This window comes from Quercus robur, chromosome 5, assembly GCF_932294415.1.
Source record: "Quercus robur chromosome 5, dhQueRobu3.1, whole genome shotgun sequence".
In the NCBI taxonomy this organism is placed as follows: domain Eukaryota; kingdom Viridiplantae; phylum Streptophyta; class Magnoliopsida; order Fagales; family Fagaceae; genus Quercus; species Quercus robur.
Window position 1 is genome coordinate 45296221 of NC_065538.1, and position 72089 is coordinate 45368309.

The following is a 72089-nucleotide window of genomic DNA, read 5'->3' on the forward strand; positions in this document are numbered from 1 at the left end:
GGTACAAAGCATCCGCCGCTAGCGGTGGAGTATCTTCTATCCAGTATATATCATCAATTATATTCCTAGCATATTTAGCTAATGAGTGAGCCACCATATTTCCTCCTCTTTTCACCTAGCTAAAAGACAACCTGCAATCCCTTAATATTACACCTAATATCCTCATAAATGTGGCCTAGCAGGGAGCTGTTTGCTGCTGGAGATGAAATTGCTCTAATGACATTTAGACTATCCCCTTCAATGATTAGCCTAGAAAAAACCTGCTTCCATGGAAAATTCAATAGATTTTCGGCATGCCAGAACCTCTGCTTCTTTGCTGCTGTTCACATAGGGACCTTTAGCTGACATTCCAGCTATAACCTCACCATTTGTGTTCCTAATTATTGCTCCAAACCCCGAACATTGTAGGTCCGAAAAAATTGCAGCATCAAAGTTTAATTTGTACTCATTTGGAGGTGGAGTCTGCCATATGATTCTGCTTGGTACTGCATTTGAAGTTGCAAGATTTTCTTGGGCGTTCTTATATTCCTCAAGATATTCTGCAACTCGTTTATTTAGCCAACCTAGATCCTTTAGTTGTCCTTCGTGCACTACAACATTTCTCTGATTCCATATGATCCATGCTTGAACAAGGAAGAGCTCAATCTTTGGCTTAGCTAACCTGTTCTATAAACTTTCAAACAATTGCATGAAATCCAAGCAATTAGTGGAACATTTATGCAGAGAAGTGAGCCTCCTGTGCAGCTTCGCATTCCTAAATGGCATGAATGGCAGTCTTGATAGCTCTTTTGCAGCAATGGCAATTCTCATCTGATATGAGCTTTCGTTTAGTAAGATTCATCCCTGTTGGAAGGAGTGGCAAGCTCTCCAACAAAATACCTTCAATTTGCTAGGAACTCTCATTTTCCATAACGATTTCCAAATTTGCTACCCCTCTGTCCCCCTTGAACACTCAGCCCAGTTTTCATTCCTCAAAACCTTCCTAGCTAGATGATAACCTGGCCGAACAGAATAGGCTCCATTTTTATTATGCAACCAAAAAATGGAGTCAGCTACATGTCTTTGACTCAATGGAATTCTGCAAATAGCTTTAGCATCGTCCCTGTGAAAGCTTGCCATGATTATGTCTCGTCTCCACCACTGTAAATCCAGATCAATAAGGTCCAAAACCATCCATTCCTCCCCCTCCTCTGCCACTGGATGCAGAATTTTGTTTGAAGGATAGTCTAGAATCCATTTGTCCTTACTTACCCGAATAGCTTCTCCATTCCCCACTCTCCAGCAGCAGCCACTCCTCAGAATTGGCATGGCAGACAATGCTTTTCCACATAAACGAGCTGTTGGGTGAATCAGCTGCATCTAGGAATTGGCATCAAGGGAAATATCTAGCTTTAAAACATTTATAAAGAAGAGAATCTTGCTCATGTATCATTCTCCACCCTTGTTTGCCTAGCATTGCAAGATTGAATAACCTTAAATCTTGAAATCTCATCCCACCTTCATTTTTTGGCTGAGAAAGACTATCCCAACTTTACCAATGAATTTTCCTTTCATTTCCAACTTGACCTCACCAAAATTTAGCACATAAAGCATTTAATTCATCACATAGTGTCACAAGTAATTGAAACACCCCCATAGTGTAAGTAGGGATAGCTTGAGTAATAGTTTTTATGAGTATTTCCTTCCCTGCCCTAGACAGAATACTGCTTTTCCATCCTTGCAATTTTTTCCAAACTCGATCCTTTAAATAGGAAAAAGTTTGGTACTTTGCCGTTCCCACCAGGGTAGGTAACCCCAGATATGTTTCAAAGTGCTCCACCTCTTTCCCCTAATGCCAATACAATCCTTGCTCTTTAGCTGGCTTGAGTGTTGCTGCTAAAATACAACAATGATTTTTCCATGTTAATACATTGTTTTGATGCATCAACATATGTTTTCAAAGCCTCATTGATGACCTCATCCTCCCCAAAAGTAGCTCGACAAAACAAGATGGAGTCATCTGCAAACATTAAATTTGTAATTGATGGCGCCCTTCTACATATAGAAACACATTTGATGCGGCCTTCTATTTCTGCCCTTGATAGTAGTGAATTGAAGCCTTTTGCACACAAAAAGAATAGGTATGGTGAAAGGGGATTACCCCGATGGATTCCCCTAGACGATTTGATGTTACCATAGGGTTTTCCGTTAATAAGGACAAAAAAGGAAGGTGTAGTTACACACCCTATCACCTAATTAATCCATGCTTCTAGGAAACCCAACTTGGTCATTATACCCTTCAAGAATGGTCATTCAACCCTATCATACGCCTTGCTAATATCAAGCTTCAGTGCAAGAGAGCCTTTTTTGCATTTCTTCCTAGAATGCATAATGTGTAATAATTCATATGCCACCAACACATTATCAATTATGAGATGACTTGGAACAAATGCACTTTGAGTAAATGAGATAATATTTGGGAGGATCCATTTCAACCTGTTAGCCAACACCTTAGAAATAATTTTGTAAATGACATTACACAGACTAAGGGGTTGAAAATCAGACATTTTCTTAGGTGATTTTACTTTAGGAACCAACACAATATTAGTGTGGTTAATTTTAGGGACCATGAGACCTGAATTCAGATAATCCAAAACAGCAACAATTACACTATCACCCAGAACATGCCAAAATTTTTGATAAAAGAGTGCATTCATACCACTAGGTCCAGGTGCCTTTGTTGGTCCCATTTGAAACAACGTTGTCTTGATTTCATTAGTAGTGAACTCACTAGACAGTATCTATTGCATGTCTGGGGTTACCTTGTGCAGCACCGTGTTGAGGCACTCATCCATTTAAGAGCATGCACCTGCATTAAACAAACTATCAAAGTAGTTAGTTGCTACCTCAGCAATATCTTCCTTCTCTTCCACCCAGTTGCCATCCATGTTTTTAATTTCCTATGTGTGATTTCTCCTCCTTCTCTATGAAGCTTTAGCATGAATTTTTTTTTGTATTTTTATCTCCATGCTTTAGCCAAGAAATTCTAGACTTTTGAGCCCAATAAATCTCCTGTTTCATCAGTAGGTCATCCAATGTCTTGCTTACTTCTAAAAATTCTGCTTTTGACTCCTCAGTGATCTCCTTAGCATTCAACACCTCTAATTTCTTTTGAAGCTACTTGATCTCTTCAATGTTCAGCCTTGTTTTAGACAGCCTCGAGGTCCTTAAATTCTCCCCACAAACCTGTATCTTCTATTTTATAATCTCCAACCCGTGCCCATCATTTACATTAGCATCCCATGTGCTTTGAACTACCTCTTCACAATCCTCCCATAATAGCCAAGCTTCTTCAAATTTAAATCCTCGCCCTCTCTACATGCTACTCTTCCTATATTGGTCTATTTGAAGAACAATTGGGAGATGATCTGATTCATGGGGGGGTAAGTGAGTTACTAACCTAAGCTGGAATTCGTTTGTCCACTCCATTGTTGCTACTACTCTGTCTAAACGGAGTTTTGTATTTGCCTCACTTGGTCTCTTATTGTTCTAGGTAAACGAATAGCATTTAAACCCCAAATCCTTAAGCGGGCACCCTTCCAAGGCTTCACAGAATGCATCAATGTGGTTCAATTGAGGTGGTCGTTTGCTAAGCTTCTCGGTAGAATGAAGTATGGCGTTGAAGTCTCCAATACACATCCAAGGACCACACATAAAAGATTTGAGATGACCCAATAGCTCCCAAGACTTATTTCTTTGACTCACTTTTGGCTAGCCATAAAAACATGTCAGCCACCATTCAAACCCATCTTCTTCTTTAACTTTCACAAGAATAAGGTTAGCTGTAAAATTTATTAACTCTATCTGCACTTCATTCTTCCATATCAGAGCTAAACCTCCACCTGAATCAGGCTTCTTTACAATAATCCTATTTGGGAAAGGTAACTCACCATGTAGGTTATCAAAACCTTCTTTATCTAGCCATGACTTCATAAGAAAACATACATTGGGAGCTTGTTCCCTCACAATTTTATAAAGGTTTCGACCTATTTAAGAGTTCCCAAGCCCTTGGCATTTCTAGCTTTGAAACCTCATTGCTCCCGGCAAGGGTGGCAATCCACCCTCGCCAATATATCATTAAAATTCTGAACCACCTTCTCACGCTTCGCTTTCTATGCTTCCTCTTCATCACACTGTATGGAAAGGTTAGTATTATGTGTACTAACTAACTTTCCTAGCAATGACACGTCGACTGCCTTAATAACATTCCCAAGCCCACAATCCATTCTCACAATTCTAGTCCATGTGGACTTAGGCTTAAAGAATTTTAGCCCACTCGGCTCACCACCTTGCATGTCTTTTGGACTCTCAGAGATTGAATTTAATTTTTTAGCAACCTCATCCACGATTATAAGGCCTTGCATATCTTTATAGATCTCAAAGTTTGAATTTAAATTGACGATATCCTCATCCATGATTATAGGGCCTGGCATATCTTTAGGAATCTCATAGTTTGAATTTAAATTGTCTGTATCCTAATCCACGATTATAGGAATAGACTTTCCCTCCTGAACATTCTTTGCATCTTCATTCTCAGAACAGACCTACTGGCATGGAGAGGCACATTAGAGTACTTGAATGCTTCTAGCCAGAATCTTATTAAAAATAGGAGTGTATGGGTTTGTTCGGATTAATATGGAATTCTTGCCCCGCGCTCATTCTATATTTGCTCCCTGGTTAATGATAGTAGGCACAATTCAAATAATCTATGTAGCTTCAGCATCTCCTGGTCAACGTAATTTTAAAAAAAAGAATAGCCTATTCCTCCGTATCTCATATGGGTTTCATAATTATAGGAATGAGATTACCACTTAAAAAATATTTTCTTATTTTCTTTTGTTTACACATGATTCTTGATTAAGCTGTACATCACACGGGCATAATACTAGTGTATATATATATATATATATATATATAGAGAGAGAGAGAGAGAGAGGGGGGGGGGGCTAAGTCAAATTGATCTAGTCAACATACATAAATTACAAAATGATATATGACATAATGCAGCTATTTTATCAATCAATCAATCAATATTATGGCTTCAAAAATCAAAAGCTCTTCTAATTGGTAGGTTTCAGTTAACTCAATTAGTAAAGTCTCTGATGGTTGTGTAAGAGATATGAGGTTCAATCCCCGCCTACACCAAAAACTTATTGGTGTCTTGGTCTAATGATAAAGAGCTATCATCAAGAGCGAACGCCATATGTTAAAACTTGAAACTCTCTCCAAAAAAATAAAAAATAAAAATAATAAAAAGGCCTTCTAATTGAAGACGAAATATTATTCTAATAAACGTTAATGATGTTTAAAAAATATTACTCTTACAATCATATTCCAAGATAATAGCATAATTTCTTTTCTAATATATTTACATGTCCATGGCTTATTCTAGTGCAGATCTATAAATATTTTGTTAACTAAGCTGATTAACCAAGTTTTCTTTCCTTTGAGTAATTATTGAGTACTCCTGGATTATCATAAATGTATACTCTTCCCTCTTACTTGAATTGTAGTTCTGACCATAAATTTAATTAGTGAAACTTACAGTTATGTAAGAGGGGAGAATACGCATTTATAGTACTCCCAGAGTATTCAATAATTTTTCATTTCCTTTGGCATCTTAATTTAATGTTCAAAATTAATTTCAAACCAGAATTCCTATCAATCACTAAGAATTCATAGCGAGAAATGGAGTATATTTTCATGATCCGTTCAGCCATTCTAAACATTAATTTTGTCGTGTGAGTCATTATAAGAATATTAGCATTGTTTATTTTAAGTGAAACTATATTTAAAAAGTTTTAAAAAACTTAAAATAATACTATGGTTAAAAATTAATTATCAAAAGTCTCATGAAATTATAAAGTTGTTCCATTATTTATTTTAAATTATTTATAATATATTATAATTTTTTATTTTTGATCAAACAAATTGGTCTTACTAAAAATGTCATTCAGCTTTAAAATGGGGATTTCCCCCCCCCCTCTCTCTCTCTCTCTCTCTCTCTCTCTCTCTCTATATATATATATATATATACATAACTAAAACATCTGAAACTCTTATAATTTTCCACAATAGCACAATATTTAAATAAAATTATTTTTTTAGTCCAAACTTAATAAGGAGTGAAACTCTATTTCTATAACAAGTCCAACTTAAACTCAAACTCATCATTATCGTTTTATTTAAATAAAATTATTTTTGTTTAATCCAAACTTAACAATGAGTAAAACTCTATCTCTTTAACAAATCCAACTTAAACTCAAACTCAAACATTGATAATTTATCTCCAATTTTGCAAGGTTAATCATGAATACTATAAAAATAAAGCAAACTCCAATATTTTTTTTTTAAAGCCGAGTAGAGGTATGAGCTCTTCTTATATTATTTTCTTCTCCTCTTCTTTGTTAAAAAAAAAAAAACAAAAAAAAAAAAAAATTATTTTATGGTTTTTCGTGTATTTTTTAAAAAGTAATTTTTTTACATGAACCACCAAACTCTCTTTAACAGTTTTTTGCAAGATAAAAAAGCTTGTAATAATTGAAATTATTCTTTTGAATGTAACCCATGTTTCTCTCATATTTCTCTATTGTTTAGTCATATATATTTTGTTCTGTTTCAATAATTTTTAAGTAGTGAATCATTTGATTCTTTATTTATTTATTTATTTTATCTTTTAGAAGTTTTAATATCTGAATTTTTGAGTTATTTTTTTACAGTATCTGAAACTGTTTGACAAATTTTTTGTAAGTCATTGCACGTTCAAGAAATGATTTTTTCATCAAATTGTAACACAAATTGAAGTCATACAAGAGCAAATCATGCAATGGTGTATTTTCTTAAATTTATTATAAAATTATTTTAGTCTACCTTACAAATAGGTAAGTTCCCGCATATAACACGGGTTAGCGACTAATTTTTATAATATATTTTATTATTCAATTTTTATATCACATTATTAAAATATATTTTTCAATTTACATATAATTCTTAATTAGACCAAACATTAATTGCACGGACATGATACTTAAAAAATCAGAAAAGTTGATCAAATTATTTTTAAACCCTTTTTTAATTAAATAATAAAAATAGTATTAATTTTTATTTAATGCTATCTTATTCTTAATTTCTATTATTTACAATAATCAGCACTAACCGTGCAATATACAAGGGAGAATTTGACAAAATATATATTTTTTCACTTTTATATATATTTTTTCAAATATGAAATTTGATAATTGCGATATTTATTAATATTGTATTTGTGGGGCCCAGCAATTTATGGGCCGAACCCATTTATTCATGGGGAGCCCTAAGGCCCAAACCGAAGAGGGTTACAATCCAAACTCAATAACATAAAGCCCAAAATGGCCCAGAGATGTTGCCGAGGACAGTTCAGTCCTCGGCAGACCCAAAATTCCACCGAGAAGAAGAGCAAAAACGGTATAGGAACAAGCCTGAAAGAAAATCCAAAATATCTAGGAAAAGCTGCCCTTCCCACGCAAGGCTCTGACCTAACAGAGTCGTATTCGTCAGCTTTATCAACCATCCCCAACGACTTTGGGTTTGGATTAACGGGACAAGTATCAGTCTTGGAAATGTCGACCCTACACGTGGACGAAGGAAAGCGAATGCAAGCTAGTATAAAAGAAAAGTAAGTAATATGGAAGAGGGGGCTGGGAAGATTGGCCAGAAAGGAAGGGCTTCCAGTCCACCTCCAGGAGAAAGACTCCAAGGGTGAAGGTACTTTAATCACATATGAACACCACCAAAACCCACCGCTGGGTAACTAGGGCCTAGCCTTGCGAATCCACTCTCTACAAATGATATTGTTTGGGCCCATTCACGTGCGAATCCCACACCACTGCGGTTCGTCGCGGAACGTGACCCTACAATTGGCGCCGTCTGTGGGGAGGCTTGTGCGTTAGTTCGATCGGCGGCGGAGTTGAGCTTCTGTCGAACAAGGGTCTACGAGGATGCCTTTACGACCGGCGACACGTTGTTGTTGTTCCAACACAAGTTCCCACTAGGGGCTACGCCTCGTAGTGCCAATGGTATAGCAAGTCTAGGGGCTTTAAACATCAAGTTAGCTTCCCCCACCTTGTTCGAGGAGCTAACCTTTAGGAAGTAGGTAAATTAAAAAAAAAAAAGAATACAAGTTTTGGACAGAACCAAGGTCTTGTATGGTCCTCGGACCCAAGCCTCTGGGAAACCAACTACTTACAAAGAGAATACAAGTTTTGGACAGAACCAAGGCCTTGTATGGTCCTCGGACCCAAGCCTCTGGGGAAACCAACTACTTACAAAGAGAATACAAGTTTTGGACAGAACCAAGGCCTTGTATGGTCCTCAGACCCAAGCCTCTGGGGAAACCAACAACTTACAAAGAGAATACAAGTATTGGACAGAACCAAGGCCTTGTATGGTCCTCGGACTCAAGCCTCTGGGGAAATCAACTACTTACAAAAAAAATACAAGTTTTGGACAGAACTAAGGCCTTGTATGGTCCTCAGACCCAAGCCTCTGGGGAAACCAACTACTTAAAAAAAAAAAAAAAAAAAAAAGAATACAAGTTTTGGACAGAACCAATGCCTTGTATGGTCCTCGGACTCAAGCCTCTAGGGAAACCAACTACTTACAAAGAGAATACAAGTTTTGGACAAAACCAAGGCCTTGTATGGTCCTCGGACCCAAGCCTCTGGGGAAACCAACTACTTAAAAAAAAAAAAAAAAAAATACAAGTTTTGGACAGAACCAAGGCCTTGAATGGTCCTCGGACTCAAGCCTCTGGGGAAACCAACTACTTACAAAGAGAATACAAGTTTTGGACAGAACTAAGGCCTTGTATGGTCCTCAGACCCAAGCCTCTTATGGTCCTCAGACCCAAGCCTCTGGGGAAACCAACTACTTACAAAGAGAATACAAGTATTGGACAGAACCAAGGCCTTGTATGGTCCTCGGACTCAAGCCTCTGGGGAAACCAACTACTTAAAAAAAAAATACAAGTTTTGGACAGAACCAAGGCCTTGTATGGTCCTCGGACCCAAGCCTCTGGGAAACCAACTACTTAAAAAAAAAAAAAAATACAAGTTTTGGACAGAACCAAGGCCTTGTATGGTCCTCGGACTCAAGCCTCTGGGGAAACCGACTACTTACAAAGAGAATACAAGTTTTGGACAGAACCAAGGCCTTGTATGGTCCTCGGACCCAAGCCTCTGGGGAAACCAACTACTTAAAAAAAAAAGAATACAAGTTTTGGACAGAACCAAGGCCTTGTATGGTCCTCGGATCCAAGCCTCTGGGGAAACCAACTACTTAAAAAAAAAAAAAAAAAAAAAAAAAAAAAAGAATACAAGTTTTGGACAGAACCAAGGCCTTGTATGGTCCTCGGACTCAAGCCTCTGGGGAAACCAACTACTTACAAAGAGAATACAAGTTTTGGACAGAACCAAGGCCTTGTATGGTCCTCAGACCCAAGCCTCTGGGGAAACCAACTACTTACAAAGAGAATACAAGTATTGGACAGAACCAAGGCCTTATATGGTCCTTGGACTCAAGCCTCTGGAGAAACCAACTACTTAAAAAAAAAAAAAATACAAGTTTTGGACAGAACCAAGGCCTTGTATGGTCCTCGGACCCAAGCCTCTGGGGAAACCAACTACTTAAAAAAAAAAAATACAAGTTTTGGACAGAACCAAGGCTTTGTATGGTCCTCGGACTCAAGCCTCTGGGGAAACCAACTACTTACAAAGAGAATACAAGTTTTGGACAGAACCAAGGCCTTGTATGATCCTCGGACTCAAGCCTCTAGGGAAACCAACTACTTACAAAGAGAATACAAGTTTTGGACAGAACCAAGGCCTTGTATGGTCCTCAGACTCAAGCCTCTGGGGAAACCAACTATTTACAAAGAGAATACAAGTTTTGGACAGAACCAAGGCCTTGTATGGTCCTCAGACCCAAGCCTTTGGGGAAACCAACTACTTACAAAGAGAATATAAGTTTTGGACAGAACCAAGATCTTGTATGGTCCTCGGACCCAAGCCTCTGGGGAAACCAACTACTTACAAAGAGAATACAAGTTTTGGACAGAACCAAGGCCTTGTATGGTCCTCAGACCCAAGCCTCTGGGGAAACCAACTACTTACAAAGAGAATACAAGTATTGGACAGAACCAAGGCCTTGTATGGTCCTCGGACTCAAGCCTCTGGGGAAACCAACTATTTACAAAGAGAATACAAGTTTTGGACAGAACCAAGGCCTTGTATGGTCCTCAGACCCAAGCCTCTGGGAAAACCAACTACTTACAAAGAGAATACAAGTTTTGGACAGAACCAAGGCCTTGTATGGTTCTCGGACCCAAGCCTCTGGGGAAACCAACTACTTAAAAAAAAAAAAATACAAGTTTTGGATAGAACCAAGGCCTTGTATGGTCCTCAGACCCAAGCCTCTAGGGAAACCAACTACTTACAAAGAGAATACAAGTTTTGGACAGAACCAAGGCCTTGTATGGTCCTCGGACCCAAGCCTCTAGGGAAACCAACTACTTAAAAAAAAAAAAAAAAAATACAAGTTTTGGACAGAACCAAGGCCTTGTATGGTCCTCGGACCCAAGCCTCTGGGGAAACCAACTACTTACAAAGACAATACAAGTTTTGGGCAGAACCAAGGCCTTGTATGGTCTTCGGACCCAAGCCTCTAGGGAAACCAACTATTTAAAAGGAAAAACTACGTTACGTGGACCTTAGAATCTCCCCGAGGAAAACTCTCCATTAACAATTGGGTCAATTCCTGAACTACATGGGTTCTCTAGTTTGCCCTCGGATCCTCAACACCAAAGGGACTAGTACAGAATGGAGCAGCATATTTCCAAAAGCATAAGCGAAGTCATTCAATGCTTGGTCATTCCCTTGGATGAATTATTTAGAATTTGTCGTTCTCAGACAGTATTCTCGCACTTATTACAGAACGTTCAACCATTATCTCGGTTAGTTTCCTAAGTTCAATTTACTATGAATTGTTATTATTATGCCTGGTAGTGTCGGCAAATTAGAATTAGTTGGATTGTATTTCACGGGTTCTTGCTTTAAGTATCGCCGAGAAGAAACAAACACATTGAGCACACCCATTCACAAAGTGGTGTTGCCAAAAGAACAGTATTCAAAACAAGTAAGTAAGTTTCCATTTTCACTAAAACAAAGAAACAGTACAACGTACAATGAAAAGTTGGAATCACCTTATGTCAGAGCTCACTACATAATTGGAAAGGAAGATGCAAGAGAATAAAACAAAGCAGAAGAGGCAGTACAGACGAGAGGTTAGCTTCTAAAGTTAACCACATAACCAAAAAGAAAGAAAGATGCAAGAAAATAAGATAAAGTCGAGGAGTGGATCAGAGGAGAGGTTGGCTACTGCTCCAAGACCTTGTTCTTCCTCAATGCCTTTATATGCCCATAACTCAGGCAGCAAAAGAAACCCAACTTGAGCCTCACACCGCTGAAGGAAAGGTGTAGGGAGCCGGAAGTTGAGAAGCCTTCACCAAAAATTTGCCTGCGACAGGGCAGAGACGCTGATGGCGGAGAATCTTTCTTCTGACACACCAAAATTCTGGCATGAACAGAACCTGCTTCGGATTTTGACTAGAAGAGGGAGAAACACCCTTTCCCCTCTGTTGAAGTGGAGTATTCTCTTAAATTTATGCTTCCTTTGCCCGTACCTCACTATTCTGAGTCTCAGGAGGACACGGCGCCTCTGTGGCGGAGAGAGTTTCTTCTCCCCAACCCTCGCCTCAAACATGTTATGCTAAGGGGGGATAGCACTGGATATGGGAGTTGTGATTTGGGAGGAAACTGAAGAATTGGTGCGTAGGTGAATCAACTTTCTCTCCTATTTATTTAAAGATATAAGGTGGTGGCATTTAATTCACGCAGCGTCCCAAGGAACGTTACGGGCAAGATGGCTCTGGCTCAATCTCCAACGCCACCTGCAACCATGGGATTAAAGGAGTCTCGGGAAGGTGCACCTCGAACATTGGGACGCCAAAAAGTACTGCGTGACCAAAAACTACATAAATACCCTTTAAGTTGTGGGCCTAGTGAACTTGCGGCCCAGGCCCGTTCTGCATGGGGGCCCAAGGACAATGGCCCACGCCGAGGAATAACCGTTGTCGAGGACAACCTCCTGCTCGGCACCTCGCGAAATACCTGAGGAAAGGGAGAAACTGAACTACAGCCTTCAGACTCAAGCCTATTGGGAAACCAACTACCTGGGTGACAAAACTAGGTTTTGGACAGAACCGAGGCGTTGTGAAGTCCTCGGACTCAAACCTATTGGGACGCCCACTACTCGGACGGGGAAAGCCCTCGGCTCAAATACTGCTAAATGTTAAGGCCGATAAAGTGTTGGGATGATGGCGAGGCGCCCCACTATTTGGTAGCCTATGGGGGCTGTTCATTCTTGCGAGGGATATGTCTTCGGATGATTACTTCCTACACCGCATAGAGCATCCAGTTCTAATGTCGGCATTGTTTTGGGTAAGTATCGTTATTCACAGATAGGCATTGCTGTGTCAAATAATGCTATTAAAGTTACGGTGACATCTTTTTATTAGCAAGTATTTCGGCCTTAATTGTCATTGATTCAAATGCTATACTATTATGCCGAGCAGCACTTGTAAACTTGTAAAAACATAGAAACAGAATATGCGAAGTAAAACAACAACAATTTTTATTAATATGAAAAATTATTACAACGTACAAAGAGGAGCTTAAACAAGCCTATACAAAAGGTAAACTGCCGAAGCAACAATAATATTCGCAATACAGATAAGTAAACCGTCAGGTGTCTTCTAAACTCGTCTTCAAAGTCTCTCCAATCTCTGCCTCAGTATTGCTCATATTGAGAGAAGAACTTTCTTTAGAAAAGTTGAAGGAGAAGAAAGAAGAAAATAAAGGACAAGGAAGAAGAGGATGGAGGAGATGAATGAGGAAGATGGAGGAGATGAATGAAGAAGATGGAGGACATGAGTAAAAGAAGGAGGAGAAGAAGAGGGAAAAGATGAGAAGGAAGAAAGAGAGGCGGAAGGAGGCGCTAGTGAACGAAGAGAGGAAGAAGCAGGGGCACTTAGTCCCTGCCCCAGTCCTGACTCCTAACACACCGGCGCCATATTAGATATGCTCATGAGAGCGCGGGAAGTACTGATGATGTGTGTCCTCGGCTCAGTCACACCAAAAATGTGACGTGACGAGTCCCTGCTTCGGATTTTGGCTGAAAGAAAGGCGAGACAAATCTTGAGTCTCCGCCATCCTTGCCCTGATCGAGCCATTTCGAGTTTCGTTAGAACATGGTGTTTCTGGGAGGGGAATAGTTTTCTCATTGCTTATTACTACGGTGAGTGTGTTTCAAGTTAAGGTATAACCGGAGAAAAAGAGTAAACTCCGGAAGGAATCTAAGGGTTTCAACTTTTGGTGGGAGTAAAGGGATTCATTTGTGGGAGAAACTACTCTTGTTTCTTCTCTTTATATAGGGGACGAAGAAAAGAGTGCTTAATGAGTGCAGATCTCCAAGGAAATCTGCAAACATAAATACGTCCGTTTCATTTCCCCACGCCATCAAAAACCGTTGAACCTGGGAGGTCTCGTAAAGGGAAGATATTAAATACGCGCTTCAGATAACCAAACGGCATAAACGCATCGTACGCAAATCAAGGGGAATATCTTGTAGACCGGTACATTCCCTGGGCAGGTGAAGAGTCGCCAGCGTCAGTCAAGGGCTGAATTAAATGAGCTATCATAAAGGCTCGGTATTATCAAAACCCCCCTCTCCAACCAGGAGGTCGGACAGCAGGGTTTTGAGGGGCTATTGTGGGGCCCAGCAATTTATGGGCCGAACCCATTTATTCATGGGGAGCCCTAAGGCCCAAGCCGAAGAGGGTTACAATCCAAACTCAATAACATAAAGCCCAAAATGGCCCAGAGATGTTGCCGAGGACAGTTCAGTCCTCGGCAGACCCAAAATTCCACCGAGAAGAAGGGCAAAAACGGTATAGGAACAAGCCTGAAAGAAAATCCAAAATATCTAGGAAAAGCTGCCCTTCCCACGCAAGGCTCTGACCTAACAGAGTCGTATTCGTCAGCTTTATCAACCATCCCCAACGACTTTAGGTTTGGATTGACGGGACAAGTATCAGTCTTGGAAATGTCGACCCTACACGTGGACGAAGGAAAGCGAACGCAAGCTAGTATAAAAGAAAAGTAAGTAATATGGAAGAGGGGGCTGGGAAGACTGGCCAGAAAGGAAGGGCTTCCAGTCCACCTCCAGGAGAAAGACTCCAAGGGTGAAGGTACTTTAATCACATATGAACACCACCAAAACCCACCGCTGGGTAACTAGGGCCTAGCCTTGCGAATCCACTCTATACAAATGATATTGTTTGGGCCCATTCACGTGTGAATCCCACACCACTGCGGTTCATCGCGGAACGTGACCCTACAGTATTTATATATGAAACTACCTATTCCATTATTTAAAAAAAAAAATGATGTGTCAAGATTCTAATGAATTTTTTAAATCTATAATAGAATTTAAATCAATTAAAATATATAGTAAAATAATGATGTGTAAAATACTAAAATTGTGATGTCTTAAAAACTTATATAGAAAAATATTTTGAGGTCAAACAAAGGCATAAGTCTTTGATTTATATATATATATATATATATATTAAAAGATTATAAATTATTGATAGATTAGATGAAACATTTCAAAAGAAGTTATTTGCTCTAAAATCTAATAGAATAATACCATGTTTATATCCTTTGAGCAAAAAAAAAAAAAAAAAAAACATTTTAAATTACTAAGGATGGAAAAAATTTCCTTCCCTACATGACTTGTCTTACCTTCTGCTAGTTTTCCTCATATCTCAAAGATGTGGTCAGACAAGATGAGTTTTACTTGGCTCATTGTGTTCTGAATGTGTGTGTATATATAAAATGTTTAAATTGTCTATATAATTTAATTTTTTAATACCTATCATATACTTTTTCTTTTCTTTTTTCATATTCTACTATAAATCACTAAAATAATTTATTTTTCTCTCAATTGGCACTCTCTAGATTCTCTCCCCTCAACTCTTTCATCTCTATGTTAAGGATGTCAAAATACCTTTGACCCGCCCCACCATGACCCATTCCTCCCCGTCACATTCTGGCTTTAAATGGATAGATGGAATTGGACATCCCAAATCCAACCTCATCACTCCCATTAGAGATGACAATTTTGTCTCACCTCACTTAACCCACCCCTCCCTGCTTCGCCTTGCGTGGGTTTTCCCAGCCCTACAAAGGTGGTGGGGTGAGATTTTAGCCCTGTACCATGGAGTGGGGCAGGGCAGGGATGAGTTTAGACTTTTTAGACCCACTTGTCCTGCGTTAATAAATGCTATGATTGTAAATTTTTTATATCCTAAAACCCTACTATTTAAACTAACATATCAATATTATCTTATTTTATTATACCTGACGTGGCTCTCTGGCTCTATTTTTTTTTTTCTATGATATTGTCTTGTTAAACACTTGGATAATATTATTCAGTTTTTGTTAAAAAATAGTTTGATTTGATTGGATAAATTTAGTTTTAATTTCAAGTATATTTTCATTAATGAAACATATTTTATTAAAAAAATTGTAATAGTTGTAGGACAAATTAACAAAAAGTAGAGTTTTACAGGATGGGTTGAGGCTTCATGAGGCCCCCTAAGGGGCAAGAATGGGGTAAGAAAATTTTCCTTATCATATAGGTGAGGCAAGAATGAGGCAAGACAAAAGAACCATATGGGGCAGGGGGCGAAGACCTCGTCCTTTGGCTCCACTCCGCCCTATTGTCATCCCTAACTCCCATTTTCGTCTCTAATTACAACTTTAAGAAAAATGAGTAATTACATTCTCCTTCTCAAAGGTTTGGAGGAATGACACTCTACATTAATTATTGGTAGTGGCCTTGAAATAATCATTTTGAATTATTTATGTTTGAAACTTGTTGCAATAACTATGACAATTACCAACTAGTAGATTACTTTTTATTTCTTACTATCCATATTTATTACATTTCCTATTTTGGTTAATTGAATGTCAAGGGGGAAAATATTTTTGTTTTTTGTTTTTTGTTTTGTTTTTTTTGTTTTAAGTTTGGGTGGAGTGTCATTCCTCAAAGGGATGTGAGTGTAATTACTAAAAATAAAAAAATAAAACAAAAACATATTCCCAAAAATAAAATTTATATTTATTTATTATTTTGGGTAAAATATAGTTATTTTTTATATTAAATTTTCAATAAAACTACAATGTACATCTGACCTTATTATAACCATATATGTACACTACAGTTAAAGTTTCTATACAATGTACATCTGACCTTGGTATAAGTATAACCATATATATACACTACAGTCAAAAGTTTCTAGTCCTTCCTATCAATTTTTACATTTTGACAATGCTGCAACGTTTGTCATCAAGAACTTTAAAGACACTGAACCATGTTTCCTCAGCCTATGTTGTCCCAAAACATTCATTCACTGCCTTGTCTTCGCAACCAAATCTTCAAAAACTGCAACAGAGAGTGATCCCTGGCGATTTCGTGAGATGGGGTTCGCTTGGTTTTTGTAGAACTTCAAGCTTTGCCACTGGGTTCTCGCCATTACAGCACAAGCCGTTGGACTCTATTATGGATATTCAGAGAGTGAAGGATCGCTCGCCTGAGGACATTGCTTCCGCCTGGGATGATGTAATGTCTCACAAGAACTCTCAATTTTTTATTCTATTCTGCCTATGTATCTTAGTTGATGTGATTTTCTTGTATTTTTTTAAAATGGGTTTTGTTTGGTTTATTGCATGAATATCTTTGATCGCTTTGTGTGATTGACTAGCTTTGTGGAATCGTAGAAGTGAGAACGAATTGAATTTGAGATGAATTCTTGGCAGATGAAATTTACTATCAATATAGGTACTATAGGTGTGTGTTTACTTGTATGCATATTTGCTGACCTTGCTTGCAAAAGGAATGTGATTATTATCAGAGCCACTCGCACTCAGAACCTTCTCGGTTATTTCTGTTTCTGTTTGGTAATAGAGAAAGTGTGCGAAAGTAAATGTAATTTATTTGTACTTAGCTGATAGCTCTGTTTGGTTGCTTAGAATCTTGAAGCTGATTTTTTTATTTTGTTTCTCTCTGTTTCTATTTGGTTCGTGAGAAAGTTCGCGAAAGTAGACAGAAATTTTATTTTATGGGCAATTGAGGTTTAATTCTCATAGATCTATTTGGTTGGTTGGAAACATTGGAAAAGATAAAAGAATTTTGAAGATGTAATTTTTAGTGGATTTTTTTTTTTCTTCAAAGCTGCAATTTTAAGTTTTTAGCTATTGAAATGGAAGAATAATGAAAATGGTAGAGGCTGGTACCGTAGTTTGTTTAATGAGAAAATTTGGGTAAAGCACCAGAGAATCAATAAAGCTAGATTCTGGAAAAGGTTCACTAGTCAAGTTATTATACCCCAACTTGAGCAATTGGAATTGTCCCTAATTACCTAAGTTCTTTGGTACATAACCAGTGAATAAGTTGCCCCCTAATATCTAGAATTGTAACTTATGAATTATTAGTGATAAAACTTCGAAGATTTCCACCAAGCTTTATTTTCTCCTAAATATACTTCTCTAAGATTGGGAAGTGAAATGCCTATATCTGTAGGAAGACTGACTGAAAGGCGATTTGATGTCAGTGAAATGGATTCTGTTGTTGAAATGCTAAAGAGGTTTGGAGGAATGGAGCCTGTAAGTTTGTTGTTGCTCAATTTCAAGTTGCTTAAATTGGAAAGAAATCCAATTTCCCTTCTGGCATTTTACCTGTCAAAGTGGTTAACATCCAAAAACAGAGGTTCATAAATCTGCCTGATAACATTTTACTTGAATGGCTCAATCTTGGCTCATATTGTGCCAAGAATACCTACAGGTACAATCATATAATTCGTGCAGGTTGAATGTGCGCATTTTCCTCAATTATAAACTGACTTGTTATAAACATATCAAGATTACTTCCAATTTAACATGATATTATATGAACTCCTAACAAAAGGAAATGAGAAATGTTACCTGTCAAATTGTTTTCACCAAGGTCCAACTTTTGTAGCGAAGTGCAATTCCCAATTTTTATAGGTATGGTTCCAGAAAATTTATTATTGGTGAGATAAAGTACCTTGAGTACAGAAGGATGGTAACATATATCTGTTGGGAGACTACCATATAGATCATTGTTTCTGAGAATTAGATATTTCAGAGAAGAAGTGTTGAAGATGGAAGAAGGTAAAAGTCCTGTTAGTTCATTATTTTGTAATCTCAATATCTCCTAACTGAGTAGGCTCCCAATCTCTTTGGGAATTTCACCTTTAGAGTAGCTAAACATTAGACATAAAGAATTAAAATGGAACAATTTAGAAGATGCAACTAACATAGATTAATTTTAGTATTATTTTGATGGGAAAACAAAAAATGAGTAGGATTGTCACATTCCAACTACCCCTCAAACATAGCTATGTTCCCAAATCCCCAAATTATTTATCCTTAAACTATACCTTTAAAACTATTTAGGCTGAGGGACAACCTCTCAAGCATGGTAATGTTGCCAATTTCTCTTGGTATGCCTCCTGTAAACTTATTTGAAGACAAGCGATAGAATTTGACACTTCCTGCCTTTGTATAAATGGGAAGGAATCTGTCCAGCTAACTTGCTGAAAGAAAGGTGAAGGTATTGTAGAAATGGAAGATGATAGCACATATCAATTGGAAGGCTACCATTTAAGCTGTTATTTATGAAATGATGCTTTGCAATGAGGAGGTATTGAAAATAGTGGATGGTATGGAACCCATGAGCTGGTTATTATCCAGGTATATTATCTTCAGGTACTGAAGATAACAAATTTCCTCTGGTATAAGTCATTAGTGCTTAGACTCAATGTCTCAAGGTTTGAGATGTTGAAGAGGGAAGGTGAGATTCTACCTGTGAAGCCGTTGTCTTCAAGAAGTATGTGTCACAGCCTAGATAACGTTCCAAGCCATGTTGGAAAAAATCCACTAAAATTGCTGTACCGCAAATTAATGAGCTTTTTAATGTATGCAAATGACTTTGTTCATCAGGCAATGGGCCACTAAAGTTGTTGCCACTGAAGTTGATGGAAACTAAGAATGAGAGAATGTAAGGAGGGATGGTGCCAGTTAGACCAATGTTAGGAAGAGTCAAAGCTATGACTCTTTGGTACCAAGCACTACAAGTGACTCCCATCCAGTTGCAAAAGTATGTTGTGGTAGACCAGTTATGTGACAAGGGATTTTCAGGTTCAAGTGAGATATGGGACTTGAAAGCAAGAAGGGCATATTCATTTGCTAAGTTTGTTAAAGATATGGATAAGCAGGCACTGAAATGGTGTGCTAATAAGACTGAAACATAAAAGAAGGCACAAGTTCTTTCCATGTATGGAAAATTGAAATAGTACCAATGAGAAACAAAAATGATCAGCTGCTGCTCTGGAGAAGGAATCCCAATTAGATAGCGAGTCTGGCAAAGGAAGATCCTTAAGAATGGAAGGCGGATATTTGAAAAATGGATTTCTTGTCTTTGAGTAGATTTTCTTTATTTGACCATGTTATTGGCAGCGTGCAAGGCAAAGTGATCCAGATTGCCATTATGAATGCTGTCAAGGTCAACTTCACATTTACTCAAATAGTCAACAACTAAATCGATCAGTAACCTTGAAGAGAAAAATGGTGTGATTTCAATTCATGGGGTCTACTTTGATCTTTTACAATTTACACCTTATCACCACATTAGAACCTTGTCTTAGGAACCCAATTTGAAAGTTTTAGGTTAGAACATAAAGTCATATATGAACTAGTTGATGCACTGTGTGGGTATGTTACTGTTTTCAAATATTTTGTAAGAAATTATTTTATGGTCTATGTATAATAGTCATTATGTGTTATAATCTTTGAAGAAATAGATTCAATTATATTACATGTCATTGAAAAGAGAGTAACGTAAATTGTTAAGATTAATATAAATATTATTGCTTGAGTGAATGAAAAATATTTAATTATTTCCACTAACTAAAGTGAATAAGTTTTTTCCAAAGTAATCAACATTTTGTGTGGTAAATTAGTGATAGTTATTTCATTGATGAAGCTAATACTATGTTTTACTTAATTAGGTGAATTTTAAAATTTCAGCTCATTGACTTGTGTTCTTTGTTTCTAAGAAACATGAAAATTCTGTGTCCAAATTAACTGCATCTGGTTGTGAAGGAAATTGAAGTAAAAGATTGTACTTTGTGTAGCTTTTTACATGGGTTGATTTCCATCTAAATTAGCGTATGCTTCTTTGGGTTTTTCTAAGAGAATGTGATAAATGATTTCTGCTGTCAGTTTACTCACTCTTCTTTGATGTAATTACCTTATTTTTGGTCATAATTATATGCATTTTGTGAAACCCCAAGAACTGTTTTGCTTCTTGTGAGAGGAAAGGCCTTTTATAGAAGGTTCTTCAATTCTTATTGCTTTCAGGTGAGCATAACCACATTTTGGTCAACATTTGCCAAATGAATTGTATTCTCATGATCCATTCCAAGTTTATGGCCTTTCTAAATTTGTTGGCCAAACTTTAGAATGCGTTTTATGGAATGAGCTAGCATATGAGGAGTTCTTTTGTAATATCAACCTCTTCAATGATTGTTTAGAGAATCTGTAGCCTGGGACTATATATTTGAGAAGGTTAAGGTTTCTATGGAAACTAGAATCTTTATGAGTGAATTGAATTTGCTTTGCTATTTTGAACCAAAATTATAGTGACATAGAACTCTAGGACCATAGCTCATAGATAGTTTTTTTTTTTTTTTTTCCTTATGTATATATTTAATTATTTTTTGGAGGTGTTATGTTTGTCAGTATCACTTGGGAAGAGGCCATATTGGTGCATCCATGAAAGCAAAGCTTTATTACTTGTTGGAGCAAAGAGCAGCTGATTGGTAATTCATTTAGATGATGCTTGTTTCCCTTCGCACCTTTTATTAAATACTAGGAAACAGAAAAGATATTGATGTTTGTACTGTATGCATATCTTCTCTCCATATTTTGCTAACCATAATTCTATCTTTTTTTGCAGCCGATATTTCGTTATTCCTTTGTGGAGAGGAAGTGGTTACACAACAATGTTTGTTCAAGGTTTGGTTTTTAACTATTGGCTCTATATCACACATGCTGTTTTTATCATGCTTTGTATATGTGCTGAGCAAATTTCATTTAGCGTTTGTTGGAGGAGTAATATAATCCTGGAAATTCTTATAAAAAATAACCCTGGATATTAATTAAGATAATTAATTACATCATCAGATTTTCCTTTACCTTAATGCTGGTACAAATTACTAATTTATTGGTCTATTTAGTTATGAAATGTAATAGTATTTATTTGCTAGCAAATCATGTATACATTTGACTAGGAGCTGTAACACATACAAGTGTGCAAACCCAAATAGAGGCAGCCACCAAACTCAAACAAGCATGCGTTTGTTATGATCATTAATATATTAGAAGTATCTATTCTCTTCTTTTGATGTTTTCTACACATTAGCTGAAGCCAATGCAATGGAACGTTCAAAGGAGAAAAATGCATTGGAAAGGTCTGTGTTGCAGAACGAAACAAAAGAATTATCTATTAAAGCTTGAGCTGAATGTGTTTCAATTTACAGTTGATATGTCATAAAACAAATAGTTTTGGGGAGACAGTCTTTTTTTATTAATAAAATTTTTTTTTTATACTTATTAAAAGAATAATAATAAAAATTGTTATATAAAAGGAAGTACAATAGATTTTGGAATCAATGTAATGGGTATATACTCAACCATCTACTTTGAATCACTAAAAAATACGCAGCATCTATTTGAGGGTTTACATCGTTCAATAGTAGCCAATGGAATAAAATCTACAATATTTGATGGTCAATTCATTCTTCTCCTACTATTGCTGTTGTATGCACACTAATATCTTGATAGGGATTAGGCATTAAGGAAAAAGTATAATACATAAATAAGATATTTTTTTGATAATGTTGTATGCACACTAATATCTGATAGGGATTAGGGATTAAGGAAAAATTATTATATATAAATAAGATTTTTTTTGATAATTTGATAGTTGGGGGAGGGGGAGTTTAAGCTGTGGATGTGATCAGGAGGTGCCAACCAATTGAGGCAAAAGGCTCTCGGCATAATACATAAATAAGAATTGAAGAGAACATTCCATTCTGTAAGCAACACATATTAAACTGTTAAATGAAGTTTATAGTTGACTTGGTATTCTCCTTCTTGGAGGAATCCTTTTGGACTGAATTTACCCTTTTCTTTATACTTAAAATTATTGTAGTCCTTAGTAGACTTTCCATAATAACTAAGTTCATCTTCTCTGTCCTAATAAGTACTGCAAGTGCCTGTTGCAATTGACTAGTGCCCTGTTATTCAATTGACAAGACTTTTCAACTGCCTTACTAGTATTCTAATGTATACCCTGAGATATGTTTCTAATTAATTCAATTAAAGAATAAAAAGTTAAATTGACAAGACTGTTCAACATTACTATCCTGTTTCAAAAGTTCTTTCCCAAACTAGATTGGTCTATTTACTGAAATGGTTGAGCCCCAGTTCTTTATTCTCTTTTTACAATTTTGTTCTCGAAAATCTATTTCAAGTAACCTGTTAGGGTTATGGTAACCTGTTAGGATTATGTTAATCTGGTAGGACTACTATTTGAAACAATACGTTTAATATCTTGTAAGAGGCTATTTTAGCTAGTGCTTTCAGAAGATTTTTAAGATACGTTTTTACACTCTTACAAAAGCAATATTTCAATACGGGACAGGGAGCAGCATATGAGTCATCCATGGCTATAGATGTGCTTTTTCAAGCAACGAACTTTTTACAGCTCACTACAACTTATTATCAGTAACAAAGATGATCTTCAGTGTATTTGCTATGGTTGAAATGCTTATTTGAACTTTTCTTGCAGTGCAGATGCCACACATACTTTTCACTGGTCTTGAAGATTACAAGGCAAGAGGAACTCAATCAGCTCCTTACTTTACTGTATCTTATTACAATGAATTTGCAGAAAGCAAGGACTTGGTGCTGATCCGTGGTGATGTTGTGTTCACAAGCAAGATTAGTGACACAGAGGCAAAATGGCTGTTGGAAACGACCCAATCTTTTTATTTGAATGATGTGAGGTACAAGCTGGTTGAACGGTTCAACAAAGAAACACATGATTTTGAGTTCAAGGATGTGTTGCAAGCATTAGACATGCCTATTCTGTGATCTGCCAAAAGAATGGAACTTGGCTAATATGATGGTAGAAGACAAGGATTTAGTCAGCATAGGAATTAAGATTACTTAAATTGCAACAAAGACATTATCAGGAATTGACCTCGTCGGAATCTGGTCAAAGTGTAGCATATTGAGCAACTGAATGGAAGATGTGGTGTAGTTCATTTCATGTTAATGTGTGCTGAAATTTCTGATTGTTAGTTTTCCCTTTTTTCAAAATGGAATAACTACTGTCTTAGACACTACGGAATTCTAGAGTTGATTTTTTTTTTTTTGGAAAATAATATGTTGCATTTTTAGAACAAATAGAAGGCAAAGTTTTCGGACATTTTCACGTTATACATCCAAAATAGTAGTTCAAAGCAATATGTATTCTACGTTTGACTCTCTGTTTTAGTGGCCCATACTTCTTGTGCTTTTAAAGTGATGTTGTATTAATCAATAATCTGTCATCTACTCGTTATAAAAGCTCAATTGAACATCGACTGAATTTCTTATTCGAGTCTCATGTCATTGGAGCAAAGATTCAACGATCTCATCTGTTCTTAAGCAAACGCAAATACGCATAGAGATTGTGCTTAGTTCAGTCAAGGTTTTAGGAAAAGGCTTGAATACTCTATCTGCTCGACAAAGAAAAAGGAGGGAAGAAATCCCAAATAAGGCAAAATATGCAAAAAGTAAAAAGCTACAATTCTAATGTTGTTAATGTTAATAAAATTAGGAGAAGGGTTGTTAATCTTAATAAAATTTATGTGCACTTGTTACTTATTTTTTTCCTTTGATAAAAATAACTTTAATTCAACCAACAAAAGATCAATATCCAACTTTCAAGTATCCCAAACAAGAGGAGGGAGGGAAGAGTTATTACATCCACAACTTGGTTATGGGAAGCTGCACAATAAGTCATGGCATTTTTCTTGTAGAAGTGCATCTCATCTTATCCTTGGAATCACTAGCCTCTACAAATTCATTCACTCTAACCTCTAAAGTTGTTTATAGTTTTGACAAATTTTAGCACTTAGGGCCTGTTTGGATTGAGGGAGGAAGGAGGGGGAGTAGAATAAAATTGGCTAGAAATAGACTCATTTTGGGCAAAATTTACTCTACTCTCCCTCAATTTAAACAAACCATTATTCTCTATTATAGAAGATTAGGTTCCTTAGATCCCAAGTTTCTTCTAGTGTGAAAGCCATTTAAGGTGGCATTGGAGGGGCATGTTGATGAATGAGTATTCGCTCTACTCAGTTGGTCCAGAGGGTTTAGCACCAATTTAATGATATTTGCACTACTAAAAATGTAATGTTGAGGGTGTAAACTCTCAAGCTCTAGCTACAAGATTACAGCCAAACCAAATGTCCCTAACCATCACGCAACTAAAGAATAAGTGTGCTATTGTTTGCAAAGAGGACAGATTGAGTCAATAATTCCCAACCTTATCAAAAAAAAATTCCCAACCTATATTAATTTTAAAATCACAAGGTTTTATTTGTTACATTAAAATATAACTTTAAGATTAAAACTTAGTTACAAAAACCTTAAATGCATTACATATGATTCTCCAAATAAACTCAAACACATATTACAGTGAATTTAATTGTCTTTAGTTCAAAATTGTATATACTTTTTTTGGTTAGGTTATAGACAAAATATACCCTTTTCAAATAAAAAAAAGAAAATAATAGGGGTAGAGCAAGTGCAATGCAATTGTGTGCGTGTACGACATGATAAGAAAACGATGCCGTATGGGTGAGAGTGAGCAGATAAGAAAGCCACTTGAAGGCTGACGCAAAGCTTAAAGTCGCTCGCTCGTCTCGTCCTCAGTCAGTCCTCTTCTTCCTACTCTCTTTCTCTCTCATTTTCGTCGCAAAATCCAAAAATCCCAAACCCTTTCTTCTTCTTCTTCCTATATATTAACTCTCTATCCATTCTCACCTTTATACAACTTCTACTCCTTCCAAAATCCAGAGTTCCCATTTCCACACTAACCCCACCAATTTTGTAAGCACTTCTCAAATCCTCAAAACCCTCATAACAATTAAACTCAATCTCCCACTTATATCAAACTGTATAAATAACTGTTTTTGTTTGGTTTGGTTTGTTTTGTTTGTCAAATTGGACTCAGCTAGATTCCGCAAAATGAGCGACGCCTTGTCCGCCGCTGATGACTCGAAACACATCGAGGAACTCTACAAGTACGTCGAGCGTCTCAACGAGGCCACCGACAAATCACAGGTCCTCTCCCCCTAATTTCCCACTCTCCTTCATTTTCTTTTGTTTTGTTTTTTTGTTTTTGGTTTCTAGGGTTTTCTAGAACCTTTTTATGAGTGTTAATTTTTTATTGCAGAATTTGAAGGACTATCAAGGGATTATCGACATGGCCAAGTCGAGCATCAAGGCCAAGCAATTGGCCGCTCAGTTCATCCCCAGGTTCTTCAAGTTCTTCCCTTCTCTCTCCGGCTCCGCCATCGACACTCATCTCGATTTGATCGAAGCAGAAGAGCTCGGGGTTAGTCATTTTCACGCGTTTTTTAGTTATATTATTAAATTCACCATTTCCTAAACAGTTTAAGCTTTTGGCCTAGACCTTGGTTTGCTTTATAGGTGGAACCGATAGTTAATTTTGAATATTCTTCCTAGTGCATCGAAATGGTTTATTGTTTTTCTTTAATGGTTGGAAATGATGCTTTGTGTTTCTTTTCTCAATAAATGAGTAACCTTTATTGAAAAGATGGCTGCAATCAACAATAGCAACAACAAAGCTTAACTATGAATGGACAGAGGTGCGCCACGCAAAGCACATAACACGCTACTTTGAATGTAGCCCTAAATATTTGCGCTGCTACTTATTCTGAATCTAATTTCATCCATAGCTGGTAAACATCTGCAGCGAAAATGAGTTTAGTAATTGTAGTCTTCAAAAGTTTCCCCTTCAGATACTATACACCCCAAGTTATTTCATCCCAACTAATCAGCTGCTTCTTTCACAAACAAAGTTTCAGCGGCTCCACCTGTACTCATCTGGAGAAATAAAACTTGAATCTATTTAGCACCCAACCAAGAAATTTTCAGGCAGCCATTGCACTTCATCTACTACCCTTATTTGAACTTGGAACTCAATTGCTTGGATTGCGGCATTGCTAATGGCGTGGTCCTCTAATCTGGCTAGAGCTAGTCCCTAACTCCTTTTCCCATCCTGCAAAACACTTTGACATGCTAGCAGAGTCATACCCGATTCAATCTAGAACTCTTAGGGAAATGAGATTTGGGAGTGAGAGGGAGTTACTTTGGAGGAGAGTTGTAGAGGCGATATGGGAATGATAGGGAGGATGGTGCTCTAAAGATGTGCCGGGTACTTACGGTGTTAGTCTTTGGAAATCCATAAGAAGGGAATGGTTAACCTTTTCTCAGTTTCTATAGCTTGACGTGGTGGATGGTACTAGAGTGAAGTTCTAGAAAGACTTGTGGTGTGTAATTTGCCACTTAAAGTGGCTTTCCTGGAGTTATATAGTATCAGTTGAGATAAAAACTCCTGTAGCAGAGGTTAATAAGGTTATGCAACTCTCTAATGGGGTGATTTGTTGGGATGTCTGCTTCTCTAGACCTGTACAAGATTGGGAATTGGAATTGTTAGTTAGTTTTATAGAACTAATCTATTCCAGGCCTGTGAGAGGTGCGGGGTTTGATAATCTTTGTTGGAAATCAGCCAGGAATCGAGGTTTTGAGGTGCCAGGATATTATCATGCCCAATTGTTGTCTAATGATATGGTGTTCCCTTGGAAGGCAGTGTGGTGTTCAAAGGTCCCTCCTAGGGTTGCCTTCTTCCTTATGGAAGATTTTAACTGTAGACAACCTCCGTAAGAGGGATATTTTTGTGTTGGATTGGTGCTGTATGTGTAAAAGGAGTGGGGAATCAAAAGATCATCTTCTTCTCCATAGCCCAATAGCCTGTGCTGTGGACGATGGGTGTTGCTTGTTTGGACTCAAGTAGCTTATGCCACCAAGGGTCACCGATATGTTTGTTGCATGGCAGGATGCCTTCAGCAGATATCGTAACATAGCTTTTTGGATGGCTGTTCTGCAAGCATCATGTGGTGCCTTTGGAGGGAACGGAATGCTAGGGGTTTTGAAGGATGTGAATAGTCAATCCTCCAAAAATCCTTTTTATTTCGTTCTTTATTTGATTGGAGTGCTGTTTTTCTTTCTATCCCCTGTTCCACTCTCTTAGATGTGTTGGAACGTTGTAATCCTTTTTCTTTCAATAACATTTTCTTGTTACTTATCCAAAAAAAAAAAGGTCATGCCTTTTTCGTACATTCCCTATGTACTAGGCAGAGTTTTAATGAAGTTTTTATGTTACTTATCAAAAAAAAAAAAAAAAAAAGGTCATACATGGTTCTGTTACCAAATTTCTCATACAAAACTTCCTTGGGATGCCAGTTGTCTATTCATTGGAAGATAGAATCTTCCTTCCCCACCATGTGCTTATTCAAAGGCTTGGTTTCTACCCTTAGCTTCACAATCTTTCTCCAACCCCATGCTTGTCCCTTCAAATGACAAATGATTTGCCGTTCATGTAATGAATTGATTCTCAACAAAATCTTATCAATTAAAGGGCTGCAATCCCTGATTTATCAAAAAAAAAAAAAAAAAGAGGGCTGCAATCCCTGGTAGTAAGCCTACAGAAAACATAGGAACACAGAGATATCTAATTGGATTTTGTTTGCCGTCCTATCCAATTTGGAGATTTTGGATTAACGAAGTGTTTGGTTTTGATCCAAGATTTTACTCGGCAAATGGCTATTGCAGTGTTAGTGAATAAGGGTTTTCTTTGGAGGAAGGTTATAGAACAAAATGTTGGGAACTCATGGGGTGGGTGCTGCTGGGAGGTTGGTAGGGGTCTATGGAATAAGCCTATGGAAGTTTATTAGATATGTGTGGGCTAGCTCTGTAGTTATTTGTTGTGAGGTTGGTATGGATCTGAAATTCAGTTTTGGTATCATTGGTGGTGTGGAGAGGTGACCCTGAAGCAGTGAACATCAATCCTGCCGTTTCCATTCAGCATCTATCTCATTTGATCAGGGCTCTCTCCTAGGAACGCCGGAATACAAAATTTCAAACAAGGAATCTATCGACATCAATTCCCTGTCATTAAAAGCTCTAATCGTTGGTGGTGTGGAGAGGAGACCCTATTATGTGACAATGAGGGGCTCACTTGATGTTTATTTTCCTTGGAAGAGTATTTGGTGCTCTGAGGCTTCAAGGAGATTTTTTTTCTTTTTGCTTTTTGGTATGGAGGGAAGCTTGGGGAAAGTTCTAACTTGTAAATCACTTTAGTAGATTGTTGCTGCGTGTGTAAGTGCAGTGTCAAATCTGTGGATCATTTGTTGTTACACTGTGACATTGTTCCATAGGTTCTGCCGAGTGTTTTGGTCTTCCATTGAGATGGTTGAATTGGTTTGGAAAAAGTTCCTTTTTTTGTTTGGAGCCTAGTCCCCTTAAATCTCTTGTGCATACCATGGAGAGAAAGGAATCATTGCACTTTTGAGGATGCCTTGGTGGTTTGACTGAATATGCTTTTCACTAGAACATTGTTTGAATGATCATGTGTTTTGAGTCCTAACATTGTCTCCTGTTTTAGATTTCTTTGATTCTCTCTCATTTCAATTGTAATATATACTTCGTATTCTTTTAGGCTGTCTATGTAAATATCTAGTATACGCAAGGTAGTTCTTTCTCATCAATAAATTTTTTACTTATAATAAAGTGCAAAAGTGAAAGAATTTGAGCCTAATGTCATCACCAACCCCGATAAAGAATACCTCACTTTTATTGGGATTGGCTTCCAAACCTTAAATCGTTGTAACTCATTTAAAAAAGCCTTGATAATCTTAATAAATGGCACATCGACAATTATAAAATCATGAGATCATCTGCAAAAACTGACAGTTTCAATTGCTTTCAGAAGGCAATAGATCCATAAGAAATCTCCATGGCAGTAACAAATACGTAAGGGGATGAAGGGTCTTCTTGTCTTAAGCCTCTCTTACCATGGAAGCAGTCCATAAGACCTCAATTCAAAGCAACTGATGCTTTGGAGTTATGATGTTCTCCTTAAACCAAGTAACAAACTGATCTGGTATACCAATAGCAACCAGGAAATTCAACATAAAACACCAAGAAACTGAGTCATATGTGTTTCTAAGATCCACTTTTATAATTTATTTGGAAGTACCTGAATTTCTGTTATAGTCTTTCAGCATTTCCTAGGCCAGAATAATGTTCTCACCAATATTCCTACCTTGGATAAATGCTGGTTGAGTAGGGCCTAAAAATTAAGGTAAGAAAACCATAATTCTTTTCGCTAAAAGCTTGGTAATGCACTTATATTCTGTTACAGCTAGAAATAGGCTTTCTGAATCTGCTTTGTGATTCATTTCAAAGATGTGCTTTATCAATGCTTGTCTATTGGACAGGTTCGGGTGCAAGCAATTAGGGGGCTTCCCCTTTTCTGCAAGGATACACCAGAACATATCGCAAAGATAGTAGACATTCTTGGGCAACTCCTTGTATCTGGTAAATTACGTTTTTTTGGTTGCATGGCTTATTCTGTTGGTATTTCACTGCTTGTTATTATTTGAATCTGATGTTGGGTTTTGTTCATGGTTTTAGAGGAATTTGTGGAGCGTGATGCCGTGCATAAAGCCCTAATGTCACTGTTGACGCAAGATGTGAAAGGTACTTTGCATGTTATATTTGAGTGCATGTTGTGTCATGCAGAAGTTAGTATATAAACTATTCTTCCTGTTAGATTCTGCAGCAGAAGTTTTATGTATTTATTATTCAGCATACTTAAACTAGGTGACAGGGAGGATAAATATAATATTATTTACCTTTTGCAGTGTGTCCAAAAAATGTTTTTCACCATAATTCGAATAGAAGATAATATCTTTCATTGTGTAAAGTGGTAAAGATCATCTAATTTTCATTCTTTTATATGAACTGGAAAGCGTTGATACGAATATGCTTTTCTGAGTAATGATTTGTATGTTTTGTAATCACAAGCTGTGTTGGAATGGAATATTGACTTGAATGGAGGTTGAGTACCCATGCGAACTCATGCATAATTATTTGCAAGACATGGGTTTAAAGTAATTTTTATATTCACAATATTCACAAATGTTAAGAGGTAGTATAGTTAGTTTCTATGTATCTGGCATGTGTATAGATATGGATCTCTATAAATAGAAGAGTTTACAATATTTGATTTGAACTCGAGACCATGGGATTGTTAAATAATAAAATCAAATAGTAGATTGTAAATAAATCACTGATACAGCTTGCTAAAAACTAATATAATATCACTGGGGCTTGGATGATATCTTTTTTTTTTGATAAGTAAGAATGTTAGATATACGAACGGCTACTCTATGCATGAAAAAAACATAAAGCAAACCCAGAAAATACAAGAAGAACAAAACAAAGAGAAAACATAAAAGAAAACCAGACAACAGATTAGTTACAAAAGAGAGAGAACTAAGAAAAGAAGGGAGAGAATCACCAGTCGTGAGTTCCCTAGCCCGAGACCAATAAAAAAGAGTCCCACTAAAAGAAGCAAGCATCTGATCACTAGAACTATTCAAATCCTCAAAAGTCCGTCGATTCCATTCCTTCCAAATACACCATAGGATGCACAATGGTACTAAGTTCCAAATCTGAGACGAATGCTTCCCCACCTAATTCCACCAGCCAAAAAGCAAATTTGGGATCGATCTAGGTATAATCCAAGACAAACCAAAAGCTATTAAGGCAAAGCTCCACAACCGATGAGCCATCTCACAATGAAGAAGTAAGTGGTCTACCGTCTTTCCACAATGTCGGCACATAATGCACCAGTCTACCAAAACCAATTTCCTCAATCTCAAGTTATCACCCGTTAGGATCTTATTCCAGGCTACACACCAAACAAAAAAAGAAACCTGTCTAGGTGCCTTTACTCTCCATATACCTTTCCAAGGAAAGGCGATTGAGGAAGAATCCTGCAATTTGTTATAATACAACCTGATGTCAAACTCCCCATCAGGTTTTAACTTCCATCTCATCCGGTCTCCAACATCCAGTGGAGGAGTATTAGCTCCCAATATACGAAGAAAATGCAGCCCTTCATCCATCTCCCAATCATTAAGTTCTCGAAAGAAACGAACATCCCAAATTCTTCTATCCTCTGCCCCTTGCCTTGACAAAGAAGCTTCTACAGATGCCTCCTTATCAATGGCAATACCATACAGCCTTGGGAAAGCCAATTGGAGAGGTTGATACCCATACCACCTATCCTGCCAAAATCTCGCTCTATTCCCTAACCCAACAACAAATTGACAATTTTTGCTAAAATCCTTCCATCCCATATGAATACCACTCCACAAACCACACCCATGAACTCCCCTTCCTAGCTTTGAGGTCCATCCCCCCCAATCTTCCCCATATTTTGAAACTACCACCCTCCTCCATAACAGATCCTCTTCCTTCCCAAATTGCCACAACCATTTCCCCAATAAGGCCTTATTGAAAGTAGTAAGTTTTCTTATTCCCAAGCCACCGTTAGTTATAGGTGCACAAACTTTATCCCATCCTACCAAATGAGTCTTGCTATCACCCCATAGAAAATCCCTTTGCAACTTTTCAATTTTATTAGCTACATAAGTAGGAATGGTGAATAGAGATAGAAAATAGGTAGGAAGACTAGATAGCATACTCTTGAGTAACATCAAACGACCTCCTTTAGACAAAGGGTGCGTTTGAATACCACTTATTTTGCTGAAAACTGAAAACAATAAAAAAAAAAAAAATTTCATTACTGTTCAAACCAAAAACACTGTTCATTTGCCTATTTGCACTGTTCATGAGTGCAATAGGCGCTGGTTTTTTTTAAAAAACAAGCGCTGAAAACGCAAAATGTGGGACATGGACACTGAATCCAAACGCTACCAAATACAATTTCTTCCACCCGACTCGGATGATATCTCATTTTACCAATTTCATTTTGTTTTGCAACAGAAAATGAAATAGTGGATGGTAATAAAGTTACTAATATCAAAATGTTAAAAGTTAATATAAAATCATTGGGGCTTGATTGCTATCTTCATTTCTGACACGAGTTTCATTTGAACCAAAAAGTGATTTTTTTTTGTTTGATTTTGTTACGTTGAAATTTCTTAAATTACCTCAAATGTCATCCCTGTTATTTTAAAATTTATTTTATAATAGTAACAGCATCTTGAAATATCAGGCATACATTAATGTGTCCCATTGGGATGGTCACCTGTGAAATCTTGTTGTGGGAAGAAGCTTGTTTGTGGTAGTAGCTTGTTTGTGTGAAGGAACGAAGACTAAATTAAAATGCATACAAATTGGTAGTGATAGGTTTGCTTTGAATTGATATGCATGTGGCTCAGTGCTCCTTAATTTTTTAATTTGATGAAAATCTCATATCAATATCCCTTTAATGTGACATGTATCAGTCAGTGAATATTTTTATTGTCATCTTTCTAAATCATAACTTGCATATTTATAGTATTAACGCTTGATGAGATTGAATTTTCTTGTTCATGTAGCTTCTTTGACGGGCTTATTTAAGCACATTGGCTGTGTTGATGAACCAAGTTCAGACGAAACTATTCGTGAGAAAGTTCTGAGCTTTATAAGAGATAAGGTAAGAAGACCAGTTCATGTTATGCCTGTTGCAATTTTTACCTGGCAGCTCTTTTTGATATTAAGGGAAGTAATTGTATCTGCAGGTTTTTCCTATTAAAGCTGAACTCTTGAAGCCTCAGGATGAAATGGAAAGGCATATAACTGATTTGATAAAAAAGGTGTTTTCTTGGTTTTACTACTTTCTTTTATCAATGCAATTTTTCCTTTTCCCATTTGAAAGCTTCTGGAATTATGAACTCAGTTTTGATCTTGTTATTCTACTAGAAGATGCATGGAAATATAATTTGAGTTTCATTGCAGAGTTTAGAAGATGTAACTGGAGCAGAATTCAGAATGTTTATGGACTTCTTAAAGAGTTTGAGTATTTTTGGAGAAAAAGCTCCCCCAGAACGCATGAAAGAACTTATTGGAATCATTGAAGGACAAGCTGATTTAGATGCACAGTTCAATGTGAGTGCTTATTTAATTGTATTGATAATCAGGTTTTTGTAAAAGAAGTAACTTTTGAGGCAGTTCACTACCCAATGTATAATAATGGCGTGGACTTGCCTGGAACTGATGTGATATTGCCTAAATCAGTCTAGTCAAATTGTGACATATGGATATGATGCACCTAATTTATATGGAGTTTAGGCACTATGTTTTCCTAAAACATAGTGCCTAAAATATCATATACACTATGTTTTCCTTGTCTAGATGTTGATGACATCTGTGCTCTTGGGCTGTTACTTAGACAATGGTGCTTAGGGCTGGTGTAGATCTTATGTTCAAATCTTTGCTTGCTCTCTCTCTCTCTCTCTCTCTTTCCAAAAAAAAAAAAAAAAAAGAAAACTTGAAATGGGCAGTTTATGTGTTGGGCAACTACTTCAATTTAAATAGTAATCAGGGGTGCTAGAGGTACATTGATGCTTTAACAATGTAGAAGAGTTTAAGAGGATTAAATAGTGAAGCCATGCATTGTTCTCAAGGTAAGTTTGAAATATATAAATACAGTTGGAGATTTTGGGAAGTTGACAGATATACTCTTGAAAACATGAGTTGGCATATTATGTTGTAAATTACATGATTAGGATTGGGACTATTATCATATCATGACTTTTTTGTAATCATGCTGCATAATATTTAGCATCATTGGTTGTCCTTTTGATTAATGTCTGTTTCTTCATCATTTTATAAGATTGTCTGGCCTTGGAAAATAATATTTTTTACTTTATGATACTATGAATCCTTGGTTACAATTCTAATGACTTCAAAATGCAGGTTGCAGATGCCGACCATATTGACAGGTTAATATCATGTGTGTACATGGCTCTTCCATTTGTTGTGGTACGGACTGTATTTGATTTTGTTAATTTCTTTAAATGGTTCATTGTACGTTTGTCTGACAGAACTATGCCTCTAATTAAAAACAGAGGGGTGCTTCAAGCAGCAAGTTCCTCAACTACTTGAACAAACACATCATACCTGTATTTGATAAGGTAATACTTTGCTTTCTGTCATGAAATAGTATGTAGCTTGAGTTCATTGGCATTCTGGGGATCTTTATTTCAATATCCTTGGATTCAGTTCTAATTTGTGCTTTTCTTATGCTAAAGGTAATACTAATTCTATACATATGTACTGTTGTACACACATGTCATTATTTTTTTGGAACAGATATACATTGATGGTATAGGAGCTTTCTCATTGGATCATGTTGCATTTCTCTGTCATTTCATTGTAAATATCTTTTAAGTACGTCTTGGAGAGCAAAAATTGCTCTTAAAAATTCCCTCGTTTTAGAAGGGTCTCCGTCATAGGAGAATTTCTGGTGGCTTGATTATGTTCTAATAAAATGTATTATGCAAGAGATTAACTCTATTGGTACTTATGTTTTCTAGCTTCCTGAGGAGCGAAAGCTAGATTTGCTTAAAGCACTTGCGGAAATTTCTCCTTACACAACTCCGCAGGATTCACGCCAGATTCTTCCCAATGTTGTTCAGCTATTAAAGGTATATATGCTGTTTAAAATGACAGTACAAATACAACTCCGTGTATTCAGAATTGCTACATTATTTTATATATATAGATATATATATATATATATATGTATATATTCTTAACTCCATCTTTGCTAATGAAATTGATATATGTGCACTCACATTGGGAGTTTCTGTTGTTTTTTTACTCTAAATAATTTGTTTGTCTCATTCTCATAAGATGTCTCTTGTTCCTTCTCAGAAGTACATGCCACGGAAGAAGACTGGAGAAGAGATGAACTTTACTTATGTTGAGTGCTTGTTGTACACATTTCACCATCTAGCTCACAAGGTTCCTAATGCAACAAACAGTTTGTGTGGTTATAAGATAGTGACTGGCCAACCATCGGATAGGCTTGGGGAGGACTTTTCAGAGTTGAATAAGGACTTTACTGAAAGGTAATTGATTATATATTTTTTAATTTAGTTTTGTATTGTGTAATTTTAATAAAGAAATTGATTCTTCAATCTATATGTTTTTATTACCGTTTCCTCTCTCTGGAGTTTTCTTTTTTTTTGGTTGTTATGGGCAGCAAATGTAAAATTTGTGAACTGATGTTGGTAGGAACAAAGCTTTTCAGCCTTTTCTTATTTTCTGTACTTTGGAAGGGTGAAATGTATCTTTTTTATGACTTTTACACAGTAGCAACCTTTTCTTCTTACCATATATATACTTGACAATTTTAAAATTATTTGCAGGTTAAGTAATGTTGAGGAGTTAACTAGGGCTACCATGAAGAAATTAACTCAGGGAATGGCTGAGCACAACAAAGCTATGGCGGCTGCCAAATCTGATGAAGCAAAGGACAGCATTGTGAGTCTGTTCTCAAGAGATTCCATGGTCTTTGGTGGAGCTTTTTTGTTAACATATATCTCATGACCATGACTTTCATAAAATGTGCAGAAAACTCAAAAGCAGAATACTACGACAGGGTTGCGGACCTGCAATAACATTTTGGCAATGACAAAGGTGAAAAGAAACGAACTTTCTGCGTCTCTAAATATATGATGCTTTATGCTTTTACTGTAGAGATTGATTTTGATTTCTTATATCCAGCCGTTACATTCCAAAACACCTTCATTTATTGGGGATAAAAGTATCAACCTATCTTGGAAAGAAGCAACAAAACCTTCTGTTCCTGCTACGACAACTGCAACCGGGTAGAGATCTTCCTGATTCTGTTCTCTCTCTCTCTCTCAAAAAAAAAAAAAAAAAAAAAACTCTATTTTTTGTACCTTATTTTAATATATGATTTCTAGCTTTCATAGTTTTTCTGTTTTCTTTGTTGAAAAATCTGTATGGCTTCATTTAATCAGCATGAGCACGCAGGGAGTAGTACAAGTGTTTTTTTTTTTTTTTTTTGAAAGGGGGGGGGGGGGGTGTTGTGTCCTTTTGTCAAGGTTGTCCCATAATTGGAAGTGTAATTTTCTCACCTCATTCACTTGCATTGCTTTTCTGCAAGGTTTCATTCTATTGAGATGGAACCTTTTAGGGTGAATACATATATGTTATTTATTTATTTTTTTAGAACAGAATACAGTTTTTATTTTATTTTATATGAACTTTATGTGCAGAGGGAAACGACCTATTACTGCTGCTAATGGATCTGGCAATGCGGCATCTAAAAAGGGCCGTGGAGCTGGTGGTTTGCCAAACCAGCTGGTTAATAGAGCGTTGGAAGGTTTGTCTCATGGTGGGAGAAGTGGGACTAGGGGCAGAGGCAGGGGTTGGGGTGGGCGTGGAAGAGGAAGAGGCTTCCGGTAGCCTAGGTGTGTGCCGACAGAGTAAGAAGACATTCAGCATTCAAAAAGTCAATATGTACCAGAAGTAATACCACTAGAAGCCTCTGATGTATTGAAGTTCTCTCTGTTGGAGCTAGTTTTGATTTATAGAGGAAGCTGATGAGTTTCTAGATTCATTTGTGGGCTAACACTAGAAATCATATTCCTCTGAAGCATGTCCGGTAAATTTAGTGCTTTGAGTTCTTAATTATTCCAAATTTCGCTGATCTAAGCAGCAGTCGGGATTTAGGAATCTTTGCATGCCTGTTACTGTGTATGCACGTGTGTGTATTTTAACGACAATGAACTTGCATTCAGAGGAATGATTTAATAATTCTGACAATTTGTAGAATATAATTTATGTTTGGTTGTAGGAGAACTTGAGATGGTATTGTTCTGATAAGTTTGATTAATTTGTAGAATATGCCTGTTTTTAGAGACGTTTTATTTACAGGATCAACAGTCTATTTCAATATTTCTCCGAAGTGTAAGATTTAAGTACAGTAATTAGGTGCTGTATTTTAGGTTCTCTTCTTAAGATTCTGTCATGTGGATTTTTTCTCATGAGATAAAAATTTATTTTTTAATTAAATAGTCACATGGCTGAATCTTAAGAGAACTTAAAGAACAACATCTAAGGTACTATACTTAAGTTATGTCCTTCTTGAAAATAAGAATTGTTGTCGCCCCTCAACGCAAGGTATCTTTAAATGTTTTAGCAACTACTATGATACATGTGCATGGAATGCTATACTGGAGAAGGTGCTGGAGGAATATCTAAGATATCTTGCAAGACAATTATGCACTGGAAATCTTAATATCTAAGACAACATTCAAATATTTGTGCTTTTTCTTTAACAATCAAGAGTTCATTGCAATTCAATTTCTGCTGGTGGGGAGGACTGAAGGTGCTCGAGTATCAGAAGTTCAACTGAATTCCCGACCTGAAGAATGCTCATTTACATCTGATGTTTCTGCTGGAGTTGGAGCTCTTCCTTGAATTTTGATATGAAAGTGTTTTAAAAGTCTCACTACCTTCTTCCAAGTAGTGACTTCGTCTAGAGATGGAGTTCCATTTGAAGCATCTTGATGTTGACGAATTATTGGTAAGAAGAATTAGGGATAGCAAAAGATAATGAAATAAGTGGCAAAAGATAACTGGTATAAGTGGCAAAAGATAATAGAAGAACATTGAAGCTCTGGAGGCCTAAGCACCTATAATTGGGGGAGTTAACCATTTTTCCTCCAGTGACATTATGGTTCCAGTCTCTGATAGCTTAAGAATTGCTTCAAATAAATCTCTTGCAATTGGCGAGCCTTTTTGGAAGAACTGGGTGGGAAGAAAGATAAGTTCTTTATTAGATTCTTTGGGGAGTAGAAACGAACGTTAGTTTCTATCGGAGAATGGAACTATAATAATTTTGATAGGTTTCAAAAACTTAAGCGGTTTCGTCATTCATTTTCATAATTTGCTTAGATTGTGATTTTTTTTACAGTGTTTGGAATAGTTGAAAAATTCGTCATGGTCGTAATAGGTAAGGCTCTGATACCTTGAAAGAAGTCCAATAATGGGGAAACATTATTATATATCTTTCTTTAGTATATAACTAGTCGCTAATCCGTGCATCGGTTCCAAAAATGAAATATTTATGAAACATCTTAAATAGAAAATTTTTTTTTTTAATAAAAAAAATTCAAATGAGATAGAACTCCAATGCTTATGCTTAGTTATTAGTACATAGTATAGAAACTGTCCTATAGGATATATGTCTTGCCTATTTCACAGAAAACATGAATTTATTCTAACACATCTGAAATCTCCTTCAAGCATGGTTCCTGCAACCCAATTGATGCCAGTTACTGTGAGTTGGCAAACTCTGCAATCAAATCCATGATTCATAGTTTGTGACAAGAGTGTAACACTCAATACCTTGGCAATGAACTAATTTAGTGTGGACTATAATAGGTGGCTTTGAAAAAAGGCCAGTGTCATGTCCAGTTTTGAGATGAGGAGAAACAGGAGATGCAATTTTTGGGCTCACTTAATATTTTAGCTTATGTTTTTTAGCACAGTAAAGTTCAAAGATATTTTGGGTTGGTAAACAATTAAAGATATTTTGGCAATAAGTGGGATAAAAATAAGTTGTCATTAGGAATAAAAGAGTAATAGTATTGTATTTATACTTTTTTCTGTGAGTATTAAATATTTATCCTTATCAATTCTATTTGAATGGTTCAACAATCTTCTCTTGCTCAAGGCCACATTTCGTCTTTCCTTGACTGGCTCTTCATTCACCTCCTTAAAGAGAAGCTCTAATTTCATACAACATTAGAAATTTCAAGTAGAAAAATAGCAAGCATATCTTTGGAAGTCTATTCAATATTTAAAAAGGCTAGTGTTCATTGATCTTTAAAATAGAATTACAAAACCTTATACAAAAAACATATTAGTCCAACAACAAATGACAATGCACACTTCAATGCAATGCACATTCCTCGTATGGCCAAAATAAAATAAACAAATAGCTGCTCAAAAACAAAGCAGCATTGGAAGAGCGTATTTGCTACACTTTTTTTTTACACAAAGTCATAATTGAGACATGTTTTTTTGTTTGGATAAAATTGTCCACCTATAATTTAAATACATACAATATCATAAGCCCTTTGTTTGTTCTTTGGATGGTACTTTAATTATTAAAAGTAATACATAATTTTTCGTTGGGATAAGTTAAAAATTAAATCTGTAAAATTTGGGAACTTATCTCCTACAATTGGTGAATATATGCAATACCTACAACGTATCAATTGTTCCAATAACAAAGTGTGAAATAATTAAAAAAAACACACACACACATAAGCTCTAATTGACAACTAATATGTCAAACCCTAAAAACATTCACGACCCATTTCCTAAAAACATTCATGCATTTATCGTCAACAACCAAACAACTCCAACTCTCAGTAATCATGACCAAAAAAAGCCTACCAAATTTGGGGGAAAAAAAAAAACCATTTTACCATATACTTTTTTCACGAGAAACAAAGAAAAGAAAAGTTGTGATTTCTCTCCATAATTTTCTCTCTGATTTGTTATACCAGTGACATATATTCAAGCAAAGACAATGTCTTGAGGGACTAAAGAGGATCTGTGACACCAAGTGGGTAGAGATTGTCTATGACATTGGCATTTACAAACATGATTTTGAAAATCAGACCATTTAAAGAACCGTAAAAAGGAGGGGTTTAAGGTTGTTAAAGTTGGACTGAGGTCGAACCAAGATGATATTATAATTAATTTAATAACTATTAAAAAAATAGATTAAAGTAGTAAAAAAATAAAAATTGACTAAAATAATTCAAATAAATATAAATATCTATATTTCAAATGTTTTATTTATATATATATATATATATATATCATAACTATCATAAGACAAATAAGTAATATTAAATCATAAGCAAACATAAATAAATATTGAGTATCTCAATCAATTGATATATATATATATATATATATATATGAAATGAATATACTTAAACTTTTTGTTAGAGTTTAATACTCTACTTATTTTATGCAAGTCTTTATTTAAATTATCTTAAATCATGTTTAGCCCATTTGATTATCTGATATTTTTTTATTATGCCCAACCCCATTTGTCACTTATGAAATTATAAAATAAAAAAAAAAAAAAAAATACAAAAACTGAAGAGCGGCAAACATTGGTTTGTCTGCCCATTAAAAAATTGATTAAGTAAAAACACAAGGCCAACCCAATTTACGAAAGAAATAAGTGGTTGACGGCTTGCAAGCATTTGATACACTATAAAGTAGTTGACAGCTAAGCTTGCCTAAGCATTTAATGGGTCAAACACAACTAGTCCATCTTCTGCAATAGCCAAAACCTTCAATGTGATAGTCAAGCAAAGAAGACTTGCAAAAATGGCGAAAATGCAGCAAGAGTGAGAGAGACAGAGACAAAGAAGAAGAATAGGAAGAAATAGTGATGCAATCTCATAGTTTGACAGCATCTCTCTCTCTCTCTCATCTGAACCTGTGAGAACCAAATTACATATTGTTCAATCAATTCTTCACGTTGATAATGTGTACCTAATATGGATTTTGATTTTTGATTTTTTTAATCTTTTTTTCCAGCATAGTGGCAATTGAACAGGTATGAAGGAGTGGTTCTATTAAATGAGGAGAGGAAGAGACCAAGGAGGGAAGATAGAGTGTTTCGCGTTAGAAAGGTTGGCATTAAAAACTACTCTCTCCATCCCACTTTATTTGTCCTGTTTGAAAAGTCAAATTTTTTAAGAAAACATCATTTATTATCTTGTCTACCTTTTAAAAATGTATAAGTTTCCAAAACTACCCTTAAATAGATTTATCAAAAAATTGAATTAGTAAATTAATAGGGGTATAATAGGAATATTAGTAAATTAATAACTTTTATTTTTAGAAACAGGACAATATTTTGGGACATCTCAAAATGGAATAGAGGACAAACAAAGTGGGACGAAGGGAGTATTTAGCTTGGGTTTGGGCTTTATGGTGGATAGCCGTAAGCTTGGGGTTTATGGCGGAGATTGGGCTAGAAATCATTTTTTTTAACAGTATTTTAAAATTATGGAAAAATTTTAGAAAAAAGAAGGGCAATGACATTGTGCAGATGTGGTTCAATGGGAGTATAACAACATTAAATACTATTCAACTTTTACATATAGTAGTCACGAACTCGCGCATTGTGCGTGATAATTATTTTTATGGTGCTTTTATTAAATTTTTTTTCTTATAATTTAAACTAATTTAATAATGAGTAATGTACATATTTTTATTTATTATAGGAACGATTATAAATGTAATATAGGTACAATCATAAATCATAAATATAAATTTTATCATACCAAAATGAAAATAATACAAATTTTCTCAGAAATTCAAAAGGCAAGTTAACTAAAATATTCATTTTTTTTTAATAAAAGTTATTTATAACATTTTGTGAATCATTAAAAAGAATATAAAATTTGAAAATTATTTTTTTAGTTTTATACAAACTTTCTCAAACTTTATTTTTTTTGCCTACAATCCAAAACACCGAAAAACGTAACTAAAAAAATTAATAAAATTTAACAATGATTAATTGGACCAATTAGGAAAACAAATTGTTATTGATAATCTATTATGGTTATTTTCTTTGCAGAAATTGTAATTTCGTCCACACAAAACATATTATCTAATAAACAATTATTAGAAATCTAAGAATTAAATTTCTATACATGTATTATTATAAAATAATAATAATAAAATTGCAAAAGCTAAAATTTGTCACACATCCGATTATTTTTGTTTGGCTAAACTTTACTTTTCTCTAAATAAATGGCATTATAGAGTACTTCTAATACAACTATTAAGAGTACTTTGTCTACCACAAAGGATTAAAAAATAAACAAAAAATAGTATAGTCTCATAGTTTAATATCTAAATTGAGCACTATAAAAAATCATACTCTATAATAAAATAAATACTAGATTACTATAAAATACCAAATTATTCAAACCATACTACGTAATAGAATAATTTTTATATTTTTATATGTTATATTTAATTCTTTATAACATAATAGGATAACATTTAACAATTAAAGAGAACTAAAAAAAAAAAATTAAAAAAAAAATTGTATTAACCCAAAGTAGAGTTTTAAAGAATATAAAAAATTATCAACCTAAAGTAGAGATGCAAGAAAAATTAAAAAAAAAATCCACCAAAAAATTGAGAGAGAGAGAGAGAGAGAGAGAGAGAGAGAACCCTTTTTTTTTTTTTTTTTTTGCGCGGGAAAACTATGCATAGAATGGAAGAGATAGTGACAGATTTATAGTAAGAGGGTATGAATAAGAAGAGACAAAAATAAAGGAAAAGAGGAAGAATGTTATTAATGTAGAGGGTAGTGGAGAGATGAAAAGGTAAGAGAGGGATAAAGGTTGGAGAAGTAGTGGGGAGATGAAAAGGTAAGGGGGAAGAAAGGTTGGAGAAGTGATTGACCCTAGAGGTACTATAGCATTTAACTAACTATACTATGACTACCATGTGTTTGGAAATCCTTATAGGGTTTTATCCTTATGGTTCCGAAAGGTCCCCATGTGGACTCACCTTCTTAAACACATGATTGTTGTTGTTGTTGTTGTTGTTGTTTTTTTTTTTTTTTTTTTTCTCAGGGATTACATTCTCAGTCAAAGGGATTGAAGGTAGAAGGTTAGGAGTCGCCACCTAATTTAACTCTAAGAACCAATTTTAACCCTTAACAAAGATCTACACACCAAATACTAGATTTGGGGGCTTAGCGTATGAGTATGACTAGGCTTATTGACGTGTGGTTCATAAGACTAAATTTATTAGACTACTCTAGTCAAAAACAAATTTCTTAGCGTATGACTAGACTTCTTGACAGGTGGTGCATAAGATGTTGGGCTTTCTTAAGCTTCACATCAACCAAAAATAAAGAGCAGTAAGTTTCAGATGACTTATAGTTCCAACTTGAAAGTGACCTATAGCAATCTCAAATGACTTAGAGCTTGTTTGGATGGGATGAAAACTGAGTGATATCACTCAGTTTTCATGATCCATCATCGAAACTGAGTGGGGCCCACGAATGAGCATATGTTTTGAGGAGTTTTGAGTGACTGTTTTCATGACTCAATGACTCAAAAAAATGGACGTGGGTGATGGAAAGTGAAAACAGTTTTCAGCTGTTTTTAAAACTTGAAAACTGAAACTCAGTGGCAAGTCCGTAAATATGATGAGATTGTGGGGCCCATGACTTGTGTGTTGTCAAGTTAGACCCACTCATCACCAACGACATTTTCTCCTTCTTTCCTTTTTTTTCTTTCTTTCTTTCTTCTTTAGACCCACTCCAAGGCTTTTTTTTTTCCCTCATCTTCTTCTTTATTTTTCTTTCTTCTTCAGACCCACTCCAACGTTTTTTTTTTTTTTTTCTTCTTCTTCTTTCTTTTTCTTTCTTTCCTTCTTCTTTAGACCCACTCCAACTTTTTTTTTTTCATTCTTTTTCATTCTTTCTTTCTTTCTTCTTCAGATCCACTCCACCATTTTCATACATGCATAAATTTATAACTAGAAATAAAAACCCACACCTCATTTTCATGATTTTGGTTTTTGATCTAAGGATTCTTGGGTTTGGGTTTGGGTTTTCTGTGTTTGTGGGTTTTTTGGTGGAGGTTGTGGTTGTGTTGAGGGTTGTTGAAGAATAGAAGTTTCGAACTTTGCTGAAGATGGGTCTGTGATCTAGATGAGGAGATGGGTCTCTCTGTTTTCTGTAGATAGGTATTGTGAAATAGAAATAGGAAAGTGAAATTGAAAGAGGTGCCCAAAATTGGTATTGTGAAATTGAAAAAGGAAAGTAAAATTGAAAAAGGAAAGAAGATTAAAATGAAGAAGAGAACCTTGGATGATTTGCGCGTGTGATGATGTGGGAGATGAGGGAAGAACCTTGGATGAATGGGTATTGTTAGATGCGTTAAATGGGTTTTTTGATGGGATAAAATGAACCACTGTGTAGTATAGAATAAGGGGACACGGGTAGTTGTTAGTGAACCACTGTATAGTGTCAATGGGTGGGATCTACAGTTTTGGCAAAAAGTTGGGTTAAAAATGTGAGATATGTGATTATATTTAAACCAACGAGATGTTTTTGAGTTTTTGAGAAAAAGTGAGGTTTGGGTTATGAGTTATGGGTTTTGAGTTTAAGTGATGAGTTTTGAGTATTGAGTGATGACCAATCCAAACGAGCCCTTATAGTTCCAACTTAGAAATGACTATGCTAATTTATCTTTCTCTAGAATAAAAATAAAAAGAATAAAAAGAAAAAGAAAAAGAAGAAGAAGAAGAAGGAGGAGGAAAGAAAGACTTTGCTAAAGATGAATTTTGTCAATTAAAATCCCCAAGCACGAGTTTCTATTGTGCAACAGAAAGAAAAGGAATAACACAGTTTTGAAGGTGAAAGGAATTTCATACACTTGTTTAAGGAATTATTTTAAAATATTTCATTCACTCTCTTGTTTAAGAGTTTTAATGGAAGGAATGGTAAGATCATTCTTTTATTTGAAAGTTTAATAAGTGAGAGAAAATGAAACTAGTAGGAGGAAAAACTTATTTCTCTCTATTCCCTCAAAATCTCAAATTTTTATTATTCCCCCAAAAGGGAGAGGTTAAAGGTTTTTAAGGTTGGACCAAGGTTCAATTGAGGTCAAAGCGTGATGACGTCAAAATTAATTTAATAGTAATAATATACAAATGAAGGTATTAAAATGGTAAACATTAACAAAATTTTACTAAAAATATGTCTAAAATAAAATCATTTTCAAAATAAATTTATAGAAGGTCTTGTTAACAGGTACCCTTAAAATATTTATTATTTTTAATACAATTTTTATAGGAAATATAAAAATTTGCCAAAAAAGTTAGTTATTTTTTTTCCCATAAAAAGTTTCTAAACATAGTAACTGCTTGTCTTACCTAAAAAATCCAAGAGCTACTTAGAAAATCATGATATGAATAATTTAATACTAGTATTATGCGAATCTTTGCAAAGGAAAAGATTTACAACCGAGCAAAAACCCCCCAATGGGCAGTATTCGTAATTCTATACATGCAATCAATAGTTTGTTGTATGTCATTCATCAATAGCTTGTTAAATAAAATGTCATGTTTTCGCTACAAACCAAAGACAATATAATTAGAAAGCAAAGATTATGGATAAAATTCATATCACACCATGCATATATTTGGACTTTTGCTTCAGCATACTTGAATCAAGAAGAGAGAAAAGCACGCCAATCAGACCTCAGTTGATCCAACTCACAATTATACAGGTTCTACATTAAGAATGTCCTTGACAACTCTATAGGGCAAGTTACATCAGACATAACAAAACATCACATACTAGTATAACATAATTACCAACAGTTGCTCCTAGCTGGAATAGCAAAAAATAAATGTTAATTCCCAAACATCAATATGATAGGAATGACGAAAGAAAACTTGAAACAAAACTATATTTAATGAAGAGGGTGAAATGAACGTGTATGGTCTCATTCTATTGGATCAAATAGGAGCAACAATGCCTTTTGCTTGAAAACAAGATGATGGAAGAGGACGGGGAGTGCACAAAAGAGGACGGATCCTCTCTGAAGTACGGACAAGAAGATGGACGGGTACAATGTAGACAGTGATAGGGTCACGTGACATCCACAAGGTGTAAGATTGTCCTCAAGGTGATGGATGCAATGTGGACGGCGATAGGGTCATGTGACCTCCACCTAGTTTAGGTAGTCCTCAAGAAACTTAAAATGGAAATATCTTGATCCTCATGATTAACCCTAATCAACAAAATCGCTATATGGAAAGGATCCCATAAAATACATACTTTTATGAGGATCTTCCTTATAAGGAAAAGTTCCTCTTCCCCAAGAAAGAAAACAGTCAGTTCTACACTATTATAGAAAAAACTCCAAAGCACTCCCAAGCCAAGGTACGCATAATTTACCCCAGCTCTGCCACTCTAAAGTTGTGAAGAGTTCTCTAACTTGACATTCGGAGGGTATTTGGATGGTACCACACCGGTACTTTCCTAGGGTCTTCTTGTTCTATGTTGTGCAAGCATTGTCTTGAGCACGTGAGGATCGTGTGACCTACTGATGATTTTCGGCATCATCAGTTGGCACCATTTGTGGGAACGAAGTTTTACAAGCCATCCTATCGCTTCCAGAACAAAGAGTTGCATGGTACTTACTCGCTCAATGGCAACCACCAACAATGCTCAAGGAGATGAATCGATACCACTGCCTTCGAGAGGTAGGTCCAAACTCTTGCAGCGGCAGTAAAACGCCTCACCCAGCAAAATCATGACCTAGAGAAGCAATTGTGCCAAGAGAATGAAGCACTTAACACCAAGGAGGAGGACCAGGAAGGAACCAATGCTGAAAAAAGGAATCAAGAGGTGATGGAAGGTCGCAACGCCTCAAGCAGACAAGAGCGACTAGATAAAAGCCGTCCATTCGTTGCAATTACTGTTCCACCTCACATGGTAGCAGAGATGTAGATGATGAAAGAGATGATGGATGTCATTACGAATGCCCTCAAAGGACGGGTGTAAGCGACCTTGACGAGCTGGTCTGTTGGACGGACTCGCCCTTTACGACACCAGTCACCTCATTCCCCCTTCCACTAAAGTTCCGCATGCCACAGGTAGAAACTTACAATGGGTCCAAGGATCCCTTGGACCACTTAGAATCTTTAAAGACCCTAATGCACTTGCAAGGAGTAGTGGACAAGATCATGTGTAGGGCTTTCCCCACGACACTGAAGGGCCCTGCAAGGATTTGGTTTTGAAAGTTGATGCCCAATTCCATTAGTACTTTTAAGGAGTTAAGCGCCCAATTTGCCTCACACTTCATCGAGGGACATAGGTATAAGAAGTCAACTTCATGCCTAATGAGCATTAAGGAATAAGAAGATGAGACAGTGAGATCTTACATAGCCCACTTTAACAAAGAAGCCCTCTCCATTGATGAAACTGATGACAAGATACTCATGGCTACATTCACAAATGGGTTACAGAAGGGTAAGTTTTTATTCTCTTTATACAAGAATGACCCAAAGACTATGTCGGATGTACTCTACAGGGTTACTAAGTACATGAACACAAAAGATGCATTGTTGGCTTACGAAGAGAAACCTAGGAAGAGGGAAAGATAGGAAGAATCCAAACAAGACAAGGGGTGAAAGATAGTAAGGATAGGAGATAAAAGGGATGATAGGCGCCCCAAGCCTCCCACCAGTAGATTTGCAAGCTTCACCCCACTGAACACCCCGATTAATTAAGTCCTAATGTAGATCAAGGATGAAGGAGCCCTGGCATTCCCTGGCAAGCTAAAGGGAGACCCTAGCAAGAGGTCTAAAGACAAATACTGTTGTTTCCACCAAGACCACGGTTATGACACATCTGATTGCTATGACTTAAAGCAGTAGATAAAAGCTCTTATCAAGCAAGGGAAGTTGCAAAGGTTCATTGATAAGGAAAGGGCGGACCAGCCCCAGGAAACACCTGCACAGAGAGAAAACGAGCATCCTAGACCCCTACTCGAAGACATAAGGATGATCATAGGTGGAACCATGGCATCTGGCTCATCTGAGAAGGCACGCAAAACTTACCTACGGATGGTCCAAAATGTCTAGTTAACAGGATTTGCCCCGAAGATGGCATGGATCAACAACCCTGTCATTAGGTTTATGAAGGAAGATGCCAGGCGCCTTCACCACAATCACAGCGATGCGCTTGTGGTTGGCATTCGGGTAGGGGACTACAACACCTACCTGGTCCTTATGGATAATGGGAGCTCTGCTGACATCCTCTACTATCCAACGTTCCAATAGATGAGGATAGATAGGGGACGACTGGTTCTTGTTAATGTGCCACTTGTTAGGTTTAGAGGAATAAGGGTACACCCACTAGGAGAAGTCACTTTGTCCGTAATAGTTGGAGATTACCCCCAGCAGATCACTAGGGATGCCACGTTCCTGGTTGTCGATTGTTCATCTGCTTACAATGCCATATTGGGTTGTCCTACCCTTAACTCGTGGAAGGCTATAACCTTGACTTACCACCTAATGATAAAATTCCCAACAGAGTACAGAGTGGGAGAAGTACAAGGAGATCAAGTGGCGGCACGTGAGTGCTACATTGCTATGTTGGAGATGGATGACCACTTGCAGACTATGTGTATAGAGGAACAGCAGATGATGGCTGAACCAGTAAAGGAGCTAGAAGAGGTAATTTTGGATGATGCTAGGCTTGAACGAACGACCAGGGTTAGAACTCTAGCTAGCCCGCTGATCCGTCAAGTGCTCACAATGTTTCTAAGGGAGAACCAGGACGTATTTGCCTGGACCCATAAGGACATGCCTGGAATCGATCCTTCAATTATAGTCCACAAGTTAAATGTATCTCCTTCCTTCTCTCCAGTCTATCAAAAGTAGCAAGTGTTCGTGTAGGAACAAGACAAGGCTATAGCCAAAGAAGTTCATAAGCTACAGGAAGCAGACTTCATTCATGAAGCATACTACCCTGACTAGTTGGCCAACGTAGTGATGGTCAAAAAGGCCAATGGATAGTGGAGGATATACATAGACTTCACGGACCTGAATAGGGCATACCCTAAAGATAGCCACCCCTTCCACGGATTGACGTTCTGGTGGATTCAACTGCAAGACATCGGTTGTTGAGCTTCATGGACGCATTCTCTTGATATAACCAAATCAAGCTGGACAAGGCCGACCAAGAGAAGACTTCATTTGTCACCAGCCAGGGTCTCTTCTGCTACAATGTGATGCCATTCGAGCTCAAGAACGCAAGCACCACATATCAGAGACTGATGAATAAAATTTTCGCACATCAGATTGGGTGGAATGTGCAATTTTACGTGGATGACATACTAGTAAAGAGCCTACAAGAGGACGATTATTTGAATGACCTCCAAGAGACCTTCGACACTCTTCGATCATATAACATGAAACTGAATCCCAGCAAGTGTACGTTTGGGGTGACGGTAGGGAAATTCCTAGGGTTCATGGTGTCCTAAAGAGGCATCGAGGTTAACCCGAACAAGATATGGGCAATAATGGAGATGACGCCACCAACAAACTGTTAGGGACACATATTTATGTAATTGACATATCCTTTGACAAAACGCACTTTACTTGTATTTAGGTAAATCTAAGTAAGTTCAAGATGATCATTACAAGTGGTTAAATTGAAGACATGAAGACTACTCAAGAACTATTCAAGAAAAGTGCAATCTGCAGGTCTCAATATCTGCTCAATCTGTCGAGATTCATTAAAGCTCGACAGATGCCTCGATCGATCGAGCTTACAAGTTTTCAGATTATAGGCAGAAACGTTTTATTCTAAAAGACTATTTGTTCATGGGTTTGTATAATCCTTATAGGACTAGGAAAACCCAAGGTTTGTGGGTTTGCATAATTCTTATTGGACTAGGAAAGCCCAAGGTTTGTGTAAACCTATTTAGAATAGGAGAGGCCATTAAACTCCTATTTAAAGGAGGTGGAAAAAGAAAAACCTAACCCTAGAGAGCTTCATAAGGTTTTGTTTTTGAAATCCTAGCCTCCTCTTACAAAAGAAAGAGTTCTTGCTGCGTTTCTTGTAAACCTTTGGGTTATGTAACCAAGCAAAGTCTTTTGCACCAACATTGAAGATCTTATTGCTGTTTCTATGTGAAGCTGCAGCAAATCAACTACAACAATCAAAGGGTTGCTGTGGAGTTAGTCACGTACTGGGATTCGTGCAAATGAGTAAGCTGTGCATCAAATTGGTTAGTCACGTACTTGGGAGTCGTGCATCAGAAAGGGGAACTATCACTACAGAACAAGTCCAATTGGGTATTGGGGTAAGGGTTCAACTGTAGGTTGGTAAGGTACTTAGGATTCCTTTACTTGTAACCACTTGTTGTGATAATAGTGGAGTTTCGAGAGTGGTGACTTGAAAATTATCCGGTGGGGTTTTTGCCATTGGGTTTTCCCCATTCGTAAACAAATCACCATGTTATTTATTTTTCGCTGCATTATTAGTTCATTGGTGATTTGTTTGTACTACCACGCGTTTGCATGATAAATTGATTAATTAATAACTTGGCTAATTAATTAATTAATTTCTATCACAGGGGGTCATTCAGTTTGTGGCCTATCACAAACATCAAGGAAGTATAGAGCCTAAATGGCAAGGTTGCTACACTGAACAGGTTCGTCTCAAGAGTTATAGATAAGTGTCTACCTTTTTTCCATACTTTGCAGAAATCGTTTGAATGGATGGTTGAGTGCCAGCAAGCGTTCGAAAACCCGAAAGCATACCTTTCCTCCCATCCATTGCTGAGTCCCTCCAAGCCCGGGGAGGAACTATTCCTCTATCTAGCCGTCTCCTTAATAGCTGTCAGTGCAACCTTAGTCAAGGAAGAAGACAAGGTACATAAGCCTATGTACTACACTAGCAGGGTGCTTCGAGGCGCAGAAGAAAGGTACCCACCGATGGAGAAGCTTGCCTTTGCATTAGTGACTGTCGCACTTAAACTCAAGCCATACTTCCAGGCACATACTTTGATCATCCTAACAGACAAGCCCCTTCAAAGAGCAATGAGCAGCCCTGAAGCTGCTGTACGGATGGCATTATGGGCAATTGTGTTTAGCGAATTCGACATCCAATACCAACCATGTATGGCTATAAAGAGACAAGTCATTGCTAACTTTATCACAGAATGCACTCTCGCGAAAGACCAGGTGGTAGAGGAGAGCCCGAAATGGAGCGTCCACATGGACAGATCTTCCAACAGATAGGTAAGCAAAGCCGGGGTGGTGCTTTATGACCTGGGAGTGGATAAGGTCAAATTTATGATCCACCTTGACTTCACTAGGACTAACAACAAGGCAGAGTATGAAGTTTTGATAGTAGGGCTGGATCTTGCCAAGGCGGCAAAGGCAAAAAGTATGGTCTTATATTGCAATTCCCAAGTAGTAATCAGCCAGGTTAACGGCGACTATGAATGCAAGAACGAGCAGATGAAGAAGTACCTTGGGCAAGTAAAGGATCGAGTGAATGACATCCAAGTGAAGTTTGTTCAGGTCCTAAGGAAAGAAAATGAGCATGCCAACTGCCTTGCTAAAGTTGCCTCAGCAGAACACATGCTCATTCCTAATCAGGTACTATCCTTCGTTCAAATCTTGCCAGTAATAGACGGTGTCAATATGCAGGAAATAGGTCCCAAGAGCTATTGGAAAACACCAATAATCTCTTACCTGAAGGGCGGCGAGTTGCCAGACGGAAAGGAAGTAGCAAGGACGTTGAAGTTCAAGCAGACTATGTCATGCGAGAAGTCCATGGAGGAGTCTATGGGAACCATTCTAGCTCACAATCGTTAGTGCACAAACTCATCCTGGCGGGATACTATTGGCCTACCATGCAAAAGGATGCCACTACTTATGTTAAAGTGTGTGACAAGTGCCAGAGGTTTGCCAACCTCATCCGACAGCCGTCAGAAGAACTCACTCCGATGATGGCCCCATGGCCTTTCGAGCAATGGGGTTTGGACATCATGGGTCCATTCCTAACTGCAATTCGACAGCTAAAGTTCCTAGTGGTTGGAATAGACTACTTCACCAAGTAGGTGGAAGCAAAAGCATTGGCCACAATCATGGAGAAAAATGTGTGAAGTTTCGTATGAAGGAACAGCGTCTACAGTTACTATATACCCAGAGTGTTGGTCTCAGACAACGAGAAGAAATTCGAAAATGACACATTCAGAGACTTCTGTTCACAATTGGAGATCAAGAATCACTGTTCATCTCCTGCTCATCCTCAGGCCAATGGACAAGTTAAGGTCACAAACTAGTCCTTGCTCAAGATCATCAAGACCCGGCTCGAGGGGGCAAAGGGTATATGGCCGGAGGAATTGCCAAACGTCTTATGGGCGTATAGGATGACAGTGAGGACACCTATAGGAGAAATATCATTTTGACTAAAATACGGGAGCAACGTGGTCATTCCAGCTGAAGTAGAGCTCACCAGCGATTGAGTAGGAAACCATGATGAGGGAAGCAATGACGAAGCACTATGCTTGCATCTTGATTTGGTGGACAAGGTCAAAGCAACCGCTAAGCAAAGGTTAGCACAATACCAAGACCTCATGGTCAAGTGCTACAACTCCAGGGTTAGACATAAGGACTTCCAAGTTGAAGATCTTTTTTCAAGAAAGGTGATGGGTGCTACAAAAGATGCCTCCTCGGGGAATCTAGAACCTAACTGGAAAGGGCTATATAGAGTTGCATTATAGCATAGAAAGGGAACCTACCCCCTGGAGACACTGGACGGGAAAAAGTTGCAACACCCATGGAACACAGAGCATCTAAAGAAGTACTACTAGTAGACAGTGGCAAGGGCGATGACACTCCTCATTTCCAGTTTATTTCCTTTTAGTTTAATTTTTATCTACAGTTTTCTTTTAAGCCCAAAGGGCAGTTTTTTCGATTTTCAAAAGACAATTTTACCTGCAATTTTTTCACAATAAGAGGAGTTATTCAAAAATTCCATGTGTATATGTTATCTGCACTTCTACATTATCATTATAAATCCCGAATGGACGGGCTCGTCCTAAAGGGATTTGCATTGATCAGGTCCACAAGATGGACGGGTTCACAAGAAAGTGAATAGAAATTAATCCATAAGGGGATAGGTCCACCTTAAGGGTTGAAGAATCAAGTCCACAAAGTGGACGGGTTCATCCTAAATGAATGATTTGTATTTTGCAAAGTACACAAAGTGAACAGATTCATCCTAAAGGGGTTTGTATTGATCAAGTCCACAAGATGGACAGGATCCCTCCTGTAAGGACGATTTATCTCCAATAAATGTCCAGAAAAGTGGACGGGTTCTAAAAATTAGTCCACAAGTGGACGGGTTCACAAGAAGGTGAGCTGAAATTAGTCCATAAGTGGACGGGTCCACCTTAAGGGGTGAAGATTATATCAAGTCCACAAAGTGGACAGGTATCCTAAGGGAACTAAGTGGACGGATTCATCCTAGGTGGTGATCCAAGATTATGGACTCCACAAGACGGATTCACCCTATTGGATGACCTAGGATTTAAAATTATACTCCACATAATGAACGATTCAAAAAAGAAAATTATAAGGAGGATGGGTTCATCCCAATTCAACATAGTTAATGGATCTAGAAAATAGTAGACAGATTCAAAAGATCACTTAAAGTAGACGGGTTCGTCCTACATTATTAACTTATATTTGATCTACAAAATGCACGGTCCAATGCATTATATTCATAATAGAAACTGGACGGTTTTGTCCAAAGAATTAAAACCACAAATTCAAGGCAAGTGAATATTTTGTGAGATATATATATATATATATAAGCCCATAAAGATACAAAGCAACAATTAAATTAGATATTGTTCCAACAAAAAGGATCTTTACATTTGAATAAGAAAATAAACAAGGAAAAAGTAAAGATTAATCCTAAGGCACCGGGTCCTCTCTATCCTTCCTCTCCCCCTTAAGTGCACGGATATCATCCCCAACAGATTTGGCTTGATCTATGGGAGTCTCTCTGTTGACAAGGGGTTCTGTCACCAGGTCATCGGCGAACAGATTGTCGGTATCCACAGAGGAGACAAGTTGAGCTGGAGTCTGAGGATGGGCGTCAATGTTGATGTGGGAAAGGTTGAGGTCTGGGAACGAGGCTTTGACCTGACGAATGCAATCATCAAAGCCATCGGCAAAGGAGCCGCCGAGCTCCCTAAGGAGGTCATCGAAGTCACGATATTCCTTTATCACGACATCCTTAGCCTGATAGAGTTGACTCTTGGCATCTGAGATCTTTGCCTCTTTGTCCTTAAGAATTTTCTTCAGAACTTTAACTTGTTCCTTCGACTCCTTTAAGAGTTGCTTGGTCAAGTCTAGCTTTCCTATTTGGACATTTTTCTAGGCCAATAACTCTTGTACCTCTATCTCCTTTGCGCCCAGACTTTCTCTCAGACAACCTAACACCATCTCATGAGATACACAACGATCCATTAGCCCTTTCATCATGACCACCCCCTGCATGAAATAGAAAGATTAGAGAAAGACAACAATATGACAGAACAAATAAAAGCGATGGGTATACATACCTGTGTAAGGCTAAGAGACTTGTCTCCCCCATGGCCACTGTAGCATGGTTGCCTAAGTCAGAATAATTGTCATCTTTGATGATCGATGAGATTTACTTGAGCGCATAGCTAGAGTCCTCACGAAGGAGGACGGGCTGCTCCTCGGTGATAGGGACAAGGCCCTTCATCAAGCCTTTCCTAACTCCTGGGCCATGCTTGGTCAGCAACTTTGCTAGAATCTCGCCAGCATTAAGCCCCATCATGACCTTTGGCTTCTTAGGTTGATGGTTGTTAGGGTACTTTTTTCTGTTCGCCTAATTTTATTTGAGTACCACCTATTTATTTTCAAATACTACTTATAAGTTATTGGGTTTTCCCAAATATTTTTTGCTCTATTATTATGTTAATCACAAATGTTTCATATCTCATTATTTAAATTGGGTCATAATATAAACTATCACAAAAGCCCAAAAACTCATATTTTATCCAATTTTATCATCATTATTTAGCTAAACCCAAAACCGGCCCTATGAACCCGATATACACATTCTATTCTATTTAAAACCCAAGAATACTTGTACTTGGCAATATTTGAAAAGCTCATGATTCAAGTCCATGGCAAAACAATTTTATGAATGGAATTCAAATCCATAATCAAAACCCATGATTTAAACCCATGGCAATTTATTTACCAAAGCCCAGTTCTCACTGGCAATATCTAAAACCCAATTCTCATTGGCAATATCAAAGCTAAGTTCTCATTGGAAATATTTAAAACCCAATTCTCATTGGCAATATCAAAAGCCCAACTTACGTTGGCACTATTAAAAGCCCAAGCTAACTATTTGGCACTATTTTATCAAAAACCCAAGGTTATTGATACTTGTCAAAATACTATATCATAATCATTTCATTCAAAAGTTTAATAATGAACAATGCTTTAGATTCTCAAACCTATTACTATAATATTACAAGCTCATGGAATTTATGAATCATCTATTCTCAAAACTCATGGCAATCATCTTATAAAAGCCCATGGAAAGTTATGATTATTTATCTTGGACCCATGACATTTATTTATTTCATATCATATTATAAACTCATGTTCACTATCTATCTTACATCACAATATTCATAATATTTATTTCCAAAACTCATGGTAAATATTCATCCTACATGCCCATTATGATTACCTATAGAAAAACTCATGAGAATATCACATTATCCCATTATAGTGGACATTGCCTATATTTAAAACCCAGGGTAAATATTATTCTCAAGAAAATAATGGAGGTCATTATTTAAAAAGCCCCAAAGAAAATATCATTTACAAAGTAATCCATAGAAAAAATTATGAGAAACTATACAAGTTGTTTTTTAAAGCCCATGGAAATTAATACCCAAAACCTATCATAAATTTTTATTAAAGCTCATGGATTCATTTTATTTCTACTAACAACTAAAACCCATGTGGAATAAAAAATCCATGGCAATATATGGTAGCTTTGTCCATTTTGTCGGGCTCACAATGAGAAAGCAAAAGGATAGGCCTAAATGGAGAGAACCACCAAGTCAGAGGCCCACCAAAATACTCAGCCCTCATGGCCAAGCCTAACATGAAATCTTAAACAAAACAGCCTGTGTGTGCAAACTGATCCCACTGAAGAACTTCATTTAGTTCTGCCTTTCGCTAGAGGTCACCTCAAGAAGCAACCAAGCTCCCAAACCAAATTAGGAGCTGGTCACCTATCCCACTGCCAACTCTGACATGAACAATACCAAAGGTTGACACCTAAAGGCTAATGGGCAATAAATACCATTCTTCCCTAAGTTTTGGTCACAACTCAAGGAAGCCATAACCAAGACCTTCAAGCTCATGAAATCATCAACCAAATAGTTTATTTTATTACTAAAAATGTATGTAATTGGTTCATGAACCAAGCCCATGAATCCTAAAGGGGAAAATTTGGGAACATATGGTTTGGAGGGCATAAAGGGATTTCCAGTAGAACTCTCTGAAGTGGACTTAAAACTTTGACACCTGGCTTAGGGTGTTGAATCTTACTTCCTAAGGTCCAAATCTCAGTTGCAGCACTAGAATTCTTCCTTAATACTTGCCTTAATCCCATTGGCTGAACACAATCTCAGTAAGCATAGCAGTTAATGCAAGATTACCCCAAATACTACCCATGTGTGAAATTGCCCAAAGAAGCAAAATAGCCCTAAAAGCAAATCTCCCATTTTTAGGCCAAATCCAAGTTATTAATTCAGCTCTCTTACTCCCTTGAATCAGACCTATGTTTTTTTGGATTTTAGCTAATTAATGCTTACTCTAATCCTCTCTATAAAAGGCAAACCATTCTAGCCCCTAAAGGGTAGAGGAGGCCTCTCTAAAAATTTTTGTCATTGACTACATTCTGCAGAAATTTAGTCCCTCTTAAGCTTTCTTTAAGCTTCCCCAAGCTCTCTTAAGCTCACTCACAACCTTTCTTAGCCTATAGTCACCATAACTCCAACATTTCCCACCTTGTTTACACCTTCCTACTCCATAAACATCCCATAACTGACCATAACCAGCCTAAACTCCCTCCATGAAACTCGGCCAAGCTTCCTCTTAACCAACTTTTCATAAGTTCACACACTCACCCAACAAAAAAGCTTCTCCTTACATACCACCCACATTTCCCTTAAGGATCTTGGTAACCACATGTTGCACTGAGCTGGGATTCCCTCTCTCCCTTCATACTATGCCAAATAACTCCTTTTTCATCACTATGCAGCCACTAATACTTACTTATTGTTTTACTATAGAAGGCTATAATGTATTTGAGACTTTTGGAATTTTTTCTTCATATTGATGTAATGATGGCTAAGAATACTATGGACCCTATTGGACAAAATACACAAAAATTTCCTAAAGTTAATACTTTATTAAATTTATTTAATAATTGAATATCAATTACCCTACCATTGGAGATAATACCGTACCGCTAGAGGACTAATTTGAATTATGATGCTCTAAAAGGACTAATAATATAATAAACTAACAACAGTAATGTGTTTATTGGGCTTTATTGTTGTCTTCTTGTCAGGGTGCAGCCTCTATCTCTTGCTTGGGCGGGCTTACATGACACCGAAAGCCTTTGGGCTTTATTTCAAGGTCCCATCATCAAGTTTCGACTTCGCTACCCCATATTCTATTTGGGAACATCAAAAATTTTCCCCTTAACAACGGTTAACCTTGTTTGACGATTTCCTTTTAGTTGACGGATTAGCCTGGCCCATCGCTTTGGGAGGTAGTTTTCCCTCCTGCTTCTTCCTTGCAACTTGTTGCTTAATGTAAGCTCTTCTCTTTCTCTATTCTATTTCTACACAAAAGTTGACGAATAAAAGGGGTTAGATAACTTGAAACAAGGAAATTAAAGTGTTTGGGCAACGGACTTATGTTGACGGATTTGTAAATTGTAACGACAGGCGGCCGTAGTTGGTTCGGGACCGTCGCAATTGCAATGAAGTGTGTCTAAGGTAACCAGCTTAGCCCACGACCTCTCAGATAGCTTGGTTTTGTGAAAATCCTTACCAAAAAGCTCCACTACTCAAGTGTGACTTTTGGACGGTCCCGAGCTACAATAGAAGACGGTTAGAATATCACAAAAGTTAGAAAAGTAAAAACCTTATGAAGACGGATACATACCGGACGGGGGTATAATGCCCCATGTTTTGTCCACGAGCATATATTCTTGTTCACCAAGGTGACACATCCATTCGTCACCTTGGACAAAAAAAATAGCAACCCTTCCAGTTCCTGTTGGAATCAGGGGTGTCGCACACAAACCTAAACAACGGGCTTCTCGGCATGAAACTATACATGCCTTCTGACTATGTGATTTCGGATGGATGGTAGCAATGGAAGAACTCTTCCACTGTCATCCTACGTGCCCCATTGGACATCACCCCGTAGAGCACTTTAGCTCCCAGAAATACTCTTCAAGCATTCAGGGAGATCTGGGTGACGGCTAGTCAAAGATATTGGAGAAGACAATGGTGAAGAGCACTTAAAGGGAAACTAAGCCCCACTTTCAGCATTTGCTCATATACACTGACGTCCTCTACTCCCTTGTAATAACATTTTTCCTGTTTAGATGGAAGACGCATTGGAATGTTGACGAGTATTTGGTATTTCTCCCTAAGTGTATTGAAGTGACATTCTTTGATGGACGAGTTAAAGTCATTTATCATCCACAACAGGAGCATAATGAACTCCCTGAATCCATCAGGGCCTATGACGGACTGGACAAGGGGCTCATCATTTCCTATCTCTTCGTTTAAATCATTTTCCAATCCATCTCCTTCCAAATCATCATCCTCTGTGAAGGTGAGTTGGCAGATAGGACCCTTTCTTCGGAAGAGGTGTTAGGGCCGTCATGACCTAATGGATACACCTCATCGTAGCCCACTCCATCGCGAACACATGATTGTTCACTCGACGCATTAGACATCTATCACCTACACATGACAGACAAACCCTAAGACTCTAACAGTCTACATAGATGACAGATTGGCAAAATTTAAACAAATGACAAGTAAATTCAACTTAAGATAAAGGGTACTTACCAAGTGAGCAAAACAGAGAAGGCAATCAAGGAATGGGTGACGGAGCACCAAGTAGACGGTAACACCAAATAAACAGTAGTGCCAAGAAGACGGTATGCTATTTGGTGAAGTAAACGGAAATGTTCTGGCCGTAAATTTGTTACAGAAAGTGAAAATGAAAGATAAAGGAGCCTGTATATATAGAGGTAATAGCACGAAAGATGAAGGGATGCTTCAGTTCGAGCAATTAACCATTAAAAAGACACCACATGTACCTACGGCATTTATGACCCTAGGCTAGCCTGTCAATCAGAGTGCATCTCCCGACATAAAAAAATTAAATCGTCACTCCACGGGACTGTCCTAACATTACGGGACAAATTCATAGAATAAGGGGGCAATTGAATAGGGTGAAATGAACGTGGACGGTCTCGTTCTATTAGATCAAACAGGAGTGACAGTACCTTTTGCTTGAAATCAGGATGATGGAAGAGGATGGGGAGCGTGCAGAAGAGGACGGATCCTCTTTGAAGGACAGACAAGAAGATGGATGGGTACAATGCAAATGGTGACAGTGTCATGTGACATCCACATGGTGTAAGATTGTCCTCAAGGTGATGGATGCAATGTGGATGGCAATAAGGTCATGTGACCTCCATGCAGTTTAGGTAGTACTCAAGAAACTTAAAAAGAAAATATCTTGCGTCTCATAATTAACCCTAATCAACAAAATCACTATATGGAAAGGATCTCATAAAATACGTACTTTTATGAGGATCGTCCTTATAAGGAAAAGTTCCTCTTCCCTAAGAAAGAAAACAGTCGGTTCTACACTACCATAAAAAAAAAAAAAAAAAAAAAAAAAAAAAAAAAAAAAAACCCAAAGCACTCCCAAACCTAGGTACACATAATTTATCCTAGCTCTGGCACTTTAGAGTTGTGAAGAGTTCTCTAACTTGACCTTCGGAGGGCATTTGACCGGTACCACACCGATACTCTCCTAAGGTTTTCTTGTTTTGTGTTGTGCAGGCATTATCTTGAGCATGTGAGGCTCGTGTGACTTACTGACGATTTTCGGCATCATCATTTAAAAACGCGAAAATAGAATATAAGGTCATCAAAAAAAAAAAAAAAAAAACCTACAACCAATAAGAACAATAAATAAGACCTAACGCAATTATTAAACCTTAAAACGTTTTCTCTTTAAGGTGAAAATCACAAGGCAAGAGAAGCAATTTTGAGGAGCACCTAAGTTGGTTCAAGTGTGAAGCAAAGGAACTATAAAATTTTGTGAAATGAGGCATGTAGTCAGAATAAAAGGAATTGATATGATATGTTCCAGATCACATTTAGCAAGCTTAAAATATGACATTTAGCCCAAAAATAAACAAAACTCGTTAGTGTGGATAAAATGATGAAAACATTTAGAAGAAACACTTCAATAAATTTTATAAATTCAAATGATATTTATTTCAATATAGGCAACCATAAAAATTGGCAAGAAAAATAGAGACGAAGAGAGTACAGAAAGGTTTTATCCAATTTCAAATTTTGTCCTAGTTACACTAAATAAGTAATTCTTACGTCATATTTTTATGTAATTGGAATATCCTAAGACAAAATGCACTTTATTTGTAATTAGGTTTTAGTTTCTTGTACGTTCAACATGATTATTTAGTGTCCAACATTTCTTATTATTGAAGACATGAAGAATATTCAAAAAACAATAGGCTCAATACCTGTCGATCTATTGAGCTTTAACGAACCTCGATATTAGGCTCGATACCTCTCAATCTATCAAGATTCGTGGATTTTGTCTTATAAATAACTAAAAACACGTTCAGTACACTGTAATAGATTCTATGATAGAATGGTTATTCACAAAGAATATTCATATGATCATTTGGTTGGATTTTTATTACATGGAGTTGTTATCATTAGGAATAGTTATTCCTTAAATTGAGGAATAGATATTCCTATCTATAATGGATATATTAGTTATTCTTTAATATATGTAATAAATTTTGAAATTATTATATTTTCAAAAATATAATTTATCACTATGTGTATAATAATTAGAAAATTACTGTTTTAAAAAAATTTTAGTTTTATTTCTATTTCACAACCAAACCTATTAATAGGGATAGTTATTCTATTACTTTACCTTATATTTCCAATAATAAAGATTATCATTCCTAATGCAATTATCATTCAATGTGTCAAACATACCCTAAATGTTGTTTAAGCCTTTTATAAAATCTTCTATCATTTTTGTGGGGCCCAACGATTTATGGGCCGAGCCCATTTATTCATGGGGAGCCCTAAGGCCCAAGCCGAAGTGGGTTACAATCCAAACTCAATAACGTGAAGCACAAATTGGCCCGGAGAAGCAGCCGAGGACAGTACAGTCCTCGGCTGACCCAAAGCTCCACCAAGAAGAAGGGCAAAAACGGTATAGGGACAAACTTGAAAGAAAATCTAAAATATCCAGGAAAGGCTGCCCTTACTACCTTCCCCATACCTAGCTCTGCACCTAACAGAGCCGTATGCTTTAGCTTTATCAACCACTCCCTACGACTTTTGTCTTGGACTGACGGGACAAGTATCAGTGTTGGAAAGGATGACCCTACACGTGGACGAAGGAAAGTGAATGCAAGCTAGTATAAAAGAAAAAAATAAGTAATCTAGAAGTGGGGGCTGGAAAGACTGGCCAAAAAGGAAGGGCTTCCAGTCCACCTCCAGGAGAAAGACTCCAAGGGAGAAGACACTTTAATCACATGTGAACACCACAAAAACCCACCGCTGGGTAACCAAGGCCTAGCCTTTTGAACCCACTCTCTACAAATGATATTGTATGGGCCCACTCACGCGCGAACCCAACTCTACTGCGGTTCGTCGCGGAACGTGTCCCTACAATTGGCACCGTCTGTGGGAAAGGCTTGCGCGTTGGCTTAGGCGGCGGTGGAGTTAAGCTTTTGTCGAGCGGAGGTCTATGAGGATGCCTTTATGACCGGCGACATATTGTTGTTATTCCAACATAAGTTCCCACTAGGGGCTACGCCTCGCAGTGTCAATGGCATGGACAAGTCTAGGGGCTTCAAACATCAAGGCTAGCTTCCCCCACCTTGTTCGAGGAGCTAACCTTCGGAAAATAAAAAAAACAAAGAGAATACAAGTTTTGGACAGAACCAAGGCCTTGTATGGTCCTCGGACCCAAGCCTCTGGGGAAACCAACTACTTACGAAGAGAATACAAGTTTTGGACAGAACCAAGGCCTTGTATGGTCCTCGGACCCAAGCCTCTGGGGAAACCAACTACTTAAAAAAGAGAATACAAGTTTTGGACAGAACCAAGGCCTTGTATGGTCCTCGGACCCAAGCCTCTGGGGAAACCTACTTAAAAAAGAGAATACAAGTTTTGGACAGAAACAAGGCCTTGTATGGTCCTCGGACCCAAGCCTCTGGGGAAACCAACTACTTACAAAGAGAATACAAGTTTTGGACAGAACCAAGGCCTTGTATGGTCCTCGGACCCAAGCCTCTAGGGAAACCAACTACTTAAAAAAGAGAATACAAGTTTTGGACAGAACCAAGGCCTTGTATGGTCCTCGGACCCAAGCCTCTGGGGAAACCAACTACTTACAAAGGAAAAACTACGTTACGTAGACCTTAGAACCTCCCCGAGGAAAACTCTCCATTAACAACGGGGTCAATTCCTGAACTACATTGATTCTCTAGTTTGCCTTCGAATCCTCGACACCAAAGGGACCAGTACGGAATGGAGCAACATGTTTCCAAAAGCATAAACGAAGTCATTCAATGCTCGGTCACCCCCTCGGATGAATTATTTAGAATTTGTCGTTCTCAAACAGTATTCTCGCACTTATTACAGAACGTTCAACCATTATCTCGGTTAGTTTCCTAAGTTCAACTTACTATGAATTGTTATTATTATGCCTGGTAGTGTCGGCAAATTAGAATTAGTTGGATTGTGTTTCAAGGTTTCTTGCTTTAAATATCGCCAAGGAGAAACAAACACATGGAGCACGCCCATTCACAAAGTGGTGTTGCTAAAAGAATAGTATTCAAAACAAGTAAATAAATTTCCATTTTTACTAAAACAAAGAAACAATACAGCGTACAATGAAAAGCTGGAATCAGTTTATGTCAAAGCTCACTACATCATTGGAAAGAAAGATACAAGAGAATAAGATAAAGCCGAGGAGGCAACAAAGAAAAGAGGTTGGCTACTGCCTCAAGACCTTGCTCTTCTTCAATGCTTTTACATGCCCATAGTTCAGGTAGTAAAAGAACCCAGCTTAGGGCTTGCACCGTCGAAGAAAAGGTGTAGAGAGAAAACCCAACTTGAGCCTCACACCACCAAAGGAAAGGCGCAGGGAGCCGGAAGTTGAGGAGCCTTCACCAAAAATTTGCCTGCAACAAGGCAGAGGCGATGATGGCGGAGAATCTTTCTTCTGACACACCAAAATTCTAGCATGAACAGAACCTGCTTCGGATTTTGACTAAAAGAGGGAGAAACACCCTTTCCCCTCTGTCGAAACGGAATATTCTTTTGAATTTATGCCTCCTTTGCCCGTACCTCACTACTTTGAGTCTCAGGAGGACACGGCGCCTCTGTGGCAGAAAGAGTTCCTTTTCCTCAACCCTCGCCTCAGACATGATATACTAAGGGAGGAAACCGAAGGACTTGTGCGAAGGTAAAGCACCTTTCTCTCCTATTTATTTAAAGAGATAAGGTGGTGGCCTTTAATTCTCGCAGCGTCCCAAGGAACGCTACAGACAAAATGACTCTGGCTCAACTTCCAACGCCACCTGCAACCATGAGATTAAAGGAGCCTCGTAAAGGTGCACCTCGAACACTGGGACGCCAAAAAGTACCGCATGACCAAAGACTACAGAAATATCTCTTAACTTGTGGGCCTAGTGGATTCGCGGCCCAGGCCCGTTCTGCATGGGGGCCCAGGGACTATGGCCCACGCCGAGGAATAGCCGTTTCCAAGGACAATCTCCTGCTCGGCACCCCGTGAAATACCTGAGGAAAGGAAAAAAGTTTTGGACAGAACCAAGGCCTTGCATGGTCCTCGGACTCAAGCCTATGGGAAAACCAAGTACACAAAAAAAGTTTTGGACAGAACCAAGGCCTTGCATGGTCCTCGAACTCAAGCCTATGGGGAAACCAAGTACACAAAAAGTTTTGGACAGAACCAAGGCTTTGCATGGTCCTCGGACTCAGCCTATGGGGAAACCAAGTACTCAAAAATTTTTGGACAGAACCAAGGCCTTGCATGGTCCTCAGACTCAAGCCTATTGAAATGCTAATTACTCGGATGGGGAAAGTCCACGGCTCAAATACTGTAAAATGTTAAGGCCAATGAAAGCGTTGGGATGATGGCGAGACGCCCCACTATTTGGTAGCCTAAGGGGGCTGTTCATTTTTGCGGGTGATATGTCCTCGGATGACTACTTATTACACCGCATAAAGCATCCAGTTCTAATCTTGGCGTTGTTTTGGGTAAGTATCGTTATTCACAGGTAAGCATTGTTGTGTCAAACAATTCTATTAAAGATATAGTGATATCTTTTCGTTATCAAGTATTTTGGCCTTAGTTATCATTGGTTCAAATGCTATATTATTATGCCGAGCAGTGCTTGCAAATTTGTAAAAACATAGAAACAAAACATGCGAAGTAAAATAACAACAATTTTTATAAATATAAAAAAATTATTACAACGTACAAAGAGGGGCTTAAACAAGCCTATACAAAAAGTGAACTGCCGAAGCAACAATAATATTCGCAATACAGATAAGTAAACAGTCAAGTGTCTTTTAAACTCGTCTTCAAAGTCTCTCCAATCTCTGCCTCAGTATTGCTCATATTGAGAGAAGAACTTTCTTTAGAAAAAGTTGAAGGAGAAGGAAGAAGAAAATGAAGGACAAGGAAGAAGAGGATGGAGGAGATGAATGAGGAAGATGGAGGAGATGAATGAGGAAGATGGAGGAGATGAATGAAGAAGATGGAGGACATGAGTAAAAGAAGGAGGAGAAGAAGAGGGAAAAGATGAGAAGGAAGAAAGAGAGGCGGAAGGAGGCGCCAGTGAACGAAGAGAGGAAGAAGCAGGGGCGCTTAGTCCCTGCCCCAGTCCTGACTCCTAACACATTGGCGCCATATTAGATATGCTCATGAGAGAGCGGGTAGTACTGATGATGTGTGTCCTCGGCTCAGTCACGCCAAAAATGTGACATGACGAGTCCCTGCTTCGGATTTTGGCTGAAAGAAAGGTGAGACAAATCTTGAGTCTCCGCCATCCTTGCCCTGATCGAGCCATTTCGAACTTCGTTAGAACATGGTGTTTCTGGGAGGGGAATAGTTTTTTCATTGCTTATTACTACGGTGAGTGTGTTTCAGGTTAAGGTATAACCGGAGAATAAGAGTAAACTCCGGAAGGAATCTAAGGGTTTCAAATTTTGGTGGGACTAAAGGAATTCATCTGTGGGAGAAACGATTCTTGTTTCTTCTCTTTATATAGGGGACAAAGAAAAGAGTACTTAATGAGTTCAGATCTCCAAGGAAATCTGCAAACATGAATGCGCTCGTTTCATTCCCCCACGTCATCAAAAACCGTTGAACCTAGGAGGTCTCGTAAAGGGAAAATATTAAAGGCGCGATTCGGATAACCAAACGGCATAAACGCACCGTGCGCAAATCAAGGGGGATATCTTGTAGACCGGTACATTCCCTGGGCAGATGAAGAGTCGCCAGTGTCAGTCAAGGGCTGAATTAAATGAGCTATAATAAAGGCTCGGTATTATCAAAACCCCCCTCTCCAACCAGGAAGTCGGACAGCAGGGTTTTGAGGGGCTATTGTAGGGCCCAACGATTTATGGGCCGAGCCCATTTATTCATGGGGAGCCCTAAGGCCCAAGCCGAAGTGGGTTACAATCCAAACTCAATAACGTGAAGCACAAATTGGCCCGGAGAAGCAGCCGAGGACAGTACAGTCCTCGGCTGGCCCAAAGCTCCACCAAGAAGAAGGGCAAAAATGGTATAGGGACAAACTTGAAAGAAAATCTAAAATATCCAGGAAAGGCTGCCCTTACTACCTTCCCCATACCTAGCTCTGCACCTAACAGAGCCGTATGCTTTAGCTTTATCAACCACTCCCTACGACTTTTGTCTTGGACTGACGGGACAAGTATCAGTGTTGGAAAGGATGACCCTACACGTGGACGAAGGAAAGTGAATGCAGGCTAGTATAAAAGAAAAAATAAGTAATCTAGAAGGGGGGGCTGGAAAGACTGGCCAAAAAGGAAGGGCTTCCAGTCCACCTCCAGGAGAAAGACTCCAAGGGAGAAGACACTTTAATCACATGTGAACACCACAAAAACCCACCGCTGGGTAACCAAGGCCTAGCCTTTCGAACCCACTCTCTACAAATGATATTGTATGGGCCCACTCACGCGCGAACCCAACTCTACTGCGGTTCGTCGCGGAACGTGTCCCTACAATTTTTATAATAAAAAAAACCCTTATTAGTTGTTTTTGGCATAATTATAAAAAGTATTAAAAATTAATTTTTATATAATAGGGGCATAATAGTAAATTCATGCAAATTATAGTTTTCGTCCTCTCGTGCTTTCTTTTCAACCAAACAACAGAAAATTGTATTTAGGAGAAACCACCCCCCCCCCCTCCCCTCTCTCCTAAACTCTAAAATTGAGCAATATCCCCCCTTAACTATTGGGAATGAGTAAATAGCTCCTGCTCTGTTAACACTTAACACATGACAAAATCTTTTGATTGTTGGAATATTTCACACAAAATTACTAAAATACCCTCAAGAAGTGCAAATGACCCAATTGTTAGTAGGGGCAAAGTGCAAACAACCGAATATTGAAGAAAAAACTAATTCAAAAGATGTTTATTTATTGAAGAAAAATTACTTAATTTATTAAATAAAATACTTGAATAAAATGTTTTATGTATGCCTCAATTTTCAAAAATGTTATATGACATTTTTATTTTGAATTAACTTCAAAGTATCAATGTATGTATTTTCCATCTTAGATTTCATTTTTAGCTATGAAAGGATTAGTTAATTGTAAATGAACTTAAAAAGTATATAGCATTGTGTATATATATATATTGTAATGAAAAAAAACATATTAAATCCAACACATTGATTAGGAGATATTACTATAATACATCATGTTAAGATTTTTTTTTTTCTTGACTAAATTAGGAAAGTTAAATTTTATTTTTAGTAAAAAAGTTTTGAGTCTGAAATTGTGAAATTTGGAATTTGAAATATTAATAAAATATGACACATTCAGTTACAACTCCCCCCTCCCTTAATTTATTAGGTCATTTGCTTCCCCTTTAACTATTAGGTCATTTGTATTTTTCTGCTCAAGGGTATTTTAGTAATCTCATTGTGGAATATTCCAGGAATAACTTGATTGACCCTAGAGGTACTATAGCATTTAACTAACTATAATATGACTACTATGTGTTGGGAAATTCTTACAAGATTTTATCCTTATCGTTCCAAAAGGTCCCCATGTGGACTCACCTTCCTAAACACATGATTGTTGATTTTTTTTTTTTTTTTTCATGGATTACATTCTCAGTCAAATGGACTGAAGGTAGAAGGTTAGGAGTTGCCACCTAGTTTAACCCTAAGAACCAATTTTAACCCCTAACAAAGATCTACACACCAAATACTAGATATGGATGCTTAGAATATGAATATGACTAGGCTTATTGACATGTGGTTTATAAGACTAAACTTATTAGGGATAGGACAACTCAAGTCAACAGCAAATTTCTTAGCGTATGAATAGTTTTCTTGGCACGTTTACACAAGACTACACACCATCTCTTTTTTTTTTTTTTTTCCTTTCCTCTTCCTCTTCTCTTCCTATGCCACTCTCTTCTCTCTATACCCATCTGCCATTAACACAACCCATTACTCTCTCCGTCCCGGTCTGCCACTCCAACTGAAGCTCAAGTCTTCTTTCTTCTCTGTTTCTGTATCCACCTCGGTAGTGGGTCTTGTGGTTCTGGGTTGTGGGTCATCATCTCGGCAGTACAGACGGTGGAATCTACTGAGCTCTCTCTCCTTCTCCTCAGAAAGATCAAAATTTTTTTTTCTTTCTATCTTGTGGGTGTGGAGTTCGGATTTGAGATGTGGGTGTGGGGTTTGGATTTTTGAGATGTGGGTGAGGGTGTGAGGTTTGTATCTGTGGTTTGGCTATGGAAAATGAAATTTTAATTTGGGTTCGGTTAGAGAGAGAGAGAGAGAGTCTAAGAGATTAGAGAATGAGTAGAGAAATGAGAAGAACCAGTCCAGCTAGAGAGAGAGTCTGAGAGATGTAACTGAAAAGGAAGTGAAAGGAGAAGACGAGGGTCTGAACTTAGTCAGTCCGTGGATCCCACATAAAGTGAAAATATTTGAGTTTTGGGAATGAAAACTCAACTGGGTTGTAGTGCTAAACATGGGAAAAAATTGCCAAACAGACTATTCCTGGGAAAAAATTAGGCGCGTGGCCCATGTTCAAAGTTATTTAGTAAGTTAGACTGTTTTTGAAAGTCGAGTTTTCCAAACTCGACTTTGGGCTAGAAAACAGACACTATAGTGGCGTTTTTTAGTGGCTATAGCAGCGTTTATAGAAAACGCCACTATAGGAAACCTATAGTGGCGTTTTTTACAAACGCCACTAAAAAAGACGCCACTATTGTGTCTGTATTCTAGCCCAAAGTCGAGTTTGCCAAACTCGACTTTCAAAAACAGTCTAACTAACTAAATAAGTTTGAACGCGTGCTGTCCAGCTAAAATTTTTCAGAATTTTCACTGTTTGGCAAATTTTGCCGCTAAACATGCTAGGGATGTAATTTGGAGATTTTTAAATGATAAGTGATGAGTTATTGAGTGTTGAGTGATGGGTGATGGTTTCTAAGTGATGAGTGATGAGTGATAGTGTTTCTACCATCCAAGCAAGGCCTTATAGTTTTCCAATTAAAATTCTCCCGCACAAGTTTCTATTGTATAATAGAAAGAAAAGGAATAACATAGTTTTGAAGATGAAAGGAATTTTATACACATGTTTAAGGAATTTTTAAAAAATATTTCATTTACTCCCTTGTTTAAGATTTTTAATGTAAGGAATGGTAAGATCATTCTTTTATTTGAAAGTTTAATAAGTGAGAGGGAATGAAACTGGTAGAAGGAATAACTTATTTTTCTCTATTCCCTCAAAACCTCAAAAAAAAATTTCCCATAAAAGGGAGAGGTTAAAGGTTTTTAAGGTTGAACCAAGGTTCAACCGAGGTAGTGATAACGTCAAAATGAATTTAATAATAATAAAATACAAATGAAGGTATTAAAATGGTAAACATTAATAAAATTTTACTAAAAATATGTCTAAAATAAAATCATTTTCAACATAAATTTATAAAAGGTCTCGTTAACGAGTATCCTTAGAGTATTTATTAATGGACCATTTTAGAAAATTTTAATACAATTTTTATTGGAAACATAAAAATCTGTCCAAAATGTTAGTTTTTTTTTTTTTTTTTTTTTTTTCTCATAAAAAGTTTCTAAAAATAGTAACTGCTTATCTTACCTAAAATATCCAGAGCTACTTAGAAAATCATGATATGGACAATTTAATATAGTATTATGCGAATCTCTGCAAAGGAAAAGATAATCGAACAAAAACCCCAATGGGCGGTATACCTAATTCTATACATGCATGTAATAATTTGTTGCAAGTCATTCAATAGCTTGTTAAATAGAATGTCATGTTTTCGCTACAAACCAAAGACAATATAATTAGAAAGCAAAGATTGAGGATAAAATTCATATCATTCAGGGTCCCTCTTTAAGCCCCTAATTCATACTTTCATCACCCTCATCCCTAAAATTCCTTTTCCTGATGATGTGTTCCATTTTAGGCCTATTAGTCTATGTAATGTGATTTATAAAACCACTTCCAAAATTCTTGTCAATAGACTAAAGCCTTTCATAGACAGTCTCATTACCCCTTTTCAAAATGCCTTTATAAAAGGTAGGAACATCTTTGACAATATCCTTATTGCTCATCAGATTATGGATATACTTAGAAAGAAAAAGGGTAGGAAGAGTAGCTTTGGGGCTTTAAAGATTGATATGAAAAAAAGCCTACGATAGGGTGAGTTGGAAATTCCTAAGGGCTGTATTGATTGCCATGAACTTTGACCAAAAGTGGATTAGATGGATAATGGAGTGTGTGACTTCAGTCCAATATACTCTTCTAGTTAATGGCAGCATGTCTAACTCTTTCAAGCCATGTTTACCTCTTTCTCATGTGTGCCAATATCTTATCCTTGTCTTTACAAAAGGTAGTACATGACAAGTTTATTAGTGGAGTAAAGGTTGGTAGGAGTGGATGCACTTTTACACATTTGCTATTTGCTAATGATTCATTGTTTTTCTTCAAAAAAGACAATAAATCTTTAGTAAACTTGAAGAGAATTCTAGATTGGTATTGCCATCTATCTAGTCAGTGCATTAACTTCGAGAAGTCTGATCTTTATTGCTCACCAAACATGCCTAAGAATAAGCAAGAATTCCTGGCCAGATAGCTTCAAGTAAATTTGGTTCAAAATCCTAGCAAATACCTTGGACTTAATTTTGAACTAAGGGGCAATAGAATAGCAAATTTCCAGTTTTTGGTGGATAAGCTTCAATCCAAGCTGCAAGGATGTAAAGAAAACCTCCTTTCTCAAGCTGGGAGGACCACTCTTATAGCTTCTGTCCTTCAACCCCCCCCCCCCTTTATACATTCTCTTGTTTCAATGTTCCTGAAACAATTTGCAAGAACATGGATTCTATAGTCAGAGCATTTTAGTGGGGTCATGCTCATGGGGTTAAGAAACTACATTCACTAAATTGGAACAAGATATGTTGCCCTAAGTCTTAGGGAGGCTTAGGACTCAAAAGGTTTAGTCTAATGAACCAGGCAATGCTGGCAAAACAATATTGGAGAATAAGTCACAACCCATATTCCTTAGTTGCAAGAACTTTCAAGGCAAAGTACTTCCCTAAGGGATCCATTTAGAATTGCTCTCCTAAACCACACCAGTCATGGGTGTGGAGAAGTATAATCAAGTCAGACAATCCCAAGCTTAAGGAAGGGAGATGATGGGTTGGTAGGGGAAACAATATCCCTCTTAGGCATCAAGATTGGTTTTGGTGTCAACCTACTCATTTGAATAATCTCAAAATGAACAATGGTACAGTAGTTGACCTTATAAATCAAGAGAATCATACATGGAAAGCAGATTTAGTTAGGGCTTCTTATCCTTTTCCTCTCTGTGAGGAGATCCTGAAAATTCCCCTTCCTAAGACCAATTCTATTTGTGATAAGCTATTACGGAAGCACTCAAATAATGGAGATTTTGAGGTTAAAACAGCTTATAGAATTCTCATTAAGGACTACCTGTCAACTTCTGCTAAACATCATAGGGAGATTCAAGATGAAATCAGAGTTTGGAAGCTGATATGGAAGATAAAAACACCACAGAAAATTTGTAATTTTGTATGGAAGCTTATGCATAACAGTCTACCAACTATGCAGTTGTTAAAAAACAGGGGAATCACTGATAATGGGTTATACCCTCTATGCAATTGTGATGAGGAATCCACCACACATCTGTTTCTACTTTGTCACTTTGCTAGAGCTTGTTGGCATGGTTTACCAGTACACACTTCTAATCTTATAGAAATCTATGTGCAGCAAT

The 72089-nt window shown here is 37.3% G+C and overlaps 2 protein-coding genes across 3 annotated transcripts; both read left to right on the forward strand.

The window, feature by feature from the left end:
* Positions 1-16485: 16485 nt before the first annotated feature.
* On the forward strand, positions 16486-23828 carry LOC126726083 (uncharacterized). The gene is made up of 4 exons (XM_050431212.1): positions 16486-16818; positions 21021-21100; positions 21238-21296; positions 23134-23828. The coding sequence occupies exons 1-4, from the start codon at positions 16528-16530 to the stop codon at positions 23436-23438; spliced, it is 735 nt and encodes a 244-aa protein (XP_050287169.1). The 5' UTR covers positions 16486-16527; the 3' UTR covers positions 23439-23828.
* A 1404-nt stretch (positions 23829-25232) lies between these two features.
* On the forward strand, positions 25233-37358 carry LOC126726084 (apoptosis inhibitor 5-like protein API5). Of its 2 annotated transcripts, none has more exons than XM_050431213.1 (16): positions 25233-25445; positions 25570-25679; positions 25792-25953; positions 29921-30020; positions 30117-30182; positions 33056-33153; positions 33239-33313; positions 33456-33605; positions 34416-34481; positions 34568-34633; positions 35036-35146; positions 35376-35572; positions 35873-35987; positions 36078-36143; positions 36231-36334; positions 36749-37358. In XM_050431213.1, the coding sequence occupies exons 2-16, from the start codon at positions 25584-25586 to the stop codon at positions 36936-36938; spliced, it is 1662 nt and encodes a 553-aa protein (XP_050287170.1). In that variant the 5' UTR covers positions 25233-25445; positions 25570-25583; the 3' UTR covers positions 36939-37358. The 2 variants fall into 2 exon arrangements, with proteins under 2 accessions (XP_050287170.1, XP_050287171.1); XM_050431214.1 differs by having other exon boundaries at positions 25574-25679.
* The last annotated feature ends 34731 nt before the right edge of the window (positions 37359-72089 follow it).

What these genes read in the sequence shown, in the direction of transcription:
- LOC126726084 (XM_050431213.1), top strand. Translation starts at nt 25,584, where the DNA reads ATGAGCGACGCCTTGTCCGCCGCTGATGACTCGAAACACATCGAGGAA. An exon ending in ATTTAGATGCACAGTTCAAT is followed by an intron (nt 33,606 to 34,415) that starts GTGAGTGCTTAT and finishes TTCAAAATGCAG; the next exon opens with GTTGCAGATGCCGACCATAT. An exon ending in ATGAAGCAAAGGACAGCATT is followed by an intron (nt 35,988 to 36,077) that starts GTGAGTCTGTTC and finishes TAAAATGTGCAG; the next exon opens with AAAACTCAAAAGCAGAATAC.
- LOC126726083 (XM_050431212.1), top strand. Translation starts at nt 16,528, where the DNA reads ATGCTGCAACGTTTGTCATCAAGAACTTTAAAGACACTGAACCATGTT. An exon ending in TTGCTTCCGCCTGGGATGAT is followed by an intron (nt 16,819 to 21,020) that starts GTAATGTCTCAC and finishes TATGTTTGTCAG; the next exon opens with TATCACTTGGGAAGAGGCCA. An exon ending in GAGCAAAGAGCAGCTGATTG is followed by an intron (nt 21,101 to 21,237) that starts GTAATTCATTTA and finishes CTTTTTTTGCAG; the next exon opens with CCGATATTTCGTTATTCCTT.